At 31.9% G+C, this 72,089-nt stretch overlaps 2 protein-coding genes, 1 long non-coding RNA gene and 2 pseudogenes across 5 annotated transcripts in view; 4 read left to right on the forward strand and 1 right to left on the reverse strand.

Annotated features, from left to right (window-relative positions):
* The first annotated feature begins 450 nt into the window (after nt 1-450).
* On the forward strand, nt 451-8,427 carry LOC132799326 (protein NRT1/ PTR FAMILY 5.10-like; annotated as a pseudogene).
* A 7,609-nt stretch (nt 8,428-16,036) lies between these two features.
* LOC132799310 (uncharacterized) lies at nt 16,037-16,548 on the forward strand. The gene is made up of 2 exons (XR_009638690.1): nt 16,037-16,082; nt 16,178-16,548. It is a non-coding gene; the product is annotated as an uncharacterized LOC132799310 (long non-coding RNA).
* A 1,029-nt stretch (nt 16,549-17,577) lies between these two features.
* LOC107417094 (protein NRT1/ PTR FAMILY 5.10-like) lies at nt 17,578-19,354 on the forward strand (annotated as a pseudogene).
* Nucleotides 19,355-52,986: 33,632 nt separating this feature from the next.
* On the reverse strand, nt 52,987-61,524 carry LOC107417086 (cellulose synthase-like protein B4). Of its 3 annotated transcripts, none has more exons than XM_048471536.2 (9): nt 61,171-61,522; nt 60,691-61,018; nt 60,450-60,596; nt 59,739-59,855; nt 55,645-55,854; nt 55,406-55,517; nt 54,676-54,860; nt 54,120-54,470; nt 52,987-53,773 (listed from the first exon to the last, which is right to left on the reverse strand). In XM_048471536.2, exons 1-9 carry the CDS (start codon nt 61,425-61,427, stop codon nt 53,213-53,215), a joined length of 2,268 nt encoding a protein of 755 aa, XP_048327493.2. In that variant the 5' UTR covers nt 61,428-61,522; the 3' UTR covers nt 52,987-53,212. The 3 variants fall into 3 exon arrangements, with proteins under 3 accessions (XP_048327493.2, XP_015881133.3, XP_048327494.2); XM_016025647.4 differs by having other exon boundaries at nt 60,450-60,575; nt 61,171-61,520; XM_048471537.2 differs by lacking the exon at nt 55,645-55,854 and having other exon boundaries at nt 61,171-61,524.
* An 8,004-nt stretch (nt 61,525-69,528) lies between these two features.
* Nucleotides 69,529-72,089, forward strand: part of LOC132803570 (protein FAR1-RELATED SEQUENCE 5-like) — a 5,067-nt gene continuing 2,506 nt past the window's right edge. The window contains exons 1-2 of the mRNA XM_060816796.1: nt 69,529-70,029; nt 70,101-70,601. Of these exons, the coding sequence (XP_060672779.1) occupies nt 69,529-70,029; nt 70,101-70,601 (1,002 nt within the window). The remainder of the gene's footprint in view (nt 70,030-70,100; nt 70,602-72,089) is intronic.

A 72,089-nucleotide genomic window follows, 5' to 3' on the forward strand; every position in this document is an offset into this window, starting at 1 on the left:
TCGGAAGTCAACCATCCTTCAAAGGTAAGTAGCTCAGCAAAAAATTTCTTTCCCACCGTCATATAAGATGTACACACGATTGCTTCCTTTGGTGCCATCCTATACCACTCATCGAATGCCTTCTCCTTCGATGCATCAATATGTCGATTAAGATTAAATTTGACCTTCTTTTTACACGAGTTGGTGTAAGGAGAGATAACGTGATGTGACTGGTGGTAAACTCTACCGAATCGGCTTGTATCACCAATGTTATGCGTCCAATCTTCCAGCTCAATCTCAGCTGATTGGTCATGATGTGGACTGTCAGCTGAAGCACCGATATCCCACCCGAAATGCAAAGGCCGATATGGCACCAAAGCCCAGGAATCCTCCACATAGGGTCCTCCAAGTACGATAGGCTCAAACGGTGTAGTACAATCATCATCCTCCTTCCTACCATTGGAACCGTCTATGGGTGCATCAAATTCTTCGGCTTGCTCTCCAAATGACGGTGCCATAGGGGATGATGGTCGAACCGAAGATGACGGTGAATGGCTGTGCATATGATGTTCGGCTTGCAAAACACAATGGTTATTTTGCAGTTCCCAAACTCTAACAACAAATAATTGCTGAATTACAATATATAATTTAATAATGCTGAAACACTAAAGTATACTAAGTTGTCTAAATGATACCTGATGCTTTTGTTGGTCAATAACAGAACTAAGCATCTTCCTTAAGGATGCCATCTCTTTATTTAATTCATCAAATTTTGCCTCCAAAGAAAGCAAGCTAATCAATATCAATATCCAAAACATAAGTCAACATATATTAGTACAACATATGAAATACAAATTTGCGTGCAAGTAACAATTGCATACCCTGAAATTAGCATCTGGAGGGCCACTAGAATGTTCCTCAGCTTTGGACGCATCTTTAGTGCCAACAGTGGCTATTGATGCTACAAGTGGAGGTGACGTGTAGCGAACTTCATGTATGTTAACTGCTATTGTTTGCCAGTAATCCATAGTCTTCTCCTCATCGGTAGCTACTACAGTATCATATATTTTATTACTTTCTATTTTACTCTTTCATTTTCTTTTAATAAACTTCCTATTCTATTTATTTTATTCTATTATTTATATTTAATTAAATTAATAGGGTATTGAATTTAATAATAGGAGACTATAAATAAAAGTCTCTTTCTTGCATCCATTTTCCATCCGATTATCGGAACAAAAATATTGTATGTATCCATATGGATGGAAATATTTGTTACATGAAAGATAAGTGGGTATAGGAGATCGTGTTGCTGAGATCTATCTAGTTTGAAATATCCTTGAAATTCTTCCATTTGAAATTCGATTTGAACCGGAGATAAGGGGTTTATTGGGTTATCAAATGATACATAGTACGATACAGTCAAAACAAGGTATTATAGTACAAAAAAAATAGATACCTCGGAAAAAGGTAAGACCATCGGCAGACTCTCTATCCTCTCTTTTTTCATCTAAGTGGTTTATGTTCAGTCTAAGATAACCATCTCTCCAGTGCACAACATACTACATGAAATGAAGAAAGGAAAAAAAAGTAAATTTGGAAACTGACTATGGTAATGTAACTTGAATGTAGTCGTACCATGTAGTCTAAAAAAAATTTGCCTTACATTGCTATTTGAGGTGAACCAATTATGGACAGTAAAATGGTTCGGTTGACTTGTAGCATGCCATCCAAGGATCCTCGGACAACGGGTTTCCCACCGGTCGGCAAATTGGTTACCAAAATCAGGGATTGCTTCAAACCCCCACAACTACAAAATATAAATTATAGGTTATTAAATATAATTTTTAAGTAAACGCTACATGTATTAAATATATTACCGTACCTGAAATGCCAATGGAAAACCTTTTAGGTCATAATACTGTGATTTATTCTTTACTTTACGTCCTCTATGCTGGAATGCGTTGTGGAATGAGTTGATCGTCTCCTTGTAGCTCAGAATGCCCCAAGGGTAGAAATTAAATACCTCGATATCAGCAACCAAATCAATGAATTTTCTATTTATTTGAACCCTCGGATCCGAGTACACCATGAACTAAGAAATATAGTAACGTAATTCTTATAGCATCCCAATCATCCATAAAAAGTGTACCCTTGAATATTCGTTCCAGTTCGGGCGGTTTCAAGTCAGTCCTGTCATCTAGCAACCTCGTGAGCAGCTCCTTTCCTTTGGAAATTTGCATATCATACATGGAAGGGTACCTACAAAACTTTAAGCCACTAATGAGTGCGAATTCCCACTTCGTAAACCGCACTTCAGATCCGCCGAAGTTAAACTCCAGTACTTTTGGATTGTTGGACACAACTCATCTGCAAAGCAGGTGATGCACTACCTGATCAGAGAACTGAAGGTTCTTCAGGTCAAGTAAGTGTCCAAAACATGTTTGTCTATACTTTTCCAGCTACTCACTTGTGAGGACACTTGTAATTACTTTGTTCGCTTCTATTGGATTCCCGAATGAATGTGCCCTAACTTTAAATATATCGGCATCTTGAAAGATCCGTTCCTTTGGAGCATCAATGGGCTGCAAAATGAATTACATAAATGGAACTGACGTCGACGATTTAATCATACCCTATTTTTCCACCCTAACTTGATAATAATAATTTCCAACTAAATCTTAAGACATATGGGTTCACATTTTTGCACAAGTGGTAATTACTGATGTAACCATCGGTAATCAACCTACAATGAACTAAAAAAAATTCCGATGGCCTATCGGCAATTACCGATGGCCATCGGGTGAAGTTTTTCTTGAGTTTTCACATTCATGAATAAATACTGACAGATATCTTATGATTTACTGCACAAAACAACATAAATGAATATAAAACTTACCATATTAGGAAAGTGGAATGTGCCCTCGAAGTTTGGCGCTTTCCGTCTCAGCTTTGGATTTCTGTCTAGTAGTTAGTCGACGCTTAGAGTCGGGTGCTACTGTGCTACCACCACATCTCTTACTTTCCACCTTCTTAACTCCCTTCTTCGGTTGACGTCGCAAGTTCCTCTTTGGTGCCATTATAAAGTACAACCTACAAATGTACATTGACAACATTAATAAACTTTTATCTACCTTTAACCACACTGTCAACTATGTATACATATATAAATATCTGCAATCCTCAATTTCATACGCTCTCTTCCTAAGGATATTGTGTATGCCATCTACAAAACATTTACTGAACATTTACTGTATAGCAGTGTGTTTACTTCTAAATCTTTCTATCTTCTTCTTCTTCTTTAATTTCTTTTTTCTTTTTTGGGGATAAAGTGTTTGCGTGTTTGCTTCTAGCTAACCATGTACCTAAAATTTTATGCACCGATCTTCTCTCTCTCTCTCTCTATATATATATATATATATATATATTTCTATACCTTTAGAAAGTACTAACTCTAGAATTCTCAACTTCAATTCTAATTAATCATAAAGTATTTTTCTCTTATCTCCAAGTACTGATTTTTAGTAATAAATTACCCTAGCAAAAAGGAAGAAGAAAAAACTTAAAAGAAAAAAGAAGGTCTGAAAAGCAACTAAGATTTCTAATGTAGCTATAGTCTAAAGTGGGGTTTTAATAGAGCAACCCACAATTGTGGCCAATTATGATGCTACATGCAGAAGTAGATAAAGTGAATTATTGAAATGACTGGAGAGGAAGTAGTCAATTCACCCAAAATAGAAAAACAAGAAAGTGAAGTATGGAGGTGTAAGACTACATAGAAGCTACGCAACATACAGATTTTTATAAGCCAATCAAAAGCAGCCCTTAGACTGTATATATACATATCATATTCATGTATTTAATTATTTCTTACCATACAATATATGTCTAAAAAATGTGCACAGAAAGTTGCAGAATATAATCTGAACATATAGGTTAAGCTGGACTGCAACATGTCCACCACTTCTATATGAGTATGTCAACTAATGTAGCTACATCTCTTCCCCATACTGCTTGTGTTTAACCTGATTTGGTTATAAAAGCTCAGACCTACCGACACCTATATATGCTATACAAATCATTCACTTTATATTTATTTTATCTGTATAATTAGTTTAGGGTCAAAGATTTATCTGTATACAAATCCAAAAAGAAATATAATTAGTCCTAAGGGTCAAGTACATTTTTAAAAAAATTCTTCTTTTCAACCCACAAAAGCAGTTTTCTAGATAGAGTTTGAGTATCATGCACTAGTGAGATAACACCTTTAGCTTTAGGATTTAAACTTCGATCAGGGTAAAAATCCTTATATCCCTAAGTTGTAACAAATATATATATATACATATATTATGTTTTTTTTTTTACAAACTAACATTATTCTTCAACAAATTCATTGATTTCCCTGCCTTCATCCTTTGTTTATTTCCATGCTCAGGGATGTCAATGGAACCCAAACAAATTAAAAACGACGTGTCGTCTGGGTGTAGTTCATCCCAGACGACATGTCGTTCGATCCATCTTCAACCTTTTTCCGGGTTGACCCGAACCCGTCTGAACCGGTCCCGATCCGATTCTTGACCCGGTTGTTTCTCCCACCTCTGGCCACCGTTCAAGGCCGAACCGGTCCCATTTTTTTCCTCTCTTCATTTCCTACTAATACCCAATATCAATCTATCCTAAAACCTAGGTTATAATCACTTCCATACAAAAACCTAAATCTTCAAAAATTCCACATTTTTAACCGGTTTTAAATACAAATCACAAGTTTCAATTTCTCACATTGTACTAAAGTTGTAAGTATTTAACGGTAAGGCAACAAATAAACCCAAAACAAATTAAAAAAAAAACCCACACGGGTCCACAGCAAGGCAAAATCCACACAAAAACAAACCCACACGGGTCACGGCAAGGCTAAAAATCCACACAAGAACAAACCCACACCGGTCCACGGCAACAAATAAACAAAAATATTAAAACAATTACCTCCGACAGTGCTAAGGTCACGATCAAAGTTTTGGTTTTTTGTTTTTTCTTTGTATTTTTTTTGAGTACTGAGATGAAGAGTGTTTTGTATTTTTGTGTATTCGTGTAAAAACATGTTTGTTTTCTTTTTCTAAAAAGTAGATTTTTTTTTTTGTATAAAATATAAAAGGATATCTAAGTCATTTTTCATTGTTTTTAGGTTAAAATAGATATTGAACGGTAAAAAAAAAAAGATAGCAAATGAAGGGATAAAAATCATGAAACTCATCCCTATGAGGGCATTGGTCCAAATTCCCCTTAAAAACCTAAAATCCAAATCCAACCTAAAGGGAAATGAGACGATTCAAGCTTAGGCCTGGGCCGAACTTACACCAAACTTTTTTCTATGGATTTTATGTGGTATTGGACTTTTGAGCTCTCTCTTTCACATCCCAAGTTGGGAGGATTGGAGATCAATATTTCTGTTTATGCAGAAGCTTATTATTTTATTTCAAAAAAACGATTGTGCTGTAAACTATCAAGTAGTTTATCAAATAATGCTGTAATAATAATATATTAATTTTTATTTGTTAATAAATATATATGATTTATATTTGAAAGAGTGAATTTTTTGAAAGATAATGTAACTAAATATCATAATTAATAAAATAATGTCATATCATTTAGTAAATTATTTAATAAATATTTTGATGCAACTACCATTATTAGAAAAAAAAAATTTGTGAGTAATTATTTTTGGTAAATAAATAGTTGTGACTAATTAATTCCACATGTGTTTTAAATAGATAATTGGAGCAAAAAATAACTAGTTAAATATAAACTTAATTCAGCTGTGAAATAATTTTGTCATAACATTTTTTTTCATATCCTTAATGCAAATATATCAATTGTTTTTTGCTTTATTTTTTGACAAATATTAATAAAACTCACAAGTAAAGGTTGCTATATTTATAAAAGTTCCTGATCCACGATGATATACATATATATATAAAAGAAACTTTACTTTAGGTGGAAACTAATAGAAATATTTCTGGAGGGTAAAGGAGTTCCAATCGCTGTACATGCTGCAGAATGCATTAAAAAAATTATACCCCAAAAAAAAAAAAACAAAATGGTAGTAGAACGTAGGGTGTTATATCCATGTGAACAATAAATTTTCACAAATTTAAATTAAATGTGAAACAAAATTTTGGTTAGAATTATGAATTAACTAATGTTTAACATTGAGTATACTTCTTAATTCTTATAAAATTATCTAAAAGCTAAATCATTTATGGTTATAACTCGGGATATTGATGACAGGGACTAGGCTCTACAAACTTCTCTCAGTTCTTCTATGCACCAAACCAACAAAGTGACTGTCTTTAGTATTTATGAGTTCCAAGTAGTATTATTCTTCTTTTCTCTACATCTAGTAGCATTTGCGCAAGATGGTGATAAACCTTGTGATCAGGCTTTTGGAGCCGATCAATTCGACGACAACATCCAGAGAAGTCCATAGCCAAAAGCTCATTCTTCAATTGGTGCTATTTTGGTCTGTCAGGAATATTAGCAAACCAATTTGATAGTAACCTAAATACAAGAAAACCTCAGTTGGGCTTTGGGATTTGGAGTTTCTTGTATTGCAATGCTGATTGCTGTGATTGTTTTCTTGGTTGGAACTACAACTTATAGGCACATTGTCAAAAAGTAAAATAATAATTATAATAATAATTTGTAATTTTATTGGCAAAGTCGGCAACTTCATGATGAAGGAAAAATTTATGAGTGAATATTTAGCATAGAAGGAAGCGTCTTATTGGTTAGAATGGGTTGACAAGTTAATACATGTAAGTTATATAAACTGGGCTTTTATATTTATTGAGTAGGATAGATTGACAAGTTGAGCTGGACCTTTACATGCACTGAAAAATGATAGCAAGAGCAAGCACATGGCGGTATGCTTCTTTGTGCTGCCTTTGGGCCTTATGAATTAGCCTTATACCCAACATGTATTAATAGAATGAAAAAGCAATATCAAGGTGCATCCATTTTTTTTTAGTTCTTCCTTCTTGCAATTATAAGTGCATCCATTTTCTTTAGTTCTTCCTTGCAAATATACTCGGCCACTTATTCTTTAGTTCTTCCTTCTTGCAATTATACTCGGCCACTCATTCCTTATTTCATCAAATATATATATTTTTTAATATAGCCTCCTCCATTATACTTTCTCATATATTATCCAACATATACCAATATTAAACAAGATTCTTATCAGAACCCATTTTCGAGAAGTGATTAAGTGTTTATTAAGCAATCAGGAACTGGAGAACAATCGAATTTGTGGTATCAATGGAAGATGAATCACGTGGCACAGATCAATTCAAGTGAAAGCCTTGATTAAATTTACAGATGTTCAATTAAAGCTTACTTACATATATAACTTGGGTTCTATATCAAAGAGATCCTGAGTTAGAAATTCAACAACTCCATCTAAAAATTCTATCCAAAAATTAAAAAACAAATATGAAGATCCAGAAATAAGCTTAAAAGAGATGGTTTACATTTGAGCGCGAATGTTAGAAAAAAATATAAAATCAAATGAAAATTCACCTTCCATAAGCTTAAACTTTTGGGATCAGTGGTATTTCAACAACAAATTCCTCAACAAAGCCTTGCTTGTACCGAGCGATTCGAAGCAAGATGGGAAGATATGTTGTAGCATTGTAGCGGTTGAAGAAGCAAAGACTCTGTTTAGGCTTGTCCCAATATGGCTAACATGTTTGGGATTTTCTATCGTGTTTGCTTAATCTTCAACTTTCTTTACAAAGCAAGGTGCTATCATGAAAAGAACAATCATTCCCAGTTTTGAAATACCAACTGCTTCACTTCAATCTCTCATTGGCATTGCTATTCTTCTCTTTATAGCCATTTACGACCGCATTCCCATCCCAACAGCGAGAGAGTTCACAGGACACCATCAGGTATCACAATGTTGCATAGAATAGGAACTCGAATGCTTTTATCTGCTCTGTCCATGGTAGTTTCAGCTGTTGTTGAGATGCAAAGGCTCTAAACTGCTCAAGAGTATGGTTTGGTTTATAAGCCAAATGTAACAGTTCCAACGAGCGGGTGGTGGTTGGCTCCTACGTATCTTTTGCTTGGAATAGCAGATGTTTTACCATTGTAGGTCTGCAAGAGTTTTTCTATGATCAGGCACCAAATGAACTAAGGAGCATAAGATTGGCCTTGTATCCTAGTGTTTTTGGTGTTGGGAGCCTTCTAAGCAGCTTTCTTATCTCGGCCATTGATGAAGCAATAGGTGGAGTTAGTCATGATAGTTGGTTTTCTAGTAATCTAAATAAAGCACATCTCGGTTACTTTTATTGGCTACTTGCTGCGCTTGGTTCATTAGGATTTGCTGCCTATTTGTATTTTGCAAGATCTTTCATACTCTATGTATCAGTAAGTGATCTCAAATTTTGAAACATCTATGCATTACTAATATTCAAGAAGCTAAATTTTCCATCTGTATATTACTTCAGCTTCCTTATTATAGTGACAAGTACTAGATGGACTTCAAGGACCAAAAATTTGAACTAAATTGGACTCTCATCATCAGTTATTGTTGCCTTTCCCTTTATCTTCAAATGATCCTTCCTTCCATTTGTGTCATTTTCCTTGTTCTCCCTCTCATTTAGTTTCATAAGAGGACACATTTTAAAGAATATTTGTATTTATATGCACATTACTCATATTTATTATTGAAACTTAATTCAATACAGAACTCATCACAGCAAGCATATAGAAAGAAACAAACAAGAAGAATCACACAAAGAACACACAAATTTTATGAGGTTCGGTCTAGAAATGACCTACATCCTCGGTGAACTCCATCCAAGAAGTTCTTGCACTATGAACAAAACAGATACACCTTTGCAGCAGTTTCTCTCTTGATTTTATAGATTCTCTACACCCATAAACCACACCAGAAACCCCTTTACAACCTCTCTCTTTCTCACAAATCACTCACCCAGAATGATCCTAAACAATACCAAGAGAAAGAGAAATACAAAGAGAAAGAGGCTACAAGAAGAAAAGAGAAAACCAGAAGAAAAACTTTGATCGAGAACTAGCTGCTTCTATCATCTGTTTTTTCTGTTTCTGCAGTTAAACCATTATTTATAAACCTCCAAAACAGAAAACTAACCGCTGACTCATCATAACCACTTCCTTAAGTGCAACGGCACCGTTTCACAACTGATGCTTATAAGAAACGTTAACTTTGACCATCTCTCAATTGAATCACAACCAGCATACTCCACCTTGATTCAAGTGAGAGGATAATTTGTGTGCAAGACTCCTTGGACTTCTCAGTTCACTGACTTAAGCTATCAACCAGGTTCAACTCTTAGCAAACTTTTGCAAGTTTCAAGTTTGCTAACTGGAAGCACTTTAGTTCCCATATCTGCTGGATTATGTGCTGTTGCAATTTTCTCCAAGCCAATAACTCCTTCATTCACAACATCTCTTGTGAAATGGTACTTCACCTCAACATGCTTTGTTTGATCATGATAAACCGGATTTTTACACAAATGAATTGAGCTTTGACTGTCTGAAAATACAGTAACTTCACCCTCTAAAAGCTTCAATTCTTGTAGCAAACCCTTTAACCATAAAGCCTCTTTCATAGCTTCTGCAGTAGCTATATATTCAGCTTCGGTTGATGATAATGCCACCCTTGGTTGTAGCCTAGACTTCCAGCTGACACAATTATTGCAAAGTGTAAATACATAAGAACTAGTTGACCTTCTTCTATCTCTGTCACCTGCATAATCAGAGTCTACATATCCTTTGAGAACCACACCTTCTTTGCAGTGACTAAACATCAAGCCAACATCACAAGTCCCCTTAAGATATTTTAGAAGCCATTGAAGAGCCTCCCAATGTTTTCTTCCAGGATTTGCCATATATCTACTAAGAACACTGATTCCATGAGCTAGATCAGGCCTTGTACAGATCATAACGTACATGACAGACCCTATTGCACTTGCATAAGGCACATTACTCATGTCTTTTTCTTCTTCTTCGGTTTGAGGACACAAACTGGCAGATAGCTTGAAATGATTCCCAAGTGGTACATTTGTTGAATTTGCAGCACTCATTGAAAACTTAGACAATATTTTCTGAATATAACTTTTCTGATTCAAGAAAAGCTGATTCTTCAATCTGTCCCTTTCAATACTCATGCCTAAAATTTTCTTTGCTGGTCCAAGCTCTTTCATGTCAAATTCAGCCTTCAACTCATCCTTAATATCCTTGATATTCTTCATATTTTGACCAGTTAATAGCATATCATCTACATATAAGAGTAAATAGACTGATTCATGATAGTTTTCACCTTTGTAGTATAGACAACTATCATAGCTGCTCCTTTTAAAACCAACTTTTAACACATAAGTGTCAAATCTCCTATACCACTGTCGAGGAGACTGCTTCAAACCATATAATGATCTCTTCAGCAAGCAAACCATCTCCTTATTTGAGTTTGAGATCTCAAAACCTTCAGGTTGCTTCATATATATAATCTCATCAAGCTCACCATGCAAAAATGCTGTTTTCACATCAAGTTGTTCCAGCTCCCAATTGAAATGAGCAACTAATGATAAAATCATCCTAATAGTTGTGTATTTCACCACAGGTGAGAAAATTTCAGTATAATCTATCCCTTATACCTGTGTGAATCCCTTGGCAACTAATCTTGCCTTAAATCTAACTGGATCAGCACTTGATATCCCCTCTTTCACTCTAAAAATCCACTTGCAGTCAACTACTTTCTGAGTTGTAGGTTTAGGAACCAACACCCATGTCTTATTCTTGTGTAAAGACTCCAATTCTTCCAACATAGATTTATACCACAATCTGGAATGCTTACTCTTCATAGCTTCAGAATAGGACTTAGGTTCCTCATCAGCAAGTTCCTGAAAACATACTAGAGCAAACATAGTGGAGTTAGAAGAAATAAATTTGACAGGGGGTTTTACCACTCTCCTTTGCCTATCTCTGGTCAGCTGGTAATGTTGTAGAGGATTTGTGCTTTCAGCAATTGATTCTTCTTCAGTTTCTTGATCTGGTTGATCATTTTCAGATTCTGGAAGTTGTGTTTCAGCTTCAGCTTCCACTTGGGTTGTTTGGTCCTCCTTTGCCTTCATATATGGCTCCACCTCAAACTGAACTGACTTATCTTTGGTGGAAATTTCAATCCCTGCATCTTTATTACTCAAGCAAGGCATAATATTTTCATTAAAAATAACATCCATACTTATTATAGTTTTAAAACCTTTCAAGTCTCTTGCCCACAGCCTATAGCCTTTAACTCCCTCGGGATAACCTAGAAAAACACACTTCAATGATCTAGGTTCAAGTTTCCCTTCACTTTGATGAGCATATGCTGCACATCCAAAGATTTTTAGCCTAGTATAATCTGCTGGTTTGCCTGTCCACATTTCTTCAGGAGTTTTGAATTCTATAGCTGTTGATGGACATCTATTAACCAAATAAGTTGCTGTCATAATAGCTTCACCCCAAAATGGTTTTGGTAAACCAGAACTTAGCAACATGCACCTAACCTTGTCTAGTAAGGTCCTGTCCATCCTCTCGGCAACTCCATTTTGCTGAGGGGTATAACTAACTGTTCTATGTCTAAGAATTCCAATTTCTTTGCAGAAATTGTGAAATTCTAGATTACAAAATTCTAGCCCATTATCAGTTCTTAACACTTTCAATTTTTTCCCTGTTTGGTTTTGAACTAAAGAGTGCCAATGTTTAAATTTAACAAAAGCATCACTTTTATTTTTTAACAGAAAAACCCAAACTTTTCTGGAAAAGTCATCAACAATTGAAAGAAAGTACCTGTTACCTCCATGTGTAGGTGTGCTAGCTGGTCCCCATAAATCTGCATGTGCATAGTCCAATATTGAGGTAGCTTTATGTGTTCCTAGCTTGAAACTCAACCGATGTTGCTTCCCTAATATGCAGTGTTCACAAAATTCCATCTTGCTGATTTTGTTCTTGCCAAACAGCCCTTGCTTGTTGAGAATCTGCAGGCCTTTCTCACTGATATGTCCCAATCTTTTATGCTAAAGTTGGGTTTCATCTGGACTTGAAGTTATAGCTGCTGCATTAGTTCCAGTTACTGTTTTTCCTTGTAGAACATACAATCCATTTCTTTTGAGTCCTCTCATGACAGTAAGAGCACCTTTGCTGATCTTCATGGACCCATTTTCAGACTTACAACTATAACCAGATTCATCCAAGACTCCAAGTGAAATGAGATTTCTTTGCAGCTCAGGAACAAACCTTACATTGCTCAAGGTCCTTATCACTCCATCACTCATTCTAATAGGAATATCTCCTATTCCAGTCACATTACAAGCTTGATTATTGCCTAACAACACTTGACCACCATTTAAGTTTCGAAAATTAACAAACCACTCTTGTCTTGGACACATATGAAAGGTACATCCAGAATCCAAAATCCATTCTTGACTGGTTTGATCCATTGAGACAGCCAAGACATCTCCAATGTCATCCTCATTGCTTACTACAGCAGCATCTCCATTTTCAGAATGTTTCTCTCTATTTTCTTTATTTATCCTCTTGTAGCAGTCTTTAATGAGATGACCTTCTTTCTGGCAATAATAACACTTCCTTCCTCTGTTTCTTGACTTAGATCTAGACTTGTCTCTAGATTTGCCCCTGAAATGGTTATTATAGCCTTTTGAAGTTCTAACAGGATTTCTTCCTCTAGTAATCAGACCTTCCCCACTAGTGTCTGGCCTTTCAATCTTCATTTCCAACTCTTTTGCTCTCAACGAATTTATGAAAATATCAGTGGTCAAAATCTCTCTTCCATATTTAATTGCATTTTTAATATCCTTATAACTATCTGGAAGAGAATTTAATAAAATCACTGCATGATGTTCATCAGTGAACTTTTCATTACAGTTGGCCAGATCTAAACCCAATTTGTTAAATTCATCAAGATTCTCCTCTAAATCCTTTGATGGATTTATCTTGAAACCAAAAAATTTTTCCAGCAAGTATATTTTATTTGGCAGTGATTTAACAAAATATAATTGCTCTAATCTACTCCAGATTTGAGAAGTGGTCTTAGAATCATTTACCTTCCTCAAGATGCTGTCAGATAGATGTAAAATGATGGTGCTGTAGGCAATTTCATCCATGTCTTTTCTCTGCTCTTCTGTGAGACTCTCTGGAAAAGACCCATCTATGGCTTTGGCCACTTTTTGTTGCACCAGAACTGCTTTCATCTTCTGCCTCCATAAGAGAAAGTCTCCTTTCCCATTAAAGACCTCTAACTCTACCTTGGAACCCATTTAGCTTGCTGGTTCATCACTTAGGAATTTCCTCAAACAAATGGCAGGCACACGTTTCTTTCTTGTGAATGAGTATACAAGAATGCTCTGATACCACTATTGAAACTTAATTCAATACAGAACTCATCACAGCAAGCATATAGAAAGAAACAAACAAGAAGAATCACACAAAGAACACACAAATTTTACGAGGTTCGGTCTAGAAATGACCTACATCCTCGGTGAACTCCATCCAAGAAGTTCTTGCACTATGAACAAAACAGATACACCTTTGCAGCAGTTTCTCTCTTGATTTTACAGATTCTCTACACCCATAAACCACACCAGAAACCCCTTTACAACCTCTCTCTTTCTCACAAATCACTCACCCAGAATGATCCTAAACAATACCAAGAGAAAGAGAAATACAAAGAGAAAGAGGCTACAAGAAGAAAAGAGAAAACCAGAAGAAAAACTTTGATCGAGAACTAGCTGCTTCTATCATCTGTTTTTTCTGTTTCTGCAGTTAAACTATTATTTATAAACCTCCAAAACAGAAAACTAACCGCTGACTTATCATAACCACTTCCTTAAGTGCAACGGCACCGTTTCACAACTGATGCTTATAAGAAACGTTAACTTTGACCATCTCTCAATTGAATCACAACCAGCATTTATTAACATGAACTAAGCTAAGTTTATAAATTCAAATGTCTAGAATTCGTCAAGAAAATGAACAATATGTTGTCTACTAAATTTTTTACCTTATATCCATAGGTATGGTTTATCAACCCCCCAATTAAGAAGTTGAAGTAACAGATTTTTTCTTGTTAATTTCCCAACATGAATATTGCTTAGTATAGTTATAGACTTCAAAACTAACACTAACTAGCAGTTCACACTTTATAAATGTAAGATCTTGCAAAGTAGTGGGCGACAAATCCTAATGCACTAAGCAGAGCAAGTAGCCAATAAAAGTAATCAATGTGTGCTCAGTTTAAATTACCAGAAAACCAGCTATCTTGGCCTCTCCCACCAGTTGCTTCATCAATGGCTATGATAAGAAAGCTCCCAAACCATAGGATTGGCCCTGTATCTCAGTCTTGTTGGTGTGGGGAGCTTTCTAAGCAGCTTTCTTATCTCAGTTACTGAAGAAGCAAGCGGTGAGAAGGCCCACGATACCTGGTTTTCAAACAGAGGGCACCTTGATTACTTCTATTGGTTACTTGCTGAGCTTATTGCTTTAGGATTTGTTGCCAACTTGTACTTTGCAAGATCCAACATTTATGAAGTGTGAAGTGCAAGTGAAGTCTATAACTAAGCAATATTCAAGAGATGCAATCACTTTTTTGGTATTTTATTATTGGAAAATCACGTAAAAATCCTCCAAATAGATAATTTTTGAAAAGTCACTATTTAAAAATATAAGTGATACCTAGGGGTCAGTCTCAAGAATTAGTTCAAAACGGTCCATTAGACCAGTTTCACAATACAACAGTGTCTTAAGTATTTTAGTGAATTTAAAATTAACGCTTACTCTCTACATCTACTCTTCAATTTTCTTTTATCCCATGAAAAAAAATTCAGTATTCTCCCATTCTCCCTTTGGTGTCTTTTTATTATTGATCAAATTTGGAACATTGGCGAGGTAGTTAGTTTATTAAAAGTTATTACATTGATCCAATTGTGGAATTACAAGTTGCATTGGCTAGAATAGGACACTTCGCTAGGATTCCTCAAAAACCTAACCCTTTAATTATTCAGAAGCAAACCATTACATCAACAATTTAATATTAGCAATTCAAGCCCAAAAAAAAAATTAATATTAGCAAAAACGATGACTTGACCCCAAAAAAAAAAAAAAAAAAGAAAAAAAAATTATCAATCAAAAAGGAAATTGTTATCCGCTACTCAGCATAACCGTCAATTTTATGGTTATGCATGCACATCTATCATTTGTTTCATTCCATTGCTGTGATGTCATATGATTTTACAATATCAATAAAAAAAACAAGAAAAGAAAAAAAAATTAAGTGAAAAAAAAAGAAAAGAAAAGAAAGGAAAGTTGCTTTCTGTTATGATATACTTCATAGAAGACGACAGAATTGCCACGTACATTACATTTAGGACCAATAATAAATTGCCATGTACTCTTCGAATTTTGGGTTTTACATATATGTTAGTTTGACAAATTGCATCTAGAGCATTTTCAAATGACTTTTTAAAATAAAAAAAAATATATTTTTATATAAAAAATATTTTTGAGATAATTAGTAAAATTCAAAAATATTTTTTAATAAAATTTTTTATTTTTATTTTTTCTATAAATATTTATTATTTTATTTGTAGTTTTTTTTTATATAAATTATCTACTTCTTAAATATTATAATAGTGATATAAAAATATGTGCTATATTCAATTAAATTTATATAATATTGAAATAAAAAGTGGTTTTCGCTCTCTATATTTAGAGAGTCAAACCAACTCTTTATATCAAAAAGTCAAAATAAAGAGTCCATTGAATTTTTTTTTAAAATGTTATCTCTTTAAAATAAAAAATATGATATATTTAAAAAGACCTTTGGGAATGCTCTTACTCATCTAAAAACCTTCGCATGATTAAGCACTTGAAATTCATGTCCAACCTCACCGAACCCGAAGATCTGCTACTAGATGACACCATCGAGGATGTCGTTGACTACAAAGATCGCCCTGTTCTAAGATCCAAATCAGGTGGATGGAGGTCCACGGGCTTTATCATAGGTAAGAACCACTTCATCCAATCAAAATCCAATGTATTATTACTTAGTCAAACGGAAAGATAGAGAAGTTGGTTTGATAGTGTAGAAGATGTACAGGTGTGGAGGTTGGGGAGAGGTTTGCATACTATGGAATCAGCTCCAAACTCATAAGCTTTCTCACCAGACCGATTGGACAGTCCACCGCCATAGTGGCGGAGAACGTGAATGCGTGGGACGGAATGGCGTTGTTGCTGCCTTTGTTAGGAGCTTTTGTTGCCGATTCTTTTCTCGGGCGCTACCGCACCATTGTGGTGACTTCTATTCTCTATGTTCTGGTTTGTCTATGCACACTTTCTACAATTTAGACAGGCAGGATTACAATAAACCAGCCTCATCTTAATATGTATCAATTTAATAATGCCTATAATTTTTTTTTTCCCATTCCCATGAACCATTTGTATAAATTTTGCAATTTCTTTGTTGCATTATTTTTATCACGTGGATTACAATATTTAATTTTTACTCTAAAAGGCATCTCCTACTATTATGTATAACAAAATATAAAAAAGGATTTTAAAGTAATTTTTAGTATTTTGATATTTTAATTAATGTATAGACTTTTTTTCCCCTTTTTTCATCTTATAACATTTAGAGCATATTTGGCATTAAGAAAAATATTTCTAATAAAATAAAAATATCTATTCATAGAAATAAAAATATAGATTATGATTAGTATTTATATGTTTGATAATAATATTAAATTAGAATTGTGTTTAGGTTTTTCTAAATTTTTTGTCTAAAAAATTCAAATTTGATAAAATTTAATAGCTATGCTATTATTGCATCTGTTCTATCAACCACACATACTTTTGGAGAAAGATTACTTCTTTTACAAGCACATGAAGTGCTTATTTTTTTATTGGAATATGACTTCTGAAATTTTTATCAAATACATAACGATTTTTTTTTTCTCTTAATAATTTTTTTATTGGAGTTCCAAAGCACTACCACATAAGTATTAAATATGTCTTTAAGATATATAGAAAATTATAGTGACAAAATAACCAGGTATATAACAAATTAGCTTTAGCCTTAAAATAATTTTTACAATTTTTTTTCCACATTGTCTATGAATTCTTTTAACTCGGAAAATAAATTAATAAAATTCACAAATAAAGGCATATTGCTATATTTATTCCAAATATGAATTGCTCTATGTGAACAATAAGTTTCTCATATTTAATATTTAATAATTTTTTGGAATTATAAATTAATGAATATTCAGCATTGGATATATAAATATATATAATGATAAAAAGAAAATTGAGTGTATATATATATATATATATATAGATATACATGTATGTGATCCTTAGTTCTAACAGCAATTTTTAAAGAGAATATTTAATTTAGACCCTTCAATTTTACATTAATTACATTTCAATCTATATTTTTGAGAAATCATCATTAAATCTAATCTGTTAGTTTTTATTAGCTCATTTTGACAATTAAAGATCATGATTGTATTTTTTTTACTATATTATTTATTATAAAGTATTAATTTTCAATTTTTCTTCCTTTAATATTAAAATAAACTAATAAAAACTAATATATGAGTCTTTAAGGGAGATTAGTAATGAAATTCCAAAACTATGATAGATAAAAAAAAAGAAAAAAGAAAAATGTAATTAGGGTAAACCACAAGTCTAAATGAAATTTGTCAATATTTAGAAGCTAAAATTATGATACTGAATCACAGGGACTAGGTTTGTTGACCTTATCAGCTTTACAAACTTCTTACAGTTCAAGTATTTCTGAATTTCAAGTAGTATTATTCTTCGTTGGTCTGTATATGGTGGCAATTGCGCAAGGTGGACATAAACCTTGCGTTCAGGCTTTTGGAGCCGATCAATTCGATGGCCAACATCCAGAGGAGTCCAAAGGCAAAAGCTCATTCTTCAATTGGTGGTATTTTGGTCTACGTGTATGCATATTAGCATCAAATTTGATTGTAACCTACATAGAAGGAAATCTCAGTTGGGCTTTAGGTTTTGGAGTTCCTTGTATTGTAATGGTCACTGGTGTGGTCATTTTCTTGGTTGGAACTACGACCTATAGATATGCCAATATTAAACAATCTCAGAACCCATTATCGAGAATCGGTTCAGTGTTTGTTACAGCTGTTAGGAACTAGAGAATAGCACCATCTGTGCTACCAATTGAAGACGAATCTCGCGGAATATCACCTCATCAACACCAAAGTGTAGATCAATTCAAGTAAGAGCATAGATTAAAGTTTTTTCTGCACATTTATTAAAATACCAATTAATTTTTTTTCTGAATAAAAATACACACAAACTCTCAATTAAAGCTTATATACTTGTACTATTATCTAGATCGTCTAGGATAGATAATCCCAATCCTATTGCAGGTAATAGGTCGCCTACTACTGTCCAATTATGGATAATTTTGATGATCCTGAAAAAAAAAAAAAAAAAACAAGAATTATTTAGAATCCTAAATAAGAGAATTTTCATAACTTGGATGGTATTATCCAATAGGTTCCTAAACAAAGCCTTGCTTGTATCGAATGTTTTAAAGGAAGATGAAAAGAAGTATTGTAGCATTGAAGAGGTTAAAGAAGCAAAAGCTGTACTTAGACTTGTTCCAATATGGGTAACATGCTTGGCGTTTGCTGTTGTGTTTGCACAATCTTCAACTTTCTTTACCAAGCAAGGTGCTAACATGAGAAGAACAATTGTTCCCGGCTTTGAAATACTAGCTGCTGCACTTCAATCTCTCATCAGCCTTACCATCATCTTCTTTCTACCAATTTATGTTCGCATCCTTATCCCAATAGCAAGAGTGTTCACAAGAAAACCATCAGGTATCTCAATACTGCAGAGAATTGGAATCGGAATGGTATTATCTACTTTGCCACGGTAGTCACAGCTATTGTTGAGATGAAAAGGCTCAAAGTTGCCGTAGAATATGATCTGGTTGATAGGCCAAGTTCCACAATTCCAATGAACGATTGGTGGCTGGATCCGCAGTACTTATTGTTTGGGATAGCTGATGTTTTCACCTGGAGAGAAATACCCTGTGTTAGAGAAGGTTGCAAAGGATGTATATGTCATTCAAGTCTCCATTGTGGCTTTAGAGAGTGCTTTTGGCACTGGAGGCAGAATACTTGATCCTTTTAGAAGCTCTTTGACAGCTAAAATGGTCGAGGCATTGATATGTTGTCAAAATTGGCTTAATGCTTCTCTAAGTTTGTACAAATTCTTTTTAGAAGAAATTGAGTATTATGAAAGCTTAGATGCAGGTAATATAACATGCAACCGAGACAGGTTTTTGTTTATATCAAAATTGTATTATTTGTGAATGTTTTTATAATATTTGCCTTTGTTTGTTGTTACTCCAAGACCTATGCCAAAGCTAACCAGTGGCAGCAACTCTGGACAGCAGCACCAAAAAGGGGCTTTTGAATTTGGGCTTGTTTTCGGTTTAGTGGGCCTTAGCTTTTTTTGGGCCTATAATCTTGAATCTATTTTTGGGCTGGTTAGGCTGGGCCTATTTTTGGGCCTACAATTTTGGGCCAACTTTCATACCTATACCTATCTCATCCAACATTTTAGGTATCAAATGGGCAATTTATTATTTTTTTTTCTAATGGGCACATTTGGAGTGTTGAACGTTTTTGAACCTAATAATCAAATTATAGTTCTTAAACAAATAAACAAAATTGTATTTCTGTATTGTTTTTACATTTGCTACTGCATCAAATATAGGCAATTAACTAAATATTATAAGCTTAAAAGTTACAAGTTACAATACATATACAAATTTATAATACTAATGTTTAATAATGCAAATATAAATTGATCAAGAATTAAATATATATGAAAGGAAAAATTGAAGATTGCGAAATGCAGTGCCACTACCAATGCTACAGCCAAAATTGAGAATGAGAAATGCAGACACAAAACACAAATATCAAAATAACAAATTACAATTCCAAAGTGCCACTGCCCTTCTCCTACTGCCACTGCCAAATCCTCCAAAAATCCAAAGCCACTCTTCTATTGCCACTGCCAAAACCTCCACTGCCATTGTTACAAAGCCTACAATCACAAAGGAAACCAAAATAAATTAAACCAATACAGTATTAATTTAATAATGAGATGATTATTAAGAAATAAAAAATAAAACAAAAAGAGTTACTTTGGTGCTACCGTCAAGTTTCAAGTTTCAAGTTTATCCACTCGACAATGTACAATCAATCCTTTTATAAGCCCTAACCGAAAAACCTGAACAGAACCAAACCGACCAATTTTAGTCGGTTAAATATCTGGTTCCACACTTACATTGGGTCGGTTCGGGGTTCAATTTTAAAGCTAACCGAATGATCAGTTTGGTTGGATTTTTCTGGTGGAATCGATACAATCCGAACCGTGCCTAGGCTTATATCTACTGAGGAAAAAAAATTCCATCACATACCAGTCAATATATAAACACACATATAAAATAATTTGTATATATATAAACCATACTGAAATCTTTTTGGATGACTCTTTAGATTTAGGGTTGTTCCTTGTCAAAAAATCTAATTCATGAAAAAGATTATTCACTTTTGTATGAAAGAAAGGGAAAAAGAAAAGTAGAAAAAAAATGGAAGGAAGATTTGATTTTGACTTAGTGGAGATATGTTGGTGGGAGTATCCGATGGAAAGATGGAGGTGGTAAGATGCAGTTGAAAGATCAATCTTGGTAGAAACAATTGAGATATCTATCTTGGTACAAATGTGTATTTTGTTCTCAGTCTCATGTGTATAGAATAACTGGGGAAAAATAAACAACTCTACCTAATGCGAGTTAAACCCAAGGGGTTCATTTTGTCCACTTTAATGCTAGATATGGTATGGGTGTCGTATTATTTAATACCCAATTTCTTCTTGTTTTGGCATAAATGATCACAATTAACAAGTAATTACCTGTAATATCACCAACCCTAATCTATTATTTATTCTTTCTTCAATTCTTTCTCTATGTTTTATAAATTGGTTTAAATGATTATAGGATTTCAATGCATTTTATATAAAAATACATTAAGCCTGGTCCATTTATGGAGTTTCTAAGCCATGATCTAAATTTTTTTTATGAGAAAAAACTTTTCCATCTAATGAAGAAGTGAACAATTAATCGTATATATGGCTGTATTGTCCATTGTATTACTTCTTATATGTGAAAATTGTATTGACCAATATAGAGAAATTGAAAGAGAGACAAAATTTCACCAAATCTTTTTTTTTTTCTTTTCCTTTTTGTAAAAAAGAGAAAGATTAATTAAGATGAGCAAAGATAAAAGTTATAGAAGTTGAGAGAGAAAGAACCTAAAAAAAAAAAAAAAGAAAAGATTTTGGAAATAAGAAAATAAGAAAGAGAAAGACTAATAGAAATGAAAAGAGAAGAAGAAAGTGAAAGTCGGAAAAAAAAAATCTTTGGTACTATCTAGATGTGGGTTTCTTCCATGTAGACTTTTATTTATTTATTATTATTATTTTAATTTTTGATTTCTTAAGAAGTTTAGAATATGGGTATTTAGGTTCATCTAGTTCCATGTATGGCCAAAATTCTAATTTTAAAAACACATAGTTAGTTTCTAATAAAGGTCTTGCCATATGGACATTTGTGCCAAAACCTCCCACAAAAAATGGTGTTAAAGATGGGGAACTGGTACGCCTTGTATAATATAATCTAATCCAAAGTTGTTATTTAATATTTCAAATGCGCCCTAATGAATAGAAAGGATTCATTAGCCATTTACCATTCCTAATTGTGATTTGTTCTCTATGTTTCGATACTGATTGAGGTAAACATACAATTCAACTCAGTATTTTAGCTTATAAAAATTTGCCAAAACACAAAAACTGACTTAATAATATAAAAATTAGATTCCCCACTTTAAAATAAGTTGGAGAATGCAATAACTCGTATTGGGAAAACGCTTAAAATTTAAATTTTTGTATTGTTTGACTGGGTTTACAGAGTTTTGACTTTTAAGTGGGATTAAGTTTCACCTTTTCTTACGATAAAATTTAGTCTGACTCTTGTACCAATACATAGAGCTCGTCGATATGAGTTCGTAAATGTTTAAAACGCCGATATCAAAGCAATTGTTTAAAAGTTATGGTAAAAAAAAAAATCAGTGGCATTTTTGTTAAATATGGTGCATATAAATTAGGTTAAAATTAGGTCTTGTTCTTCCTTTCCCTTTCAAAAATAGTAGCCACCATTGTTCTCTCTTTATCACAACTTTTCTTTTTCTAGAAGCTCGTATACTCTTTAATTTCTCTCCACCAATCTCCCTCATCTGGTGTTCAATTGAGGATTTGTTTGAACCATTGGAAACCTTGCATAAGCGACATCTTACTGAATCTAGCCGAAATCTCATTGGAAAGTTCTTAGATCCATTTTCTATTCAATGAAATCTTAGTACTTTTAGTAAGGGAAAATGGTATTATCCACATGTTTCAAGTTTGCAAATTTGTTTTTAGCATCCACCAAGTCTAAATATGCCTATATCTTGCCTAATAAAGAAATAATTACTCTACATCTCTCAAGCTTTGTTTTGATATATAGATTGCATATTTTGGTCACATTCTAAGAAAATTAAATTTTGAAGGTTTTGGGTAAAATGGGTTGACCAAATTTCGATCATCATGGTGTTTTTCAATGACTTAGCTTGACCATTTTAGGTTCCAAGTATTTCATAAAAACTTTCAAAAGTTTATTTGATTATAATTATAAAAATAATAAAAAACTTCAATTATAAGGTCCATGGGTTTTGGGTATTTTGGTAGAACTAGACTGTTTGATACTTGATATTAGGATTTTTGGGCTTATAAAAGTGAATTAGGAAGTTGAAAATACACTTGTAGGGTTGTATATTCTTTTAGAAACTAATTTAATATTTTGGTATTGTTTTAAGAATTTACAGCGATGTTCAAGGTGATCCTACAATGGATAAAGTTTGAGTTAAAGTACGTGAGTAAACTTTTACTTTCAAAAATGATTTTGGAGAATTTTTGTATTTGATTATTTTACATATTATACCTGGAAACTATTATTATTTTCACATATCTCATAATTGAAGTTTTTCATTATTTTCATAACTCCAACCATTCTAGTCACCATGGTGGTTTTTGATGACTTAGTTTGGCCATTTTAGGTTCCAAGTATTTCCTAAACAGTTTTGAAAGTTTAATTGATTGGAATTATTAAAATAATGAAAAACTTCAATTATGAGGTTTATGTGTTTTGGGTATTTTGGTAGAATTAGACTGCTCAGTACTTGACATTAGGATTTTTGGGCTTATAAGAGTGAATTAGGAAGTTTAGATTGCACTTGTAAGGTTGTATATTTTTCAGAAATAAATTTAGTATTTTGGTATTGTTTTAGGAATCTATAGGGTTGTTCGAGGTAATCCTACCATGGATAGAGTTTGAGCTAAAGTACATGAGTAAACTTTTACTTTCAAAAATGATTTGGGGAGTTTTTATATGTGATTATTTTACATATTATGCCTGGAAGCTATTATAATCATATACTTTACCTTATGCATGGGAAAATGTTTGATTATCATTTTTGGGTATATTGCAAGGATTATTTTATGGAATTATGTTTTTAGTATATGATTTTATACATACATACACGTATAGTCTTTCTATGGTCAAGTCTAATCTAATCAACATGGTGATATCCAAAAACATGGGAAAATAGCTAGCTATTGGATTTCAAAGAATCACACGAACGGCTCACATTCTTCCTTGTCACATTGGAGAAAAAAATTGCTTGACAAAAAACATTCCTTTAACCTTCTTGCTATTCCTTTCCTTCCCATTTGCATCACTGTTTCACCTAGACCTCACTATTTCAATATATATATATATATAAGAAAAAAAGGAATCTTAACACCCTCGATCTCCCCCACCCGAAAAAAAAAAACCAAAAAAAAAAAAAACACTCCTTATAAGCCTTCCCTTTCACTAAGATTGATTATATTTAACAAACCAACTTCCTCAACCTTTTTCTCTTTGGTGAATAACCAGTTTCCTCAACTTATTGATGTAACCTTTAACCTAAGCCTTAAATCGATTTGGGATTGTCGAGGAGAAAGCCTGGGCAGTGGAATCAATGTACGAAGTGGGAGATGGTGGAAGCAAAGGAAAAGAGAAAAGGTGGGTGGGCTGAATTTTAAGATTTTGAAATGGTGAGGTTTGTGTGGAACGGTGGTGCGAGCTGGAAGGAAAGGAATAGAAGGAAGGAAAGGAATGTTTTTTGTCAATTTTTTCTCACGTGAAAGAGCTTTGATTTGAGCTGTCGGTGCCTTGCAATTTGAATTCAATGGCCATAATTTTTTCTAGTTTTTGGACTGTACCAATTTGATTTGGTCGAACTTGATAATAGAAAGACTCTACATATATATATATATATATAATTGTACTTATGGGAATATTTTATTAAGATGATTATGTATAATATCGATGAATTATATCTATATATATATTGGATTATGAATTGGATATAGGTTTGTGAATTTATTTGTGCACCATACTATACAATGGTTATGAATTTGATGAATCATGGTTATGCGTGATTTATTAGTCATCCTTTGCTTGATCATGTGATTCTTAAGATTGTATAGGAGGTCTTAGTTTGCAATGTCTCTAGGAAAAATGCTCATATTGACAATTTCCTCCTCATCCAGTAGTATACGATACATTAAGATGCTAAATATGGTTGAGTGATAGGTTTGGTATGTGATATGGTACGCAAGAGATTGGATATTTTGGATTATGAATATAATGTCTATTTATGATACCTTGAATTATGGATAAAATGCTTATTTATACTTATGCTTACTTATATGAAATCCAAGCTTTATTTTATTAAACGGTTATAGTATTCATTAATATTATTATATTTTCCTATGAGATATGTGATATACTTGGGTGTTGGGAAATTACCAGGGTTTTGCAAAATCATTTTCCAAAACAAGGGGCATTTGAAAGACTGATCACAACGCCTTAAAGGAATTGGTTTTAATTAAATGTATTTATTTTTCAAAAATTTATATTCACTCACCGAGTTTATCTTATAGTTTTATGTTTTTATTTGTCTCCTAATATTCAAGTGATAGGTTTTATACATCAAGTCTAGGCATCTTCATTGTTCGTATATTATTCCGTTGCTGGTATATTTTTCTTTTTCTTTTCCTTTGACTTTGATGATATTATGTATTATTCCTTTTACCGATTCTAATACATAAATTATATTAAGCACTTTAAATATTTTGCATTTGCTCATTTGTGCTCCTTAAACTGCTTTAGTGGATTGATCCATATATGTAAAACCCTTTTGTTGTTTGTGTTGAGTCTAAAATTATTGTAGTTGTTATTGTTATTGAGAAATATTTCAAAAGTATTTTCTTATATATAAACACTTTTGTGATTAATATTTTATTATATAGGAAATGTTCTGCTGAGATTTTGATAGAGATTTCAGTGGGGCTTTTCCTAGATAGGACCACTTTAGGTGTCCAAAAAAGATCCAGAAAGCAATTTTTCAAGTAAATTTCAGAAGGTGCCCTTTAGGTGCACCTAGTATGTATTACATCATGCTTATGTGAAATCACTTGAAAACGACTTGTTAAGTTATCATATGGAGATAGGTTAGTCCGGGTTCATTAATTAAATTGTCTTGTAATCTTTCACCTAATCCGTTAATTCATTAGGCATATATATAATTTCAAAAATTCAAATTTTACTATAGCTTTCAAATGACAAAATGATCTTTTTTTAGTCTTGCATAATGTATTTGTTTGTTTGATGTTCTAAAATAAATAAATTAAAAAGACACAAATAAATACACATTGAAATAATAAATTAAATATTTTTAAAATATTATAATACCTATAAAATTATGAAATTATTTTTCATAATATGTCTAACGGGTTTATTGTCTGTTTCATATTTCATTTGTTAAAACTCACTACCTTATTGGATCTTATTAGATGATATTGATATGGACCCAATATGATACCATCAACCCGAACTAGTGAGTTCATTGATTCATAACCGACCTGATTTGTGAATAACCAATTCAATCCAAATTGATTTTTTTCAATTCAAACCAAACCAATCTATACATGAAATTCAATCCAAACTAAACTAATAGTAATTTGGACAATTGGTTTTGTAAGTTGAGGTTTTTTTTCTTTTTTTCTTTTTTTGATTTTTGGGCTTTTTCACTAAAAGTTTTGGGATTTTTGAATTTTAAATTTTAGACAGCAACCTTTGGCTATTAGGCTTTTTTATTATATAGAATACTTATTTTTCTAAAATGCATCGATTGTCTAAAAAAAAAGAATACATAGAAATATGTAAGCATGAAAACAAAAAGAAAATGAGTTAAAGCTTTTAATATCACGTTACAATCATATAACCGATCAATAAAATAAAAGATTATAACATAAAATTTAAATATATATATATATATATAATTCGATTATTTGTATTGTTAATCAGTTTGGTTTAGATAAGTTTCAGCGGATTTTTTTACCCCAAAAGTTGGACCAAGCTGAACCAATAATTGGTTTTTGATTTTTAAAATGATCCAATTCGATTACACTAAAAAATCGAACCAAAGAAATTGGATTTGATTAGATTGGTCCATTTCTTTGGTTAGTCAATTTTTTTGCACACCCCTAACCTACAAATATGCAGGTTCATGCCATGTTATTGTTTTATATGGGACTTTGCTAGACTACTTTTAGGTTAGAGTAATTACATATTGCTACTATAATTGTGAAAAATTATCTATTTATGAACCCTAACAATGTTCTATTCACACTGCAAAGTTATTAGGCATATACATTCTACATATATCTACATTAAATTTTATTTTTTCTTCTTACACTAATAAATATATCAAATTTATCCTAAGAATGCTATATATGTAAACTAAACAATATAGGTCCACTAGACACATGTATACTATAATGTATACATTTTTCCGATTTATATAATATGGAGTTATGTTTTCATGTATTATTAAAAATGCAGTATATTTAACATGGATGATATTGGTTCGCCTAACATATATATATTGAAGTGCACACAATTATTTGATTTATACAACCTAAGCTTATATTTTCATATGTTGTTAAATGCGCAATATATGTAACTTGAATAATATTAGTTTGCTTGTTATATGCAACATGAATAATATTTGTTTAATTATTCTAAGATATTCTTGACATTTTATTGATGGATATTGTTAGAATATAACAAAATTATTAAAAATGTTGTGTATTGAAATAATTTTATTAGTGTAAATAAAATCATGGGTTATTGGCAAGATTGCCTCTCAACGTTTACCTTCACTTGCTCTCTGGCCCCTAACTCTTTTTCGTTGGCATTTTATCTTCCAACCTCATATTCAGTTTGCACTCATGGGATATAACCTATTTTCCATCCATTAGTTGTTAAAAAAATGCACATGTGTGGGACATGCATGTCTTTTAAACCTTATTTACATCTTCTTCAACATTAGTTTCTTCTGAAAATATATTCTATAGTCTTCAACCTGAGATTTGCTAGAAGAACATTGGAAGCAGGAGATGATGATGGAATTAATGCATTGCTGTTGGAAATATATTAACCCTAAATAATTCATAAATGAAAATATATTTAATAAATAACAATTAAAAATATATAAAAGGTTTTAAATTTTCTTGTCTTTGCTTTATTGCATAATAAATTTTAACATTAACAATAAAATAATAAGAAAGATATGTTTATCCATATTTCTTTTTATGTAATCCTAATGTTTATCCAACACATTTAGATTTTTACTCTTGAAAAGAAAAAATTATTAAAATAAAATAAATAATTATCTGCAATTATAAATCCAAAAACTTAGTTATTTAACAAAATTTCTAAACCCTAATAAGAAATTGTAAAATGAAAAAAAAAAAAACACAAAAAAGAAGAAGCCCTATTGCTGTGAAATACTGATGTAAAATTGAAGCTTTGCTAAATGCTAACAGAAAATCCAAGCTTTTTACTAGGGGATAAAAGACTATATGGATTAAATACCTTAGTTTGGGTGATTTTCTATGGCTTTCAAACTCATACCCAAATCTATCACTAATAATCTCACCTGTTTGGAGATGAAAGCTGTTGGTCATGAGATAAAGCTCAATTCCAGCTTCTAGTATTAATTGAAGACTTTATATAGAAATCTCACCTAACTTATCTAATCTTTAACAAGCATAATTTTCAAAATTTCAATCCAATTTCTAGACAACCCAAGATGGCAAGAAACAATCTAATTTGGTCATAAACATTGAAGGTTGAATAACTCTATTGTTAACATTGAACATCATCTTCTTCCCTTAGCACATCTCCATCACAAATCAATATTAAATTTTCTAGTTTTCTTTTTCCTTTTTATTTTTAAATGAACTCTCTCTATTTCAAAATAAATCCCTAAAATCCAAAATTTTAAAGGAACTTGGAAAAAGGATTATAGGCTATTATTAGCAAACACAATTTTAGGACTTCGAAATCCTAATTTCAATTTTGCATTTGTGTATATTAATAGGAACTGGGGAGAGGAAAAACAAAAGAAAAAAGAAAATGTTTATCAAGGCCATCTAATTTTTTGCATTAGTATTTGTTTTAATTAAAGGATGCAATTACCAATTTGCCCTTATTTTTGTTAAAAGTAACAAAACAAACTAATGGTAGGGAGAATATATGATATTATTAAAACTAGAAGGAGCAAGTTAATATATTTCCAAAACCAAAGGGCATAAATGATATTAATCCTAAACAAAACAACTTAACATAAATGTGATTGGTCTCCATGTTGTCTTTTGAGACAAGTAGGTCCATTAATGGAACATTAAGACTAGCATCTATTCCAAGGCCCTTCAACTAAAATGTTGACAGAATTAAACTTGTAAACCATGGAGAATCCATTTATGATGGCCCACTACTAGAAGTAGATCTAAATATTTGATGTCTTATGTGGTGATGCCTCCTTAAACTAACTGCTTTCATATTGGATGTTTCATTCAAACCATCAACTCACATAGTTGCTGCCTAATTAACACCCACAACTCTCATACTTAACGTATTATTGAGGTCGTTACATACCATATTTGATGTCTCATTGGGAACTTCGTCCCCTATATTTGCTTCTTTGCCATTATTCTTTTTCTTTTTTTGTTGGTATTACAACAATACACAATACAAAAATTGTACAATTTATTTTATTTTATTTTTTTTAATGTACAAGTGTTGAAAAGTAACTTCATCTAAATAAACAAGTGCTAACCAAAATAGGTTTTCTAAACCTATATTTCAGCCATAATTGTTTTTGGCAAATTTAGGAAAGCTGTGTAATTTATTTTACCTACTTAAAGGCACATAAGTCATGAATAAAGGACAGATTACAATTTTGATCCAAGGTGAGAGTGATTCTCTTGGTTCTTTAAGAACTATATCGAACTTTTAAAGCTTTTTTTGTGGAGTTCAAATCTGACTTAGCAATAGGTTATTTCGCATCCTATTGTGGCATCTTCGCCATACCAAAGTTCTTACCTCGAATACAAATAAAAGGTCGAGGTCTTCCATTGATAACTTGTAATTAGAGGGTCCAAATCAATCTTTGTTATGAGTTTAGAGGCAAGTCACTCTAGGTTTGTTTCAATTTGGTATCAGAGCCTAGTTCTAATTATAGGTTTGATGTATCTATTTTTTTCCTTTTCGTTTTCGTTGTTTTTATTGGTTTTTTGCGATTTTTAGCATTAGGTTAGAAATTGCATCTTTGATTTCTTCGGTTATTCTTATCCGTTCGGTTGCCGCATTTTTCTTTGCATCCTTTTTGTTTCTCTTCATTCATCCGATCAGATTTTATAAAAAAAAAAAAAAAAAACATTCTAGTTGTTCAAATCAATCGAACATAATTAAAAAAAAAAAATTATTTGTTAGCCGATTTTCCTAACCCTTGTGGTCGATGGCTTGGTGTTGTTTTCGTTGAAGTTTGGTGCGATTGGTATTGTTGCTTGTTTGATAAGTTTGTTCTTGCTGTTTGAATGCAGAATACAGAATTATCCTTGAATTATCCTTAAAATTTTTCTTATTCTTGTGGTTTGTGGCATTGAATTATTGAGCTTTCAAGAGAAAATAGGTGGTGAAAATTTTCGATTGATTTGAGAAGCACGAAAAACATGCCAAAATCAATGCCCGAAAATAAGGTTTGTTGATTATTCATTAATTCCACTTTGCAAATTTGATTCTAATTTGTTTTTAACATTCTAGTTTATTTTTCCCAAATTTCTTATTGAAAATTGAATCTATCATCGTTGTCTTTTCCTTGTTACTTTTCGTTCTAATTGTCTTCTTAGCTTTTCTTTCATAACCGTTTGGTAGGTCTATTTGGATTGTTACTTGTTAGTTTGATTTAATTTGAAATTAGTTTGCAAAGAACCAAATAGAATAACTAGAGTGGTAAAAGGCAAGAGAGATGAGAATTATAAAGGGAAAACCTGAAATATAACTATAGTACAAACACAAGTGAATTGGAACCTTGAATTTGAGCGAAACATGTGAGGGAGTGTTTTAAGGTCCTTTTTTTTACTAACAATTTTTGCAGAAAAATCATGTCTCACGACAAAAGTAAAGAAAGCATGGAAGGAACCCCAGGTGTGGCTGATCCGAAGTTATACATTCAAGCCTTTAAGGGAGAACTCCAAATAACCCTACGGTTGGAGATCGGGTAGACCCATGATAGGTTGGATAGGATAGAATCATTAATCCAAACACCATAGCAATGATCACCATAAATGTTCACTCATGGTCGTGATAGAGGAAGAAATTCTCCAAGAAGGGAAGATTTGGAACGAATTGGAGATGACTATGAGGAAGAAGAAGAAGACATTAGCTCAAGTACCAACCAATTCCATGGAAGAGAAAGATTAGACCGAGGTAATGATTATGGAGGAATTAAGATGAAAATACCATCATTCTAAGGTAAAAGTGAGCCAGAAGCTTATCTTGAGTGGGAGAAGAGATTGAGATGGTATTTGATTGTCAGAACTATTTGGAGGCAAAAAGGTTAAATAAGCCACTGTTGAATTCATGGACTATGCTATTGGATGGTGGGACAAAGAGACACTTTTTAGGAGGCAAGTGGGACAAAGACCTATAGATACATGGGAGGAGATGAAAGCTTTGATAAGGAAGCGTTTCGTACCTAGCCATTACTATATGAGCATTTTTCAAAAGCCACAAAGCTTGTCTTAAGGAAGTAGGAGTGTGGAGGACTATTATAAGGAGATGGAAATCCTTATGATGAAGGCTAATGTTGAGGAGGATAGGGAGGCTGCTATGGCACGTTTCTTAGCTGGTTTGAATAGGGAATTAGCAAATCAAGTGGATTTGCAAATTATGTGGAGATTGAAGAGATGTTGCACATGACCATCAAAGTAGAGCAACAACTCAAAGAAGGGACACCGCAAGATCTACTATTGCTCAAAACACTTGGAAAACAAACCCATCCACATGGAAACCCAATCAGCCTAAGTTTGAAGATAAAACCACCACACGGCCTAGATTCAAAGCTAAGGCTGAACCATCCTCATCCAAACAAGTAAGTAAATCATATTCATTTTCAACTAGAAATCGAGACATCATGTGCTTTAAATGTCAAGACAGAAGTCATATTGCAAGTCAATATCGAAACAAAAGGGTCATGGTGATTCAAAAAATTAGAGACATTGAATCTGAAAAGGAAGAGTCAGATAATGAATCCATGCCACCATTGGAGGACATTGGTGATGAAGATGAAGATGATTACAAGTATCCAGTTTGTGGGGACTTATCACTGGTTGCGAGGAGAGCTTTAACTGTGTAAAAAGATGAGAAAGAAGTGCAATGAGAGAACATCTTTCATACTAGGTGCAAAGTCAAGGATAAGATATGTAGTATAATTATTGATGATTAAAGTTGTACTAATGTTGCTAGTGTTACTATAGTTGAAAACATAGGTTTACCCACTATGAAGCATCTAGAACCATATAAGCTACAATGGCTTAATAATTATAGAAAGTTGAAGGTGAAAAAGCAAGTGAAGATTGCATTCTCTATTGGTGATTATGAAGATGAGGTTATTTATGATGTGGTGCCAATGCAAGCTGGTCATTTGCTTTTGGGTCGACCACTGCAATGTGATGGAGATACTAACCATCATGGTCGTACTAACAAGATTGTCTTCAACTTAAAGGGTAAATGAGTGGTGCTTATGTTAATGACTTCTAAACAGGTTTTTGATGACCAATTAGCTTTACAAAGGAGGAGAGAAGCTGAACAACAACAAAATCAAGCTGTGTCCAACAACCAAGAGAAGAAAAAAAGTGGTGAGGCTGAGAGTGTGAAAGATAAAGAAAAGAAAAAGAGTGGAAAGAAAAAAGAAAGTTTTATGCAAAACAGAGTGAAATAAAGAAGGGTTTTTGTTGTAGAAAGCCTATGATTATAATGACGTATAAAGAAGCATGTATGAATCATTTAACTAACCCTGATAAATCTGATTTTCCTAGTTCTATTGTTTCTCTTTTGTAGGGGTTTGATGATGTCTTTCACGAAGAGATTCTAAGTGGGTTACCACCATATAGAGGGATTGAACATCAAATTGATTTTGTTTTAGGATCAACAATTCCAAACTAGACAGCTTATAGGAGTAATCCAAAGGAGACAAAGGAGCTTCAAAGGCAGGTAAGTGAATTGCTTGAAAAGGGGATATGTTAGAGAAAGCATAAGTTCATGTGTTGTACTTGTGTTATTAGTCCCTAAGAAAGATAGAACATGGAGAATGTGTGTAGATTGTAAGGCTATTAAGGATATAACTGTCAAATATCATCATCTTATATTCCTAGGTTATATGGCATGCCTGATGAATTGTATGGTGCAAGCATGTTTTCAAAAATTGATCTTAGGAGTGGTTATCATCAAATACGAATGAAGGAAGGTGATGAATGGAAAAGCATTTAAAACAAAGCATGGTTTGTATGAATGGTTGGTCATGCTATTTGGGTTAATTAATGCCCCTAGTACTTTTATGAAACATATGAATCATGTTTTGCGTGCTTACATTGGAAAGTTTGTGGTTGTGTACTTTGATGATATCCTTGTATATAGTAGGAGTTTAGAAGAGCATATAGGGCATCTTAGGTTAGTATTAAATGTTTTTAGGAAAGAAAGACTTTATGCCAATCTTAAAAAGTGTGACTTTTGTCAATCTGAGCTTGTTTTTCTAGACTTTGTGACTAGTGCTGCAGGTATCAAAGTTGATTAAGAAAATGTGAAAGCCATTCAAGAGTGGTCCACACTTACTAGCATCACTCAAGTTAGAAGCTTTCATGGTTTGGCTAGTTTCTATCGAAAGTTTATTAAAGACTTTAGTACAATTGCTACACCTTTGATAGAGGTTATTAAGAAGAATGTAGGTTTGAAATGGGAAGAAGCTCAACAAAGGTCTTTTAATTTATTAAAAGAAAATCTAACAAATGCTCCTTTATTGGTGTTGCCTAACTTTTTCAAAACTTTTGAGATTGAATGTGATGCTTCAGGAATAGGTATAGGTGCTGTTTTGATGCAGGAAGGAAAACCAATTGCATATTTTCAGTGAAAAGCTAAGTGGGGCAGTCTTAAACTACCCAGCTTATGACAAAGAGCTATATGCTTTGGTTAGAGCATTGGAGATATGGCAGTACTGCTTATGGCCTAAAGAGTTTATGATTCATATAGATCACGAGTTCTTGAAGCACATAAAGGGATACGGAAAGCTAAATACGTGCCATGGCAAGTGGATGGAATTCTTTGAGACGTTTTTCTATGTTATTCGCTATAAGCAAGGTAAAGAAAATATTGTAGCTAATGCATTATCCCGCAAGTATGTACTACTTTCTACTTTGGATGCAAAATTACATAGGTTTGATCAAATTAAAGAATTATATGCTTAAGATCATGACTTTAGTGAAATTTACAAACTTTGTGAAAAGCATGCTGAGGGAAAGTTTTATAGATTTAATAGATTCTTGTTTAGAAAAAAAAAACTTTGTGTGCTAAGTTGTTCTTTGTATAATTTACTTGTTAGAGAATCTCATGGTAGGGGATTAATTGGGCACTTTGGAATAGCTAAAACCTTAGTTGTTCTACCATAACACTTCTATTGACCACATTTGAAAAGAAATGTAGAAAGAATTTGTGATAGATGCATTAAATGTAAGCAATCTAAATCACGGTTACAACCACATGGGTTGTACATGCCACTTCTTATACCTAATCATCCTTGGGTAGATATTTCTATGAACTTTGTTTTAGGCTTGCCTAAAACAAGGAATGGTAGGGATTCAATTTTTGTGGTTGTGGATAGGTTCTCTAAAATGGCACATTTTATTGCATGTCATAAAACCAATGATGCATATCATATTGTTGATTTATTTTTTAAAGAAATTGTTAAGTTGCATGGAATGCCTAGAAGAATCGTGTCTGATAGAGATGCCAAATTGTTGAGTTACTTCTGGAAAATATTGTGGGAGAAGTTGGGAATTAAATTATTGTTTCCTACTACTTGTCATCCACAAATTGATTGACAAACAGAGGTAATAAATAGAACTTTGTCTACTTTGTTGTGTGCTTTGATAAGTAAGAATATCAAAAGTTGGGAAGAATGTTTATCTCATGTTGAATTTGCTTACAATACATTTGTACATTCAGCCACTAATTTTTTACCTTTGAAATTATATATGGTTTTAATCATTTAACTCCATTGGATTTAACACCTTTACTTTTGAATAAGCATGCGAATTTATATGGAAAAACAAAGCTGATTTTGTTAGGAAACTACATGAGAAGGCTAGAGCTAACATTGAGAGTATAACCAAACAATACATGAAGCAAACAAATAAAAGGCGCCAACAAATTGTTTTTGAGCTTGGAAATTGAGTTTGGTTGCATTTGAGAAAGGAAAGATTTCTAGCACAAAGAAAGTCTAAACTCATGCCACGTGGAGATGGTCCGTTCCAAGTATTGGAAAGACTTAGTGACAACGCTTACAAATTAGATTTTCTAGGTGAGTATAATGTAAGTATTAAATTTAATGTTGCTGATTTATTTATTTATTGTGCAAATGAAGATTTCAGGACAAATCATTTTCAGTAAGAGGGGAATGATGAGGACATGACTAAAAGCACCTTAAGATAGAATCCAAAGCCACTTCAAATCTCTACAAGACTAATAACCAGGGCTAGAGTAAAGAGGTTTAAAGAAGCACTAAATGGTCTAATTCAAGAGATGTTCACATCTCAAGAAAACAAGTTCATTATTGAAAATGAATTAAAATCACAGTCCATATGATTAGGACGGAAGATGCCAACATGAAAGAGAGCTTAATGCATAGAATCCTAAAACATGGTGATGGGGTACATTTTGATGACATGGATGGTGATGTAGCATCATATGATGACATGACACTTTTGCCATGTGGAGGGTAATATGCGCCGACATGGCATTCAACTAAGTTTGGCCGAATCTTATAATTAGGAAACAATAAATTTTTATTTATGTCTTGATTGGATTTTGGCATGTTGCCTATTTTACTTTTCCAATTTAGTTTTATTAGGTTTATAAATTACTTTCCTATTTTTGTTAGAGTTGACTGGTCAAGTAATTAAAGGCCATTCAAATTAGATTTCCTAAACCTAACCAAAATAGGTTTCCTAAATCTAACCAAATTAGGATCCCTAAACCTAAATTTCGGCCATAATTGTTTTTGGCAAATTTAGAAAAGTTTTGTAATTTATTTTGCCTATTTAAAAGCACATAAGTCATGAAAAAAAAGCATATTACAATTTTGATTCAAGATGAGAGTGATTCTCTTGGTTCTGTAAGAACTATATCGAACTTGTAAAGCTTTATTTGTGGAGTTCAAATCTGACTTATCAATAGGTTATTTTATACCCTATTGTGGTGTCTTCACCATACCAAGGTTCTTACCTCGAATATGGGTAAAAGATCGAGGTCTTCCATCGATAAATTGTAATTAAAAAGTCCAAGTTAATCTTTGTTACGGGTTTAGAGGCAAGTTGCTCTAGGTTTGTATCAATAATTATTCACTTTTTATAGCACACCAACCCACCATATCACTAATAATTACTTTAGCCCTGACAATTGTTCATGGGCAACAATAAAAAAAATTCCATTTGAATTAGTAACTTAACCATATAAATTGCCCACAACAAACTCATTTAGCTTTTAGGTAAAGCATTCATTCAATAACCATGGCCAACATCCATCATCTTACATATCTATTAGTTTGGAAAGAAAAAATGTTTGAGGTGGGAACTATATCAATGGCAAGGCCATCTTAACCCTGATTAAGACCCTAAGCAAAAATAACAATAAATTTTAAAACTAATTTTAATTTTTTTTATCTATTTGTTTATTTTTTCCATTTTAAGATGTAAAGTTATCAATTAAATCTTTATATTATTTATTGATGATAAAATCTTTTTCAACCTATTAACAACCTTGTAGAAGTGCAAAAAAGGATAGTTTAATTCAATACCATCAAGTTCCATTAAAAAAAAAAAAGAAAAACACAATTTTATAACATGAACTACAACAATAACTTGTAAACTAAAAACATGAATTCATGCAAAAAATAAAAAAATAAAGTGTAAAACATAAAAAAAAAAAGAAAAAAAGAAAAAGAAAGGCTATGAGCATGAGCAATTGAATATGAATATATTAAATAAATAGCAAAAAATATTAAGATCACACTCTTTGTGGCCCTTTGGATTTTAATATGAAATATATATATATATATAGAGAGAGAGAGAGAGAGAAATATTTTCTTTTTTGCAAAATAATATAAGGAAATTTTTTTGAGCCCCCTTTTTTTTGTGGCGCCCTAGACATAGGCCTTAATGACCTACACCTTCAACTGACCTTGATCAATGAGAAAGGCTGAGATCAGGGGTTCTAGAAGGGATGGCTATTAGAGCTTTGTTTTGCATAAAAAAAAAAAAAAAAAAAACAACTTTTAGGATAGTTGAACCCATTATATAAATGCCATAATTATCCTTTTAATTACAATTGGACCAAAAAAAATTCAACAAATTAAGGTAAAAATAATGTTATATATATATCAAGTTGGGATTACTTATTCAGATTAACCATCATCATCACCACTCCTATTATTATTAAGCTTTATTTTATCCACATTATTATACACTATAATAGTAACTCATTTATGTATCTTATATTATTTTTAAATATATTTTTAAAAAAATTATCATAAAAATTAAATACTTAAAGAACTCAAACCTTACCACATCAAGATTTATGCCTTACGTCAAAACATCATTGACCTCCTCAAGGTTTAATAAAACATCATTCACCTCCCTAAAGTTATTTAATTCATCATTCACCTCCCTAGAGATTAGTATCTGTTAGCAAATTTTATATTTTAATTTATTTAAATTATAAAAGTCTATTTACACCTATATAGATTAAAATTAATATTAATTTAATATTTGTCATTTTACCATTGTGTTACAATCCTTTTACCAATATATGGCACAAATTATGATATATATTACCTTATATATGTACATATATTAAAAAAATTATTCTACCAATTTTGAAAATTTTAGTATTAATATTTATTTTGTTAATTATGAACATGAAATGAAATATCACATATAAAATACTTACTAACAGAAATTCAAAGTTTAAATCATTAATTAAATATTTCATTCATTGTTACATTCAAAATGTGAAATATATACATTTATGTATGATCATCTCTTACAACCAAAGGTTCAAATCTTTCATTCGATAAAGACCATACAAGAACGGGTCATAATCCAAACTTTTACAGTGTGATAAAAAGAGATCCTTCCATGTATGCCAACACAACTATAGCCATCATAGTTGGATTAAAGAATAGTCTTCATACTTGTAATCAAAATTTACAAAAGGAATAGATCTTTATACAAAAGATTTCACTAATAGCCTTAAAAAAAACTTCAATTATAGCCATCAAAACAAGAAAGCATAAGAAATGAATTTCCTCCCACATCACTGACCTTGTTCTTGTTTAGTTTGACTTATTCTTGAACATGTTAGTTGCATGTCATAAAAGCAAGTTAATAAGTCCAACAAAAAAAAAGTTAATAAGAAAATAAAGAAAATTTTATACTTGGTTGAGAAATGGAAGGTCCATATCGAATTGCTTCCTATTGAACTCAAAAAAAGAAAAAAAAGAAATACCATAAATTTATAATGCAAAACCAACAATAAAATTAATTTTACCTTCAATTGATTGCCAGCCACCTTACAAGATCTTTTGTTAGGACCAAATCCATTGTAAAGTCCACATTTGAGAGTGAATGACCTTTTCTTTTTCTCTCCCTCATCTATTGATCTTTTCCTAGTAATTTTTGGTCTTCCTGGCATTCTTCTTCTAATTGGGGGCAACAACTCATCACACTTCACCTTTGGTCACATTTATTCATCGGGGATTTAGATGTATCAATGACTTGTATGTTTCAATATAAGCTTCTCTAGTTAACATGGGATCAATATATTGCTCAAAATCCAATCTTTTATAGGTAACGCATGCCACAGCATGCCTGCATGGAACTTCACTAATTTGCCATGCCCTATATTGACATGTTTTTTGCTGCAAATGAACTACAAAAACTCTAGTTTGAGTTGCTTCATCCATAACTTCATATTCATCATCCCTAGCCCATATGAGTCTAATATACCTCCCTTCCTTTTAAGTCTTCACAAGCCTTTTTTGAATATTTGGAGGAATAGTGGTTGGCCAACTCATTACCTTTTCATGCCTTTTTTGCAACATTTTTATAACTTTCCTCCTTATATCTTCAATAAGTGTATGTATTGGTTTCTGTCTACTCCCACCAAGCCAACTATTGAAACTCTCAGTCATATTATTTGTGATATGGTCATTTTTAACACTTTCATCAAAACCATGTCTAGGCTATTGGTAAAAAAGGACTTCCATTAACCATTTATATGCATCCTCCTTAACAACCTTGATCTCCTCCACATTCCTTTAAAAATCTTGAACATTTGTTGTCCTTGCTGCTACCCAAAACCAACCCATAAGCTTCAGACCTAGAAATTTTCCACTAAAATTGGCATAAATATGCCTTGCATAAAATCTAGTTTTATGTTGAGGGAAAATTTGCTGCAAACTTACTAATACTCCTTTTTGTTTATCAGACATAAATGAAATAATCCTAGTTTCAGCTTCCCCAGTATATTCATACAACAAATTTAAAAACCAACCCCATGTCTCTGTGCTTTCCCCCTCACATACACATATTGCAATTGGAAATATCCCACTATTTGCATCTAATGCCACAACAAATAATAAAACTCCACCGAAAGGTCCTTTTAAATGGCATCTGTCAAGGCCAATAAGGGGCCTACATCCAGTCAAAAATCCTTGATTTTGTGCAGGAAACTAAGAAAAAACCTTTGAAATTGTGGATTGTCATTAAGGTTGGTCTAGTAGCCTTTATCAATGCCATAGTACCAGGATTTTAAATCACTAATATGTTTGCATATTTGTATATTTTTTTGTAACTCCTAGCATGGTCCCCTCCCATCCTATCTAGAGCCTTCTTCTTTGCCCTATATATTCTCTGATTATTACATTTAACCCCATAGGTTGTTCTTAACTCATTCTCCAATACTCCTATCTTAACATCAGGATTTGATTGAATCAATGATTCAAGTTTACTTGCAATCCAATTGGAAGTTACCTTAGTATTTTTTGTTTTCCTTATGCAAGTATGTTTGTTCTTTACATATCTTGACTTTAAATTTCACACCATCAGGCAATTGAGAGGCATAAATTCTCCAAGGACATATTGATGAGAATCCGTTCGAATCCGCACAACCGACAACCTGCTAGGGTGCTGACCTGATACGAATGAAGACCAGGCCAATCACTAATGCTCAAGCTAAAAGGTTTAAGGACAACCTTCCTGCCTTTACCCAGGGGGTAACTCATTCTCAAAAGGGCTTATCCATACCTGAGGATAAAGGCTTGTTTTGAGCATACAAGTGGTGAAAGCCGATATAGACCCAGGTAACGGTTTTAGTGCATTTATGGATTCCAAACAGCGGGAAATGGGTTCAAATCTTCTTGAATTCACTTGATACCACTAAGAATTCATGGGAACTGATCAACACTGAAGCTTTTCTGGTCATTTAAGCGGTGTGCACATGAGAGAGAAAATGGTCAATTTTTACTGTATTATTTACTGGCTTTATATTTTTCATAGTTGGCTTTTTCTCTTTCCTCCAAGCAAGGGAAACATGTGGGACTCCATAATAATCTTATTTGGCATCCTAAAAACCATATAGAAGCTGATTTAGAGCTCAAATTGATAAAAGATTGGTAAAAGATTGGTCAAAGTCAACTTAGTCAAAAAACTAGTATTTTAGTTTCCTAATTTGATTTCTACTTTTTGTTTTAGGAAATTACCTTTACTTTTGGTTTTTATTTATTTATTTGCTGGACAAATTGATTTAGAAAAGTTAATATTTTATTATTTTAATTGTAAATTAATTAATTCCTAATTCCAAAATAAAGGAATTAATTAATTAGAAATTAGACTTAGGGAAGTAGTGAAATTCGGCCACCATGATGTTTCCTAATGTTGGCCGGTTTTTACCCTAGATTTTTAGGGTTTTATTTATGAATTTGTAGCCTATTTAAAGGCTTATTTCTCAATAAGAATACAGCTTGAATTTTATATAGAAATTTATTTGTGAGATTGAATTCTTTTTGTTCTCTTTGAACACCTAAAACACCATTAGCGAATGAGTATTTTAGTTTTGACTTATCAATAGGATATCCATCACCTATTATGGTGTCCTCATTATATACCAAGGTTTCTAATCACAGGATGGTTAGGGGTCAAGGTCACCATTAGAACTTGAACATAATTAGATCCGGGCTAATATCATACGGGTTTAGGAGTAGGTCGTTCTAGGTTCATATCATTTGGTATCAGAGCCAAATTTTGTTTAGGTTTGATATATCTTTATTTGCTTTCTTTTTTTTTGTGTTAATCTAAAATTTTAGCATTAGGTTATGGTTGCTTCTATTATCATACACGTTCTGCATATTTAAAATAAAATAAAATTCATTCTTAGTTAAATTAGGTTTTCCTAGTTTAACCATATTTTTGTTTCCTAGTTTGTTGGTTGTCTTTTATCATTGTTCTTGTTAATTTGGCTTTTGTTGATTTTTCTTTGCTGTTTCAGTCTTAATTATTTGCATTCATGTATTCAAAAAAAAAAAAAAAAAACAAAAGAGAGAGTTTTGAAAGCATATTGCATAAAAAACCTAAAATTTATGCAATTTGTTTTTGTTTGAAGAGTGGTCTCGGGTTTGGTGAATTTGTGGCTTTAGAATTGCAATTTTTGGTGTTGATCGTTGCTACTACAGTTGTTTTATGATCTGTGAGTTAAAAAAAAAAAAAAACAAAAAAAAAGAGGTTTGCGGAATTAAAAAAAAAAAAACTGCACATTTTTATTCTTGTTGTTGGTGGCCACGGGTTTGGTGAATTTTTGCTGTTGGAATTGCAATTTGGTTGCTAATTTTTGTTACTAGAGTTTTGTTTGATATTCAGTGAAAAAAAAAGCCGAATAATATTAAAAAAAAAATTTCAGTTTTGTTGAATTTGGTGTTGAAATTTGTTGCTGCTGATTTATTGAAATTTCTTGGAGCTGCTGATTTATTGATTATTTATTCAATATTTGGAGTTGCTGGAGAACTATTTTTGTTACTGGATTTTTGAATTTGGGTGCTTAAATTATTTGGATTAAAATTAGTTAAAGGATTTGATACAAAAACTTGAATTACAAGAACAACAACATTATTCCTTATTTTGGTTCTAATTGATTCTTGTTCCTGTTTGGAATTCTTTTTCTAAATTTTTATTCCTGGGTCTTTAATTTCTTACCATCTGATCCAGTTCTTATTGATTCTAAAATTTTTCTTGTTAATTTGCCTTATTTTGCCTAGAAAAGCCGAAGACTAGATTTTGTTAATTCACTCAGTATTGCTTATTTTTTGCTACTGTTTTGTTGATAAGTTTAATTAAAACATACTTTGATCTAATTTCTTTTTTGTGGGTGTTTTAATTAGAAGTTTGATTTAATTCTTTGAGTGGAAAAATGGAAGAGTGTGTGAGCTTAATAGAGGGTAAAAGCTGAAACTAGTGTACAAACATGAGTGTCAAGTCCTTATTTGAGTGAAACACGTGAGGGAGTGAATTTGGTGAGGTCCTATATTATTTTTGTGTTATTCATACTAACATGGCAGATTCAAGGATGAGAAAAGGTGATCCACCAATGAGAATTAATGAAGAAGAGTCCGTAGGATTCAAAAGAGATTCCTGAGCTTCGGGGAGTGGAGATGAGCACACCGACATGAGAGCCGTGTTGGAGCAATTGCAGCATATGAATGCTCAATTTGACCATATAAATCAAAGTATGGACAAATTAGAAACATCCCAAGGAATGTCGAATACAAGATTTGACGCTCATGGAGGCCGAGGTCGAGGTCGAGGAGGCCAAGGGCGACTAAGAGAGGAACTTTGGGAAGGTAACTTTGAAGATGACTTAGAGGAGGAGTGTGATGAAAATTTTGCACTCCAAGGAAGGAAAAGCCGTGGGAGGCCAGCAAGGAATGAAGATGATGATCTTGGGAATATCAAGATAAACATTCTACCATTCATGGGAAAAAGTGATCTAGAGGCATACTTGGAGTGGGAGGAGCATATGGAGATAATCTTCGATTGTCTCAACTATTCGGAGTCTAAGAAGGTGAAATTGGCAGCAATGGAATTTGGCTATTATGCACTCCAATGGTGGACTAATGAGCAGAACACCCGAAGGAGAGTAGGTGATGACTTGATCACTACATGGCGATAAATGAAAGGAGCCATGAGGAAATGATTCGTACCATCACACTATCATAGGTTGCTGCATCAAAGACTCCAATCTTTATCTCAAGGAAATAGGTCCATGGAAGATTATTACAAGGAGTTGGCGATGCTTATGATAAGGATAAACATGAATGAAGATAGAGAAGCAACCATGGTAAGGGATTTGGGTGGTTTGAATCCTGATATAGCCAACCAAGTGGAGCTTCAACAATATGTAGAATTGGAAGAGATGCTTCATGTGGCCATCAAAATTGAATACCAATTCAAGAGGAGGGGAAGCTCATGGTTTGGAGGAGTTATAAATAGTGGGAGGTCAAATCCAAGTGCTTGGAGAAGCAATCCGGTCTATGATTCAAAGCCAATACCAAAACTATGTGAAGAAAGCTCCAATCAGCCAAAAAGGAAAGCCAAGACCAAATCTGTCCAAGCACTAAGGAATGAAGGTAAATCTGATCCTAAAACTTCTAGAACTCGTGATGTTGTGTGCTTTAAGTGCAGGGAAGAGGACACATTGCTAGTCAATGTCTGAATAGGAGGATCATGGTGCTGAAAGGTAATGGCGAACTAGAATCCGAAAGTGAAGAAAGTGATGCTGAAACCGAAATTGATGGTGAAGAAGTTGGAAATGATGGGCATGATGAATCTGAGACTCTCAATACATCTAGGGCTGATTTGAGTTTAGTAGCAAGGAGCGTTTTAACCATGTACAAAGATGAGGACCAAATTCAAAGGTAAAACATCTTCCACACCCGATGTGAAATCCAAGGTAAGATTTGTAGTATATTATTGATAGTGGAAGTTGTACAAATGTAATTAGTAACATTGTGGTTGATAAATTAGGCTTAAAAACTATTGAATATCCAAAACCATATAGATTACAATGGCTTAATGATAGTGGTGAGATGAAAGTGAATAAACAAGCCAAAGTAAAATTCAGCATAGATAAATATGTGGATGTAGTGTTATGTGATGTAATAAACAATGGTGTATGCATGCTAGTCATATATTGTTGGGGAGGTCATGGAAATTTGATAAAGATGCCATACATTATGGGCAAGAGAACTCCATTGTTTTTAAGTTTAAAGGCAAGAATGTTAAGCAGGAGCCATTGACCCCGAATGAGGATTTTAGAGACCAACTACAACTGCAACAAAGGAGGGAAGCCGAGAAGCTCAAAGAGAAGGCTAATATGTCACTAACAGTTCCACCACCTAATCAAAAGGGAAAAAGTGAGCTTGCTATCCAAGGTAAGTCTTCTAAAAACCAGGTTGAGTGGAAAAATTTTAATAAAACCGAGAATGAGAAATTTGGTGCAAATGTCGAAAGTAAGAAAGGTGAGATGGCCATGAGTGAGAAAGGAAAAGAAAAATAAAAATTTTTATCTTAGCTTTGATGATGTTAATAAAGCAATTTTGAATAAGAAATCATTGCTGGTTATGATTTATAAAGATGCTTATTTAAATATGTTTTTGCTGTATAGAACTTTATTTGGATTGTTGAAAGCTTTACTTAGTGGAAATTTGAAATTTTGGAAGATATTATTTGTTAACTTTAAAAAGTGTAATTTTTGCCATAATGACCATGTATTTTTAGATTTTGTTGTGTTAGTATTTGACCCAGGAGATTTGGTTTGGTAGCATTTAAGGAATGAGAGGTTTTCCAAACAAAGGAAGTCCAAGCTTATGCCGCGTGGAGATAGTCCTTTTCAAGTTTTGGAGCAGATTAATGAAAATGCATAAAAAGTTGATTTACCGGATAAGTATAATGTTAGTGCCCCATTTAATGTTGCTAACTTATCTCGTTTTGCTTTAGGTGAGGTTCTTGATTTGAGGACAAATCATTTTCAAGAGGAGGGGAATGATGAGAATCCACCCGAACCAGCACAACCAATAACCCGCTGAGGTGCTGACCCGATACGGATGAAGACCAGGATGATCACTAGGGTTTAAGCTAAAAGGTTTAAGGAAAACCTTGCTGCCTTTATCCAGGTGGTAATTCATTTTCAAAAGGGCTTGTCCATACCTAAGGATACAAGGCCTGTTTTGAGCATACAAGTAGTGAAAGCCGATATGGATCCGGGTAGCGGCTTTGGTGCATTTATGGATTCCGAAGCACGGGAAATGGGTTCAAATCTTTTTGAATTCACTTGATATCACTAAGAATTCATGTCAAGTGGTCAAGACTGAAGCTTTCCTGGTCATTTAAGTGGTGTGTGCATGAGAGAGAAAATGGCCGACTTTTGCTGTATTATTTGCTGGCTTTACTGTATTTTGTTAAGTTGGCTTTTTCTCTTTCCTCCGAGCAAGGGCTACATGTGGGACTCCATAATAATCTTATTTGGCATCCTCAAAATCATATAGAAGCTGATTTGGAGCTCAAGTTGGTCAAAGATTGGTCAAAATCAACTTAGTCAAAAAGCTAATATTTTAGTTTCCTAATTTGATTTTTACTTTTTGTTTTAGGAAATTACCTTTACTTTTGGTTTTTATTTATTTATTTGCTGGAAAAATTGATTTAGGAAAGTTAATATTTTATTATTTTAATTGTAAATTAATTAATTCCTAATTCTAAAATAAAAGAATTAATTAATTAGAAATTAGACTTAGGAAAGTAGTGAAATTCGGCCACCATAATGTTTCCTAATGTTGGCCAGTTTTTGCCCTAGATTTTTAGGGTTTTAGTTGTGACTTTGTAGTGTATTTAAAGGCTTATTTCTCAATAAGAATACATCTTGAATTTTATACAGAAATTTATTTGTGAGATTGAATTCTCTTTGTCCTCTTTGAACACCTAAAACACAATTAGCGAATAAGTATTTTAGTTTTGACTTATCAATAGGATATTCATCACCTATTGTCGTGTCCTCATTATATACCAAGGTTTCTAATAACAGGATTGTTAGGAGTTAAGGTGATCATTAGAACTTGAACATAATTGGATCCGGGCTAATATAATACGGGTTTAGGAGCATGTCGTCCTAGGTTCGTATTACATATGTAGGTACCACATTTAGCACTTACTCTTGTCTTTTCATTTTTCTCTCTAACTAATATAAATCCTTCTTGGATCACATAATATTTTAATACTTTCCTAAAATGATAAACATCTTCAAAACTTTAAGCTTCTTGAAACTCTATATTCCTTGTAGATTGTGTAACCTCCCTCCCCATCATATATCTGGCCATCCTAGAAATGGGTGTCTCTTCCTCTACACCACTACCTAGGTGACCATTATTAACATATTCATAATTAGATAAGCTGTCATCACTTTCTTGACCACTTGATTTTAAGTCAATATTACCATTCTCAAGTACGTGCACCTCATCTTCAAATTCTTGTTCTCACTCAACTTCCTCATCAAAGTCTACACCACTTTTCAATTGGTCTTGATTTGAATGATTTAGACTAGTAAAGGGAAGGGTTGAATTTAGTTGGGTTGGACTAGTAGAGGTTGGAGCTGATTATGTTTGAGAGGAGATTTGGTTATTAGATATATTTAATTCAAGTGTACATGGATCTCCCTCTGTCCTTTCTCTTCAAATAATTCAAATAAATCCATTAAATGTTTATCTTAACTTAAAAACTACCCACTTTTAACTCGTGAAATGTCAACCGCTAATTAGAAATAATCCTCAATTATAATCCTCTCTCCAATAGATATTAAATTAGAATTGGACAATAGATGAACCAAGCTAAAATCATCAGGGTCTGCATCATCCATTTTGTATATCTCACCAAAAGCATGAACAATTACATCAAACTTCATTTTACCTTAAAAGAAAAATAAGTCAATTAAGAAGTGAAAATATAAAGCTCATATTTTTTTAAAAAAAGCTCAAATATGAAAATTCAAGGTACCATTTCCTAAAATAAAATTTTTTGTTATGGATACTATAGTACTTCATTATGTAATACTCGACACTTCACTACAAAATTTTATCACATTTTTTTCATAGCAATGTATATATATATTTATCATTTTTTTAAGTGTCTACAATCCTAAAGCAAAACAAAGTGCATTTAGTATGTAGAAAGAAAGAAGAGAAGAAAAAAAAAATACAAGAAATAACAAAATTTAGAGCAATGACAGTAAAATCAAATGGAAGAAATTATAAACCAAGAAAGAAAAAAAAAAAACTCAAAAATTTTTCCTTCAACATTATACTCCGAATAGTCCATGTTTGAAAGAATTTGAAAAACTCAAATTTCTTCAATAAAGAGGTTTCATTAAGTACTAATTTAAGAGCCCTAAACTAAATCCTTCAAAAGCCCCATATATATTCAAAATAAAAAACCATAAAAAAAGGAAGCAAAAAATGTAGATAAACCTGAAATCTATATGAATTTCTGAAGATTTCTGCTCAAGGTTTTAAGCCTCCTCATCAACTATTTCTCTTCTTCAACGTGGAAGCCACAAAGATGGATTTTTTTGGGTTGATAAAATTTTATTTTTATTTTTCTTTTTGATATCTAGAAAGTTGTGATACATTGATAAGTGTGCAAAATGTGCAAATCAAGGTAACTCACGTCACTCTATTTCAAAATCACTTTTTACCATTTTTTTTTTTTATAAAATATAAATACATAGACCAAATTAACCCTTTACCCATTATATTTAACAGAAATAAGTAACAGTTGAGGTGTTTAATGGCAAATCTGAAACTGAGAGGGTTTAATGATTTTTTTCCGCATTTTTAAATATATTTTTAAAAAATTATTGTAAAAATTAAATAATTAAAGAGCTTACACCTTACTGCATCAAGGTTTATTCCTTACATCAAAATTAGGAAAATGTCTTACTTTACATCTTAACATTTTAAAATATCGGTTGAAGGATGCTCATTAGAATTTCTTCTTCTTCGTTTCTTAGGACTTCTTTGCTGTTTGTCGAATTTTGGCCCTTGTAGAGTAGCATACCTATTTTTCTCCATAATTCAAATCCATTTATTGGGTATACAACTAGAACATATGCCGCTATATACGTAGGTCACTTATGTACTGTGTTGAAAAAGTTAGCTAGGTTCATATCTTTATTGCACATGTTAGATACTACATGCATTTATGGGATGCCACTCAGACTCCATTTTATACATGACTGTATTGTTACAATTAAACAACATACTGAGCACCATTCAAAACTCTAACATGAAATTTATATAGTACGCAGCCTAATTTGCAATGCAACACCACACATCTTCATTCACTTTTACTAAAATCTTTGGCATTTTGGGACCCACAACTCCAATCCACTTAGAAATATCTTTTCTCCTCTTAGAAATTCTATTTATAAGATAACACCTCATTGTTTCCAATAATGTGATAATTGATTAATCTCTTGAATCAAGTATAGCTGCATTAAAGGCTTCACACAGGTTATTGAAAAGCATGTCATATTCAGATATGGTCGTCAAGTCTTAGACTAATGCCTAAGTGGCTTCTTATTAATCTAATTGAAGGTCTCTACATTTATTTCCTTAATCTTACTCATCTCTGTCTCAAATCTGAATATTGTTAAAGCCTTAGCAATAGCTCATAACTTTGTTTTAGTAATTTAAACTGAAGCTTAAAATTATTGTACATATATCTAAGACAATGTCTATGCTCAGCATTAGGCACTATCCCATCTAAAGAATTTATAAGTCTCTTTTACTTATTAAAGATGAAAGTCCAACCATGTGGATTCATAATTCCTACATCTTTGTAAGCAATTCTAAAAACCATGACCAAGTTTCTTTGTTCTCCACCTTTACCATTGCATATGCTATGGGGTATATAGCATTTTCAGCATCAATACCTACTGCAGAAAGTAATTAGCCTTGATGTTGTCCTTTGTTATAGCAACCATCAAGTCCAACTATTAGCGTACACCCTTGCATAAACCATTTCCTTCAATGCCGCTAACTAGATGTAAATTCTCTAGAATTGAGAAACCTCTCATTGCAACTCACTCTTGATTGCCATTGTATTGCCTTCATTGGTTCTTCTCCACTTAACATAATAATCCTATAATATTCCATATTGTGCTTCAGTAGATCCTTCAATACCTCTCAATATTTTCTTCTTAATTCTATAATACTATCATTCAAAAACTTTACCAAAGGAATCCTTTCTCATGTTGTCAATAAATGGTTACTTTTTCCATTTTGAATAAAATCTTAACTTGTTTAGGTATTTTTTAGCCAACCAAGTTGAATTGACATTCTTATTCTTGAAGACCTTGTCACATTCATGTTTACCTATATATGTTCTAACTTGAATAGTATGTTTATTAGGTTGTATCCTACCATAAATAACTTATTCATATGGTGAAATGTACACAGCTCTGACATTATCTTTATCATTTTTTTATAAACTTTATACCTCTAGTATCTTTGATAGCATGTTCTTTCATTGCCTGTCTAAACTCAGCAGCACTTCTAAACAGCATCCTTTACTTAAATTTAGAGTAGGTCATGTCAGTTACAACATTAAATTCTGGAAATTTCATTTTGTTATGCCTCATCTTGTCCTTTTGGTCATTATTATTACCCTTAATTTTAGATTCTACATTATTTCGATTAATGGATTTTTCAAAAGCAATATCATCCTCATCTTGGTCATAGTCTTTATCATACAAATCACTATGATTTGCATCACTATCGCCATTATTATTATTGTCTTATCCTCGACATCACTTACCATAACCTCTTCAATACCCTTTCAAACATCTATTTTAATACCCTTTTCAACTTCCATTGGTTTAGGGGCAGTATTTGGCTTTCAATAGGAAAAATCATTTATTTCAAAGTTTTCAAGGTCTACATCAAAGTATGCAAACTTGAAGATAATCTCCCCTATTCTGGTTTTAATGTGGATTTAGGAGTTTTTGTTTGGTTGAGGATTGGATTGGACATTGAAATCAGTTTGGCTTTGGAACTCTATTGAGTGTTGTGATTCATATTGTATATATGTATTACATTGGTTCTTGGAAATTGATTCACTTTTTAAGTATAGCTGAACTACTCTATTTTTGGGTAAATGTAATATCATTTTTATTACATCACTATCAATTAAAATTGCCACATGCCTTTCAGTTAACCTCTTCTTAGGCAACTTAAAGTACATTTTAATTGATAGCTTGTATCCTAAAATCTTAACCATGTTATGTAGCTCAAGCAATGACATATAATTAGCATGAGAGTAATAAAAATAAAAATAAAAATCAACTCTACCCCAACTACATAGTTTTCCCATGCTTATCATAAAATTCATCCCCATGATACACTTTTACATTAAAAAACTCAAAACCAGTAGCTCTGAAAGTGAAATATATATATATATATATATATATAATAATAATACACCAATATCATTATAATCAAGGTACTATATTTTATTAGACCGCTTTTGTAACAGCCCAGATCACTCGCCTCAAGATATTGCCCGCTTTGGGCCCGGCTTGCACGGTTTTGTTCTTCCCGACCCCAAATACCACGGTGGGTCACAAGAAAAGGCTTTTTGAAGGGAAAGGTATCCACAAGCTTATAAGCCATGCTTCGTTCCCCTTTCCAACCGATGTGGGATGTTACAATCCACCCTCCTTAGGGCCCAGCGTCTTCGCTGGCACACCGATCCAGGTCCGGCTCTGATACCACTGTAACACCCCAGACCACCCGCCTCAAGATATTGTCCGCTTTGGGCCCGACCCGCACGGTTTTACTCTTCCCGACCCAAAATACCACGGTGGATCACAGGAAAAGACCTCTTGACGGGAAAGGTATCCACACGCTTATAAGCCATGCTTCATTCCCCTTTCCAACCGATGTGGGATGTTACAACTTTTGCTCCATTATCTTAGAAAAGAAAATATATATATGCATTTAATGGAATAGACATGTTTGCCATATTTCATTAGACCACAATAACATCAAAATTTGTTATACTACTTATACGCTTTCAATGCAAAAAAAAGTATATAGAATGATCAAGGAATTGCAACATTCAATATTTATTGTCCAAACACATTTACCATATTTAACTGTTCAATATTTATTGTCTAATCGGTTTAGTGGACCACACATCTACCAACTTTTTCAAAATTATAAAAAAATAAAATAAAAATAACTCTACCCCAAGTACATAGTTTTCCCATACTTATCATAAAATTCATCACCATGATACACTTTTACAGGAAAAAACTCAAAACCAATAGCTCTGAAAGTGAAATATATATATATATATATATATAATAATAACACACCAACATCACTATAATCAATGTACTATATTTTATTTGACCACTTTTGCTCCATTATCTTAGAAAAGAAAATATATATGCATTTAGTGGACTAGACATGTTTACCATATTTCATTAGACCACAATAACATCAAAATTTGTTATACGATTTATACATTTCCAATGCAAAAAATATTTATTGTCTAATCAATTTAGTGGACCACACATCTACCAACTCTTTCAAAATTAACCACATGATAGGAAAGGAATAAAGAATAGGACTACGTGGTAATAGTAGTCCAACGGAATGAAAAAATGTCAACCATTATCGCCAATTTTATCATTCCATCAATTAAAAATGTCAAACGGAATGAATATCAACAATATTTCATGGATCATAAAAACATAATACAGACATGACTATTTAATACTATAACCATATTTTTCTATACCTAAAGCCATTTATATACAATCCCAACATATTTTTATAAATTAATGCTTATAATATATCCAAACCACCAATTTCAACTTACTCAATGCCTATACTACAACCTAATCACCAAAATTTTCAAAAATAAACACTTACCATATTTGGGTACCAATTTTTCAGATTTTCTCAACCGCCAAAGATATCTCATCATTAACATCAACGAGCAATTGCTTGATTCTCTTGATTTAATCCCCCACTTGCATTAATTTGCTCTTCAAAATCAAGAATTAACTCGGAATGTTTGATCGAATGATAACGCTTAACAACAATCAATTTACTTGCTCTAATTTTTTTTCCCAATTCTAGGTTATTTGTGATTGTGATGCAAAATGAAGTATGTCCAAATTTTGATCACATGTTGTGCATGTGAGCACGAAATTTGGACATATTTGACAAGCATGAGCACGAAATTACATGCATATGCTTTTTAAACAATTGATGGATGGAAAATAGGTTATATTCCAACAGTGCAAACAAAAGATTAGGCTGGGGGTAAAGTGCAAGAGAGCTTAATGGTTGAGGGTAATTGTGCCAATAACCCTAGAATCATAACAATAAAAAAAAATTAATAATACATTTTGAAAATGTTAAAAAAAAACAATTTATCATAATAGTAATAGTAATAATAATAATAATAATAATAATGGGTAGTTAATTTGATAGTAGTAACATATAATTATGAAATATTAATAATATATTAAATAATCAAAATAAATTTAACTGTTAAATTATGGAAATTTTATGCCAAATTAATTATTCTCTAAATGATAGCTTATATATATATTTAAAAATATTTAGCATCCATTTTTTTATTTAATTTTCATCAAAATTTAATTTCTTCTTCTCATTTCCCATTATTTTTAATGGTGGGGGAGTACAGGAAAAGAGAGAAAAATGAAGAATAAGAGAGGGGAAAAAAAAAAAAAAAAGGGGAAATAATCATGGAAACAATATGTATTAACAGCAAATACAAAATGTTGTAAATGTATCTTGCCTTAAAAATTGAGAAAGAGATATTTGAAACTGTGAATTGGAATGCTACTATTCTTAAGAATATCGCTAGCTAAACAGTAATGGGTAATAGGGATTTAACACAAGTTTAACGATTCCAAATTTGGAACCTTAATAAAAAGGGGGGTATTTTATTTATTTGTACATTTAATTAAAGATGCCATGCCAACAATTTGACAACATGTTATTTTTCAATTGGTTTGCCTATATCCTATGTGGCAGACAAATTAAAGATGACATGCCAATTATTTGACTATGTGGTATTTTTCCATTGGCATACCAATATCCTGTCTGGTAGATAGTTAATGAAACAATGAACCTCCTCCAAATAGTTTACATACCAATAAAAATATAAGAACCAAAATAGACGATTTGCATTTTGTAGAAAATGGAATCCCATGTTCTCCTTTTCCAAATAGTCCTCTCACATAAGGCCAATAGCTTATCACCATAAACAAACTAAAAATGTACTCCAAAAGTCCCGGACCACACCTACCAACATCATTCAATGGTCGTAGCCCTAACAAGGGCATGAACAAAGCTGTCAAATGTAGAAACAAAAGGGTGGTGATGGGCACATACATTGCTGAATCATCAAAGCTGAACCTACCAGAATCAGCTCCGTCGTTAACTATTGGCTGGTATTTCTTTGTGACTTCAAAAAATGTCTCTGAGATCCCAAAAAACTTGAGAATCCAACTTAAACATGCTAATAAAGAGCTAGTCATGTTGGTGATTCGATTCATTCTCATACCATTCCAACATTCCCGAAAATTTTGACCACATCCCATACAAAATGTAATATGTTGCAAGTTTTGAGTGAGAACCAATGCAATAACTCCTATAAAAGCAACTTCACCAACCTGAATTCAAACATAAATTAATTCATAAAACTATTGTAACCATTGCTTCACCATATAGAACAGAGAAAATCACTTTTTTTTTTAATATTATTCTTATTTTTTTAATCTTGGATTATTAGGGTCCAGATTCATAATTATTGTTGGAGACTATGATTGATCTGAAAACACTCTATCAATTTTCAGTTATCAAAACATTTATTCTACCATGTTATAAATACGAACATATATTATTTCCTATGAAAATTCAATTTATGTTCAATATTCAAAATTTAATGGAGAACAAATTATGCAAGAAAACAACTAAAAGATGAATATAGTTGTGGAAATTTAAGGTGAGGGGTTTTACCTTGGGTAAGAAGTATGAGTTGGTGATGATAGAGTAGATGGGCAAAAAAGTATAGAACAACTCAGGAATAGAGCTTGCACCCCACAGGAGAATCCACATGTAAGCTAAGCATTGCCTAAGTTTTAGCTTCCCTTTGAGAGTTAAAAATAGGGGATTGTTTTTGCTGAATAGTACTTCTAATTGACCTGTGGCCCATCTCTTCCTTTGGATTGTCACAGTAGGCCCACCTAGAGGTGCAGATCCTATGAAGGATGGTGGATCGGATATATATAAGACAGACCTCCAACCTCGTGAATGGATCTTCATTCCCGTTACAATATCTTCTGTTATTGACCCATAAACCCAACCTATCTGAAAATTCAATTATGTTATTTTATTTTCTCATTTCTCAAGTAATTTTCCTTGCAGGAAAAAGAAATAGTGATATAATTTTATAATAAGACTATATATGAAATTAAACAAATAATCAAATATATTAATTAATAATACTTATAATGGATTTCATTTTTATATATATATATATATATATTCTAAAAAGGAAAAGAAGCTCTCTAACCTTTGAACCCCATTCAGTTTCATGCTCATAATCACAATTAGCAACTTGGCATGCGGTCTCAATTCTACTTGAAAGATTTAGGGGTCCATCAATATCTGATTCCCCTGACAAAGTTTGAGCAGCAAGTTTGTTTAACTCCATGGAATTTCCAAATTTTCTTTTCATTTCCTCGTAGCTCATTTTTCCTACAAAGTGAAAGCAATAAATAAATAAATAAATAATAAAAAAGAAATTGATATTTGAAAAATACAAATTTGACTTACAAAAATAATAAAATAATTAAATAATATGCTATCAATTTAGTAAGAGGTTGTGAATGGATTAACCAAATTATTATTGTCCTTATCTACTATCCAGTGAAACCAAAATAAAGAGAACAAGCTTGGTAGAATCAATAGGGAAAGAAAACGTTGTTGAACTTGATAGTAATCGGATATTGTGAAATTATTTGAGTGATGTAGTATAAGTGGGAGTTTGAAACAAGAAAGTGAAATACCACTACATTTAATGCTATTTATTTACAACAATTAATAATATGATATTGCATAGTTTATGATAGAATGATATGTCAATATATATTATTAGTATAAAAAATAATATAATCTAATATATGAATAACTAAGTCACAAGCACAAAGAGAGAGAGAGAGAGAGAGAGAGAGAGAGAGAGAGAGAGAGAAGAAGAAGAAGAAGAAGAAGAAGAAGAAGAAGAAGAAGAAGAAGAAGAAAACCTTTAGGATGTGAATGTTCATCAAAGGTTAAACCATAGATGACTTCACGTCTGTGAAAACCTGATCCTCCAAACATAGGACCTTGAATCCCTGACATTCCACGTCCAAGTATCTGTGTATTAACCATAAACATTCATAATTTTATATATAGTACAAATAATAATAAGTGTTTAGTTAAATGTAGTTAAATTAACTAATTACAAAACCATTTAGAAAAATGAAATAATTAATTAACTTACTTCAAAAGCAATAAGAAAATTGTTTCCAAAAGGGTCATCTTTTAAATCATTGTAGAAGATATCACGGCATTGGATGTATGCACAATTTTCATGTCTGAGACCGAGCAACAAACACATTGCTTGCTTAATGATCTTTGGATTATTTACAAACATATCAGAATCCACATTCAACGTAAATGGTGCATTTGTCATCGCCCCAGAAACCCTAGTCTGTACTTGAAAAATAAATATTAGTATATTTGAAAGTAAATCATAAAATTTGAAAAACACTATAATTTAAGAAGATAAAAACGTTTTCTATGTGAAAGTATAGAAAAAAACTTAGAAGAGGGTTGAATAGGCTTTCTAAAATTTATGCTCTTCTTTTTAACAATTATATATAAAGGAACTTGCAAAAGTGCATGACTACTTCATAGTGTATCTCCAAACCATTCATAGAATGTATATAAAGAAATAATTGAGGATTCAATCCTCCCACAAATCGATAGTCAACAACAATAAATCCAACAAATGAGAACTCAATACTTCCATTACAGATAGTTTAAAAACAGTTAAATGTAGGAATTTAAATGTAGAAAAAAAAAATCAGATGCATAGATTTTTACATGAAACGACTTATAATCTAAAAATCTACTAAAAAAGGAAAAATCATACAGTCTTAATAGTCTATCCATATCTCCAATATAAGGAATGAATACTAAGATTCATAGCCATTGTGATAGTGGGTGACTTGATCTCCTATCTCTAGATGCAATGACTTTAAGCTAGACTACTATAACAATGACTCATCACAAAGTTGATACTCCAGCTCTATCCTTAAGGCCTCCCCTATAAGGATTAACACTCTTTTATAGTCATAATGATCTTCTCCATAAGGGAACTGCCTCCTCAAGACTTTGTCATAATAAATCTCAAGGAGTATCAGGTATGTGGTAAAGAAAAAAAAGTATTTGGGTTGTCTAATAGGTGGAAAAACCTATGGATTTTTCTAATTAAGTGGGAAAAGTGAAAAATTAAGAAGCACAACTAAAACTCACAAGAAAAATACACAAAATGTGAGGAGACTCAATCCATGTTTTATAAAATTAATAAATGGTGTTTGAATTAGATCTAGATGGTCTACAGCTATACAATTTAGTTAAAACTCTCTCTCTTACGAACAATGGAGTATTTAAAACCTATCTCCGCTATAAATACTTAGAAATGTCTAGGGTTTTATTAAAAAAAAAAAAAAGAGAGATTTTATTCGAAGAACTTATCTATATTGTTTAAAAAGGATAAATAACATTAAATCCTGAAATGACACATTGTTCAAACAACAATAGATCCACACACTAAGAAAATGACATGCTGCAAGGTGTTGTTTAAGTAACTACAAGTATTGTTGAAACAACACTAAATCCACCACTCAGTGAATGACACATAAGAAAATATTTTTCAAACAACGAAAAATATTGTTTCAACAACATTAGATCCATCACTTTCTAAATGACACATGTAAAATGATTGTTCAACTGACAATCAGCATTGTTCGAACAATAAGTCAAAGCTAGGTCAACCACAAAATTTTTGACTTAAAACTTTGTAAAAATCATTTTAAATAAAAGTTAAAATACTTAAAGCATTCGTCCAAATAAAAACATGAATAGTGAGACTCAAAACTTGAATTTTTCTGTAAAAATACTTTGTGGAACAGTATATGCATAATCATTCAATAATCAAAAAGGGTTTCTAAATCGCTTACCATTTATAATTGAGATTTATTCTTGATACTCCAACACAAAATGAGACTAAGTTATTTACAATTTAATATTTTTGAATCATGGAAATCACTAATCACAAAAACTAACTCAACATTATAAACATATTTGACAAGAAAAAAAAAATAAACCTAAAAGTAATTTTCAATGATTTTTCTTTTTTTTAATAGAGAAATCACATATTGGTTATCCAGGAAAAACTATCAATTAGCTAAATCATTAAGTGGTTCCTTTCGATGTTTAAAATATCCTATATTGTTTTTAAAATTTCCTCGATATTTTCATTTTTTGAAGGGATCGAAATAAAATTTAGGTTCGAAATGGAAATGAATAAAACTTTCATATTATCCATTGAAATTTCCGAAATTTCACCAAAATTTCCATGGAAATTTTTGTAAAATATCCACATCAAATCCTTAACGATTTGGTTAAAAAATCTGTAATTTCTGAAATTTTCACTGAAATTTCAAAAATATCCATAAAATTTTTTAATTTTTTAAAAAAAATTCATAAATATCATTGATATTTAGTAAATTTTTTTATCAAATTAACTTCATTGATAATTTTTTTTTTTACCTTTTAATTGCTTTTTAGACATTTAGTGATATAAGCAAAATAAAATGAATTGAATCGAATAATATTAATACATTTTACTTATTGAATATCGATAAAGCAAAAATATAAAGATTATGAATTATATTTTTGAACTAACAAATCTTATTGTCAGGAATATATGTTTTATAAATGTGGATAAATAGATGATGAAATATATATATATATATGTGAAATAATAATGTTTATTTGAAAAACAAAAATTCCTAACAATTCACAAGTGTTTTTTTTTTCTTTCTTTTTTTTAATATTTTTGAAGAAGAAAATTGTTCAAAATATATTCCTTATAACAAGTTTTATTTTTCATTTTCTTTTAAGAAGAAGACAATATATCATTTACTAGTGAACAATATTACACACATGCGATACAAGATGAAGATCATGGAAGTAGATATGCAGGTCAAGAATTCGGTGCTGTTGGAAAAGACTATATACATAAAAAAAAAAAAAATCTATAATGGAGATGTCCTAACAAGAAGAAGATTCGATTTCTATGAATTCTGGATCTATGAGCGTTGGAAATTATTTTCATAATCCTTATTCAATGGATATTTATAGAATGTCATCAAGTAGCAACTCATGGGTACCATCTCAAACTCAACCATCAGAGAATAGTAGTTATGCATACAGTCAACAAATAATGTAAGATCCATATAGTTGGCATATTAATAATTATATGCAAAATTATCAGCGAGATACTTTTTTCATAATTGCTTCTTACATTTTCATCTCAAAATTAAAATAAGGAAGAAACCGATGATTTTCAACCATCCAAAAGTTCTATGTGATATTAAAATGACATTTATGAACTACAATGTAATTGTAATAATCGTTTTATATATTTTAGTCAGTAAATAATTTTATCATATTGTATTTTTTTGATATATTTTTATTAATAATAATTCATCTATGATCATTAATGCTTATTATAAATCAATTCACTAAGAAGAATATAACATCCATTTAATTTTTTAGGAAGTTTTATAATCAATTTGATAATTGATGAATTAAATAGGCTAATTCTAAAATTTTAATAAAAATTTCTATTTTTAAAACAAATTTCCATCATTTTTTATAGTTTTTTATCAATATTTAATATTTTCTGATATTTCCATAAAAATTTTCATACTTTAAACTATTGATATTTTTATCGATATTGATTTTTTGAACCTTTGTTCCTTTCATTATCATTTATTCATTTCCAAACACAGCTTAAGAATTTTAGATACGAGCACAACTTTTTATTAATGCAATCCGATATTCTTCGATAAAAAACTAAAACATAGGAAAATATTTTAAAAGTGTCTAATGCATTTTATTACCCTTTGATGTGGTTAATGATTGGAGAATACTAAAATATAAATATTTAAAAGTAGAAGATCTAGTTTGCAATAAAATAAATTTAAAAGGTTTAAATTGCAATAAGTTGAATTAAATTACATTTTAATGATGGTGATACGAGATGGAACTGTTGGTGTTAGCCAAAAACTTCAATATGGACAAAGTGAAATTTTTTAGGGCCAAAATTACAATATTTTAATTTAGAAAGCCAAAATTATAATTATTCAAAATTAAAGGGTATAAACTTGCAGTTACTCGATATCTTATTGAATCAGTTTATATGCTAGCTAAAAATTTTATTTTAAATCATATTTGATTTCACATTTTATTATTTTATTAAAGAAATATAAATACGTATGGATTTGAAAATATAAGACTTACCAAAACGTTCACAGCACCAGCTTTATAGTGATGTTGATAATTTGGACGCTTCTCTCTGCAAACGTAAATTAGATGCGGCAATCCATTTGAAAGTCTTTCCTTGTTCTCCACAATAATCTGTAAAAAGAACTTGTCCAAATGACATATGAAAGGAAAAAATAAATTAAAAAATTAAAAATAAAATAAAAATCCTTTTGTTTTTAAAAAGACGTTATTTTATGCTTAAAAGGCATATAGGTTTTAGCAAAAATAATTTATTAAAACAATCATAAATGACTTTTCTTTAATTCGTAGGACCGACGAATTTTTATCTACTTGACCTTTATTGTCTATTTATAAAAAATAAAAATAAAAAAAAAACTTTATTTAATTTTGTCTTGACACGTATAATAGTATGAAAACTACACCTTGTCTTTACATTGAATAATAGTACGAAAACTATACCATGGTTTTTGACTATATGAATATCAACAAATATTTAAAGCAATTTTTAATAAATTTCAATCTGTATATGGTTTATATTAATTTACATAAAAACAATATAAGAGAAATTTCGACTTACATAATGAGATTATTTTTGAAATAACTAATATCAATGTCCTTGTTGGAACAATTCAGTGACAAAAACTTATCAATCCAAAATTTATCCCAATAACAAAAAAAAAAAATTTTAAAAAAACATCAATTGGTTTTTTTGGTATCATTGCGAACCTTGATGATAGCAGGATGGTTGTTTTTCTGTGTATCTGCAAAAACAGCATAGTCTCCAGAAAGATCAATCGGAACCTTTCCATGCACAGCATCTTCAATCTTTTCTCTCAGCTTCTCATACTCCTCCTGGAAAAAATAATTAAAACTCTAATATTTTTTTTTTACTTTCCACTCTATATATATAAATAAAAAATAAAAAAAATTTAACAATTAAAATAACGAAAATATAATATAAATTTACCTTCATCTTTCTCTCTTCTTCGTGGAAAATCTCGGACGGGCTATCACTTTTAGATGTTGACTTGCTAGAGAAGTACAGCAAGGGAGCTCTAACTTGAAGGTTGTATTTCTTACAAAAGGGAATCCAAAAGCTTGCAAATTTGGCTGCTTCAGTGAGAGAGTATAGTGTGATCGGGAAACACCCATCATCGGAAACATAGCAAGCTAATTTATCGGCTGGATAATCAACCGCCATAAGAGACAGCACCGTATTTACTGTCGTTATTGGTGGTTCTAGCATCGGATCCGTCGTCGTCACGAAAAGATCTATCCGAGGAAGATCTGGAAATCTACAAATATATATTTATATATATACATACAGTAAGTCTCTCATCCAGGAAAATTTTGTTCAAAATTTAATTATATCTATTGCTAGAAAGTAATAAAGTTATTGCGTGATATAACTTAACAGTAGACAAAAATTTTATACGTGTATATATACCTTTGGAGGAGGAGTTGTGGGTGTGTTTTGTAATCGACGGAAGTCCATCCGATGTTGATCCAGAGAAGCCAAATGAAGGTGTACCAACAATCGCAGAGGAAGGCGATGAACCAGGGGAAACCATGGTCAGAAAGATGGACAAGACGATAAGCAACGATGTAGAGCTTCAATAGTAAGACGATTAGACTGAGAGATCTGTGCTTGTTGTTGTTTAGATATTTTATTTCGCATAGAGGAGAGTCTGAATTATTCGCCATTGACTTTGTTGGAGCTAAGTGGTATCGAAGGGGAAAACAAAAAGTTTTGTTTGAGCTACTCGCCTACTCCTAATATAAAATTAAATACTGAATGCCTCCCCATAAATTAAAAAAAAAAAAAAAAAAAAAAAGGTGATAATATTATTTTTATATATATATATATTTATATAAATAACTGCGTGTATGGAAGGAGAAAATTTTCAATGGGACGGTCACATCACTCACAGCACATGGGTCCCACATTTCCGTGCCGCAAAGGACTGTGTTTGTGTTTCACTGAGTTGGGGTAAGTAGCTGCAGGGAAGCAAATGTTACCGATTCCGTCATAGTTGCTGCAGAAGGAATTTTGTTGGAATCGAGGATTTCGATTGAAAATGCAGATGTCGATAGAAATTTCATTTTTTGGATGGATATGGCGAAAAATCGGTGGAAAAATTGGTGGATTGTCGTCGGGTGTCAATGGAATTTTCGGGGAGATGTCAGCCTGTGTGTGTGGTTGTGATTCTGAGATCTGATATGGTTTTTGTGTGTATGTGTATGTGTTTGTGATCTGCTGCTGTTTGATTTGTGTGTTTGTATATTGTGAATTTGTTTCTCTGCTGTTTGTGATGTGAGTATGATCGGCCGAGAAGAGATTCTGGATTGTGATCTGGCTGGTTGTGATCTGGATTGTGAACTAGTGATCTGGCCGAGAAGAGAAGGAAAGAGACAGCTGAAGGGAAAGAGAAGAGGAAGAGATGGCTGAAGAAAAGGGGGATACGCAAATATGGCTGAAGAGAACAAGACAGGAATTTTTTTTTTCTTTATTGATTTTTTTTTTTTTTTTTTTTTTTTTTTTTTAAAGAATGTGAATGAAATCTTTCGGTCGTTCTCTTTCTCATACCCATATGGTTGCTGTGGAAGATGAAGACTAGCCATGTAGAACCCTCACCCAGTTGAACATGAAACACCCAGACGAACGTGAAACACCCAGACGCAGTTGAAACTTGAAACCTCATCCAATTGAACGTGAAACACCCAGATCCAGACCCAGTTGAAACCCCCTTTGTACCTCCTCATTTTTTAATTTATTTTTTTCGTTTTTCTAATATTTTCCCTGTTTTTTTCTTTCTAATCATTTTATTTCTTACAATAAAAACTTTTTTTTCGGGATCTTAAACTTAGCCTCTAGTTTCGTGCCCATTGCCATCTTTTCAAACATACCAACCAACATTTCGTTCATGGAAGATTTTTTGTTTTTTTTGTTTTTTTGGACTATTTGAAAGGAGATTCAATTTGATTATCTGTTTCCAATCAAAATATTTTATTTTTTACATTGTCTTTCGTTCACACGTAATTTCTTAACTTTCTTTTTCCACATATTTTCTAAAATAATGTTAAGCATATTTATTGCTCTATCTACTCTACAAGCTTAAGAAATAATATTTTATCCCCATTATCTTTGATTTAAGCAATTAATTGGAATTGATGGAAATAAATATGTTTGGTATATCTGCATGCAATTATATAGAAAATTTTTCTAATATAATGAGTTAGAAGATCTATTATTATACACTTAAAACATCTAAATATGATTATCAATTTAAAGTATCAATAAATTTTTTTTAGTATTGATAATGTATTATAAATTATATTTGAGAATTTTATATATCTTAGTATTATTTATTAAATTTTCTATATTTTGGTGCTAATAAAAATTGTATTTGCTTTACTTATAATAATTTTTCACATTTAAAAACTATTTTATTATTATTGTATTTTAATTATTATATATTTTATATTAATTTTACTATATTCATTATTTTATATACAAAAATTCGTATTATAAATTAAATATTTATAGTTTTTATAATTTTATCGATATTTCCATCGATATTTTCATAAAATCATACATTCAATATTTCTATTGATATCGATATTTTCTTCAGAGTATTATCTTCCATCCTCTCACTCATGGGAAAACTTTTATATCATTGTTGTCTCTTCTTTTATTATGAAATTTTCTAACAAATACATTTTTATTTTGAAAATTTCGACCTTTTGACATTTCATTCATTCATTTATTTATTTATTTATTTTCAGTTTTAGCTTCTCATATTTCATTTTTGCTTAACTTTAGGCCCTTTTAATATCCAAACTAGCTACAGTCAACTCATATATTTGAATTAAATGATTTTAGCTTTATTTATTTATTTATGCAAATATCCTATTTATTATTATATTATTCTATATTTTATATTCATGTTCAAATAACAATTGTAATTTTTTTTAAATTTTTTTAAGATAAAAATATTGTAAGATATAATGGTTGTTAATAAATTACAAAAATTATGTGATTGCTTTCTGTAAATGGTTTTATTTTAATAAAAAATATATGTGAATAAAAAAATGTTTTGATTAAAATACGTAAGTTGTCTAGAATTTAACTAGAAAAAAACGATTGAAATGAAACATGGGAAACTATGGTGAAAATTTTCAAAATAGAGATGCATATATGCAAAACATTCAAAATGGAAAGGTTAAAGGGAAATTCATCTTGTAATTTTTTAATATCAATATATTTTATTTTTAACATTGTACACAATTATAGGTTGTTGGCGTTATATGTAAGCACGTGGAATTAGAGTCCACAACAAATAAATCATATTATATTATTTCATGTTTGAAAGATAATCCATCAAAGACTCGTTTTCCCTAACGAAAACAAATCCCACGGACGGCTTGGATCCACTATAAAAAAGACTAGATTTCTCATTACTTGGGAGCTGTAACCCCCAAAAAGCTCAAGGGTCACCGGAGGTAAATTATAAGGCTAGACTTTAAAAAAAGGAAAAAAAAAAAAAGTTATTATGCTTTAACAAGAACTATACAAAAATGTTCGATTTGATATAAAAGGGGAAGAAAATTTATACCTTCCAATTTTTATTTGTTAACTCCTCTTAGAGCATCCCAAAAGATTCTTTAAGATAAAAAAGTATATTTTTTATAATAAAAAATATTTTTTAAAATAACTAATAAAATTTAAAAATATTCTCCAACAAATTTTTTGTTTAAGTTTTTTTATTTTTATTTTTTTTTAAACATTTATTGTTTTACTTGTAGTCCTTTTTTTTTATATATAAGTTATCTACTTCTTAAATATTATAATAGTGACATAAAAGAATATGTTATATCTAATTAAATTAATATAATATTAAAATCAAGAGTAGTTTTGGCTCTTTATATTTGCCGAGCCAAACTAACTTTTTATATTAAAAAATCAAAATAAAAAGTTTATTCAAGTTTTTTTTTTAAAATTTTATCTTTTTAAAATAAAAAAATAACACATTTAAAAAGTTTCTTAAAAATGCTCTTAATCAATATAAAATGAAATTTTCTTTTGTTGTGACATCCCTTTACTTGTAGGAGAAAGAAAGGAAGTCTAATATCTAGAATTTTACTACAGAAGAACCATGTCAAATTATGTATACCTTTCTAATCCAATAAACAACAAAAATAATGAAAAATCCTCCAGTTTTGGGTTTGAAGGTTTAAACTAAAACATAGGAAAAAAAAAAAATGAGAAAAGAAAAGAAATCTCACTCTCAAAATAGAGCAGCAACAACAACAACCACCACAAAACCTATTGCCTTAAACCTCATCGGAATGGTCTATACAACAACAACAACAACAACAACAACAACAAAAGGAGAGCTGAAACAGCCGCTTTGCATGTTGTAGAAAAAGGGAATTCCATAGTTCATGTTTAGTATTATTTTTTAACTATAGGGACTATGACCATGTAGCATTATTGTTTAATTATCACATTATAAAAACCAACTTAATTATAAGGAAAAAAGAAAAAAAAATAGAGAGAATATGATTCAAACGGTTCCTAAGAGGCAAAGATAGAGGATACGCTGGATAAGAAATACGAGTATACAAGAAGGAAGTGTAGACCAACTCAGGAAAGGAGCTAAAGGTCCAACTAAGGATCCACGTGTAAGCTAAGCATTGCCGAAGCTTAAGCTTTCTATTTGGTGTTAAAAATATAGGATTCCTTCTGCTGGAGAAGGCTTCCAATAGACCTGTGGCCCATCTCTTCCTTTGGACGGTAACAATAGGCCCATCCAGTGATGCAGATCCAAAACTGGCGGGTGGCTCAAGCAAATCCATCAACGAGTTCCAACCCTGCGAGTGAATCTTCATTCCCGTTACGGCTTCTTCTGTAATTGATCCGTACATCCAACCTGCCTGTAAATAAACAATAATAATAATAATAATAATTTCTTTTTTCTCACCCCTCAAAATTTTTATGGCAGTTTTTTTAGGATATTAAAGAAAAAAAAAAACAATTACATTATATCCTTGTGAACCTGCATTTAAGTTTCAATTTGCTCTATAGTTTTTTTTCTTTTGAAATAATATCTTGTCTTTTATAAATTTTGGTTGCATGCTGATACAAATTCGTCCATGTCCATACAACTGATAATTCGTTAGATTAAACCATTCTAGGTTCATATCATATGTTAATTTAATTTGTTTCTTTCTAAAATTTGTTTGATAAAATTTGGCATTTTTTTTATCATTTTTTTTTTGTTTATTTCAATTTTTTAACAAATTTGTTCAAATAAAGGTTTTGATTCGGATGTATTTTGTTAGTATCAAAGAGTGAACCAACATAAGGACATTTTGTAATTAATTTTTTCCTAAACACTTTAAAATGTATTTACAACAAAAATATGGCCTTTGAAAAGAAGCTATTCAAACCTTTGAGCCACATTTAGTTCCAATTTTTCATAGTCAGAGGCACCAACTTGGCATGCCGTCTCTATATAGAGTACTGGAAAGATCTTGGGGTTGATCAGCCTTGGTATCTGAGACTCGGCCAACAAACTTTGAGAAGCAAGTCTAATTAACTCTCTGGCACTTCCGAATGTGCCCTTTTTTTTTTTTTTTTTTTTTTTCGTAGCTCATTTTTCCTACATTTAGATAAATTACGATTCCAAGGCGACATGAACAAATTGTATAACATATATTAAAACAAATAAAGAATTGTGTCGTAAATTAAAACTAACACAAAAATAAAAGAAAATGAAATATAAAAAATAAAAAAAACAAAATAAAAAACGAATTGATGCAAAATAAAAACCTTTTGACGTGCTTAATCATTAAAAACCAAACCGTAGATGAATTTTCCTCTATGAAAAGCTGTTCCTCCAAACATATCTGGGTCCCTGAAACCCAGATATTCCACGTCCAAGGTTCTGCATACCAACCCCAATCTTAAATATTGATGTTTGATAATTTTTTAATATAAATATTTAATTATGTGCAGTCGAAATTATATAATATATAATTATATTTATTTACGCACTTCAAGAAGTAAGAGAATTGTTTCCAAAAAGGATCATCTTTTAACTGTATGCACAATCTGCCTCTCTTTGAGACAAGCATCAAACACATTGCCTGCATAATAGTCTTTGGATTGTTGATGAACATGTCCGAAACCACATTCAACCTAAACGGTTAGTTCGTCATCACCCTCGAGACTCTGGGCTACATGTAATATAAACAACTGCCCAATTACTCATTCCCAAACAATTTCAAGTTTACCATACTGGAGGAAGATTTTTAAAATATATCAGAGCAAACATTTTTTTTAAGAAAAACAAAAAAGAATTAAAGATTGAATTTTGCATGTAATTAATTAATGCAACCAAGTTATTTAACAAGAAACACCTTATGATTTTTCAATTTACTATTCATTCAAAAAGTTATTTGTAAATAATTAAAAAAAAATCTTGAATTAAGAATACATATATTTTTATTTTATATGGAATTATCTAAATATGCTATTTTCAATTTTTTAGTATGAATTTTAATTCCAAATATCGGAATAAATTCTCAATTATGAAAAAAAGTTTTTTGAAAAAAAGAGATTCAAAAATTCTTATAAGATAAATTACTAAATTATTTTTATCAAAAATCTTTTTTTTTTTTATTCATGTTTGGTAAGGCATTATTATTATTATGATGTTTGATAAAATAACCCAAATTATTGATTTTTAAGAAATAGAATAAAAGATACTACCAAAACATTCATGGAACCGCTTTGTAGTGAGAGTCATATGATTTGGGAGACTCTCCCTGGATACATAAATACAATGCGGCAAACCACCTGATAGCTTTCCCTCATTCGCCGATATAGCCTGAACACTAAAACTTGTTCAAATGACACTGAAAGTAAACTATATATATATATATATATATATATATATATGCAGAGAGGCTAGCCTGAGGACTGACAGCATGGGTTATATGCGGACCAAACATGTGATGAAATTTTCTGCCCTTTGATTTGCACAGCTGGCATCTACGGCCAACTTCAAAGCAACTCTCACGTGAGAATGGCTGGCCAAATTTCCCCTGAGCCCTTCCCGCTCACATTCCTGCTCTCACCAGCTCGAAAGGACTTTGCCAAAATTCCCAATCGCACCAGCAGCAACCAGCCAAAATTCCCAATCGCACCAACAGCAACCAGCATTGCCATCCTTGCAAACCCACCAGATCGCACCACCATTGCCACAGCATTGCCATCTTGTAAACGCACCAGCTCGCACCACGATTGCCACCTTTCTCTGTACCCACCAGCTCATAATCTTCTAATCTGCATGTTTGTATTCTGGCTCTTCGTATCTGTGAGTGAGTGAGTTTATGTTTTGTAATTTTTTTTTTTCATTTTGTTTTTTATGTTGGTGATTTTATGTAGTCTTGCATAGTTGAAATTGTTAAATGTGGGATTGTGATTTGGGTTGAGAAATGACTTGAACGAAGCCTAATCTTCATGATGATTTTCAAAAATTTAGAAAATGATACTTTTCGCAGAAAAAGCATGAATGTATGCATGTTGTTTTTCTTTCCTGGTGTATAAATACCACTGTTCACGCACAATGTTCACGAACTGTTCATGCTATTGTTCACGCATACTGTTCATTGTGTAATAATCAATTCACTTAGTCTATCATAATACTAACACGAAAGAGATATTTACACCACTTGTTTTTGGAGTATACGAATGGCCAATCCATGCATGCTATACAAGAGAAAATAAGTTTGTTATAATTGGAATACAAAGTAATTCTATTTTGTAATTCCTATATCTACACACACACACACACACATAAAGACATATGTATATATATCCTTGAATAAGAACTTTGAATAATTATAATCCCCTTAATATGCATGAAACATAGAGTTAATAGATTAAATTGATATCATTGCTTTTTATTTTTATTCTTTTAATAGCCTTTGCGTAGATTTGTTAACCTCTCATTGATTAAAGAGTTATGTATCAATATTTGTTTTTCCCTTTATCTAGCGAAGATGTAATTATTTCATTGTTTTGCAACTTATATTTTTCATTTTTATATGTACTATTAACCTTCTTGAACCCCATGATTCAGATTTATTTATTTATTTATTTTTTCTGTTGATGCACGCATATTTGTTTCTTTCATTATAGAGTGTGCTGGATCAGCAACAATAATGCAAACTCGGCAGATTTTGGCTCAAGTGCCTTTATTTTTGCAATATTTTTCTCTTCTATTTAGAAACTAAATTTTCTTAAAATAAAAGATATTACCACCTCTCATGATGGTTTTGCTTTGCCGTCTACCAGGTTACAAATTGATCAATAGGAAGCTGGTTTGAGTGTAGAATAGTTGGAAGCAAATTCAGATTGGAAACATGAGTGTAGAACAGTTGGAAGCAAATTCAGATTGTAGACGAGTTGAAGACATATCCTTGCTGTCACATTCAAAATCCGTGGATGACGTTTACATTCCCCAAGTGGCCGAAAACTGCAAACCAAAGGTTGGACAAAAGTTTGAATCGATAGATGGGGCGCATAAGTTCTACATTAAATATGCAAAAGAGGCGGAGTTTAGTGTTCGTAGTAGTTCGACTAAGAGATGTAAAGGTGCAAAAGAAGTTGTCAGGAAAGAATTTGTGTGTTTTAAGGAAGGAGTATCTTCTATAAAGGACGGTGAGAGAAAAAAGGTGTCGGGGGATGACAAGAGAAAATTGTAAAGCTAAACTTGCCGTGGTTAGGTCAAAAATGGGAAAATTTGTCATCACTGTATTTGCTGAAGAACATAGTCATCCATTATCAACCCCTCGAAGAGTGCATTTATTGAGATCACATCGTAGTGTGTCTGAAGCCAAGAAGTCACTAACTTTGCAGTTTTCAGCAGCAAATGTGCCAACTCATCAACAAATAAGCATTCTTGAATTTGAAGCTGGAGGTATAGAGAATATTGGGTGTACAAAGAAGGATATATATAACCGTGAAGCTAAGGTGCGGAATGAATTAAGAGGACAAGATGCAGAACTTTTAAAGGAATATTTCCTAACCGAGCAAGAAAATGATCCATGCTTCTTTTTTAAAATAGATGTAGATGATGATGGTAAATTGAAGCATTGTTTTTGGGCTGATTCGGTGTCTAGAAGAGCTTATGGATGTTTTGGTGATGTAGTTGTATTTGATACAACTTACAACACTAATCAATATGGTATGATATTTGCACCCTTGGTGGGGGTGAACAATCATGGTCAAACGGTACTTTTTGCATGTGCCTTTTAAGTGATGAAAAAACGGAATCATTTGTTTGGTTGTTTGAGCTATTAAAGGATAGCATGCCGACGAACAACCCAAAAATGATCATTACCGATCAAGATCCTGCAATGACAAAGGCTATAGTTCAGAGCTTACCGAATACATTTCATAGGTATTGTAGTTGGCACATACTTGAGAAGTTCTCTACCCATTTAAATGCGATCACCTATAGAGATTTTTATAAGGACTTCCAACAATGCATTTGGGAATCAGAATGCCCTGAAGAGTTTGAAAGAAAATGGGTGACTACCATCGAGAAGGCAAGCTTAGATAACAATGATTGGTTAAAATCAATATTTGAGCTACGTTCAAGATGGGTGCCTGCATATGTTAACCATATATTCTTAGCTGGAATGTCAAGTAGCCAACGTGTGGAAAGCTCCCATGCATTTTTCAAGAAATATGTTTCGAAGAGAAACTTATTGATGGATTTCATACTTCGATTTAATAGGGCGCTTGCACATCAACGTCACGAAGAGTTAGGGGTTGATCACGTTGATATTAATGAGAAGCTTGTTTTGAAATTGCCATTAGAAATGGAAAAGCAAATGGCTGAGATTTACACACGCAAGATTTTTCTTAAGTTTCAAGATGAGTTGTGGAATAGCTTAGTAATAATGCCACAATTTGTTTGTGAAAATGCTACACACAAAATGTATGTGGTCGAGTGTCAGGACCCGTCCAGAATTCCTTCCCCCCAACCCTAGACAAGCCCTGATCCCAGGGAAACCCTACCGGACCCTCTTATGGAAAATCCGGCAGAACCTCCCCTAAGGGATGGACTTACCACAAAATTCCCTGCACTGAAAACGCACTTCTATAATTGTCCCCTTATTCCTCCCACAGTACTACAAGTTGGTTCCACAAATTTCAGCACTTCAAAATAAATACAGTAATCCAGTGCAAAATAAATACATAAGTGTCCCATACAGTATACAGAGCTTTATGAAGTACTACTAAGTATAGAATACAGCAAGAGTGAAAGAAATATTACAACTGCAATAAAAGAAGAACAGGGTGCTGCACGAACTAAAATAGCGAGGAAGATCAAGTCCGCTCCGAATGAACACCGACAACCTGGTACCTAGAGGAACGGAATTTAAGAGTGTGAGATGCTAATCATCTCAGTGAGTGACCCTATCTACTATACAATATAATACCACGGTAATACAGTAGATAGATAATAATTAATTGGAAAATAATAATTTCTCTCAAAACCCTTACAATTATCTCAGTTGGAAAAGTTCCCCTTTTAAAACATTTTCACAAAACCCTTTGTTCGTATTCCTCGAAAACCAAGACATCAAATAAATATCAGAAACGGTAATAATTATATTTTAATTCCAATACAGCTTTAAAACATTTTATTTTTAAAACACAGTTCCGAAAATCAGTTGATGCACCCACTATATACCAGTGGCGCCAATAGTACCCAGCGTCCCGAGGTACCGCCAGACAGGAGGTTATAGAAAGAAATCGGCATACGGTCGCGTAGCGTCCCACTGCGCCGCTGCTAACCTGGTGTCCCGGCCATGGAGGGGTGGCCACCCTCATCCGATGGCAACCACAGGACAACCTCATAATATCACCTGCGCGTTACTCACACCCACCTGCGCGCTAATCATAACCGTGTGCACAATATCCATATCACATATAAACAGAACACCAGTACGTGCACGGTGCATCTAAAAATCATAAAATCCATAAATTTAATTTATATATCAAATTTCACATTTTGCATAAACACAGCGGGTATATTCCATCCGTTTGAACCGGGAAATTCTCCACAATTTCTTTATAATCAATATCATAAATTCCATGATTTTCAAATCCACCAACTCCCTAATCCATCAATTCAAATATCCACATTTTCCCAATAGCATAAATAATTCTCGAAATATAATAATCAAATCTCATAATATTCCATGGGCATATTTTATAAAAATTGAAATCACCAACATAAGCAAATATTTTCCTTGAAATATTTGAAAATCAAATCATGC

The sequence above is a fragment of the Ziziphus jujuba genome, chromosome 4 (genome assembly GCF_031755915.1).
Source record: "Ziziphus jujuba cultivar Dongzao chromosome 4, ASM3175591v1".
NCBI classification, from domain to species: domain Eukaryota; kingdom Viridiplantae; phylum Streptophyta; class Magnoliopsida; order Rosales; family Rhamnaceae; genus Ziziphus; species Ziziphus jujuba.

Coding starts and splice junctions, on each gene's coding strand:
- LOC107417086 (XM_048471536.2), bottom strand. CDS start 61,427: ATGGCGAATAATTCAGACTCTCCTCTATGCGAAATAAAATATCTAAAC. Junction 55,855..59,738: donor CTGGTGCTGTGAACGTTTTG/GTAAGTCTTATA, acceptor TTTCAAGTACAG/ACTAGGGTTTCTGGGGCGAT. Junction 54,471..54,675: donor AAACTGAATGGGGTTCAAAG/GTTAGAGAGCTT, acceptor TTGAATTTTCAG/ATAGGTTGGGTTTATGGGTC.